At 51.1% G+C, this 68,376-nt stretch overlaps 6 non-coding genes and 1 pseudogene across 6 annotated transcripts; all 7 read left to right on the forward strand.

Annotated features, from left to right (window-relative positions):
• Positions 1–9,841: 9,841 nt before the first annotated feature.
• LOC142038397 (uncharacterized) lies at positions 9,842–11,122 on the forward strand (annotated as a pseudogene).
• An 8,265-nt stretch (positions 11,123–19,387) lies between these two features.
• On the forward strand, positions 19,388–19,459 carry TRNAQ-CUG (transfer RNA glutamine (anticodon CUG)). The gene has a single exon. It is a non-coding gene; the product is annotated as a tRNA-Gln (tRNA).
• Positions 19,460–33,444: 13,985 nt separating this feature from the next.
• Positions 33,445–33,526, forward strand: TRNAS-AGA (transfer RNA serine (anticodon AGA)). The gene has a single exon. It is a non-coding gene; the product is annotated as a tRNA-Ser (tRNA).
• Positions 33,527–36,225: 2,699 nt separating this feature from the next.
• TRNAM-CAU (transfer RNA methionine (anticodon CAU)) lies at positions 36,226–36,297 on the forward strand. Its single transcript has one exon. It is a non-coding gene; the product is annotated as a tRNA-Met (tRNA).
• Positions 36,298–39,718: 3,421 nt separating this feature from the next.
• TRNAG-UCC (transfer RNA glycine (anticodon UCC)) lies at positions 39,719–39,790 on the forward strand. The gene has a single exon. It is a non-coding gene; the product is annotated as a tRNA-Gly (tRNA).
• Positions 39,791–43,749: 3,959 nt separating this feature from the next.
• On the forward strand, positions 43,750–43,821 carry TRNAQ-CUG (transfer RNA glutamine (anticodon CUG)). The gene has a single exon. It is a non-coding gene; the product is annotated as a tRNA-Gln (tRNA).
• A 16,485-nt stretch (positions 43,822–60,306) lies between these two features.
• On the forward strand, positions 60,307–60,378 carry TRNAM-CAU (transfer RNA methionine (anticodon CAU)). The gene has a single exon. It is a non-coding gene; the product is annotated as a tRNA-Met (tRNA).
• Positions 60,379–68,376: the final 7,998 nt, after the last annotated feature.

Consider the following 68,376-nt stretch of genomic DNA (forward strand, 5'->3'; position numbering starts at 1 on the left):
AAAGGTAGACGTGTGCCTGGAAACCTTGACAGGACATTGGCGTGCGTAGAGCCGTAATTCACTGGCGGTTCCTTTGGTTGCTCCCCTGAAGGAGTGCCTTGGGCTTTGGGAGATGTGTCAGAAGTGTGCTGCCCCTGTGCTGGGTGCTCCGGTTCTATGTGGTATGAAGCGCGTGTAGGAGCTGCAGTCGCCTGTCAGCCGCCCTTGGTGGGAGCAAGGCAAGGGTGCTCCCAGGATACAGCTTCCCCTGCAGCAGTGCCAGGAGGAGGCTGGCTGTGGTGGGCTGGCTCTGGCAGCTGCAGGGCGTGGACCAGCAGCAGCAGCAGTAGCGGGTCAGGATGGCCAAGTGGTCTAAGGCGTTGCGTTCAGGTTGCAGCCTCCCTGGGAGGCATGGCTTTGAGTCCCACTCCTGACAGGCTCTTCTCTCTGGCTGCCCCCTTTCATGGCTTCTCTCTCTTGGCCTCTCTCTTCAGTGGAGACTTCTTGCCCCTCTGGGGGCTCTGCTCAGCCTGCTGACGAGGTCTTGCTGCAGTCCCAGCTCCTGTAGAAGGAGAAACGGGCATACCCATGTGCAGCAGAGGATCCACAGGGGACATCACACACAGACCAATGTGATCAAGTGAAGCCCATTTACTACAACTTTCAGAACAGTTATATACCCTATGCGCTTATGGACGCGCCTTATACAATGCTCTGATTGGTACAATATCCCGTTTCATGCACCACTATCTTATGCTTTATTGGCTGCTCAAGCCTCTTCACGACGCATCTTGCGGTTGCTTACCTCATTCTTTGGCATCCAGGAGTTGTTTGTGAGGCTCTTCTTATCTTCCTTTTCCCAGCGTACAAGGACACAGTGTTCTTGTCCGCTTCAGCACTTTGTATGGTTATGCTTCATTCCCAGCTAAAGGCTGGATTGCTCACATGTCCTCGCTCAGCCAAGAAACCCTCAACAATTCCCCCTTTTTGTTTTTGAGCAATCCAGGCTTGATTAATAACTTGGGCTGCCATTTTTCTCAACAAGCTAAACAGGGTCAAATTATTACAATAGCTAAAACCACAATAACTACAACAATGCCCATGCAACATAACTCTTTATGCCAACCCGTTATCCCTAATGACCCAAACCATGAGGACTGTGAGGAAGATGGACTATCTGTACATTCTCGTGCCGTCTTGCTCTGCAAACTCAGCCCAGCAATCGGTAGGTCCCAGCTTTCCGTGGCCGTCCCCACAGAGGCAATGGTGGCCTTGCCGTACACCAGCCTGATGCTCTTCGGAAAATCCCGGTATTTATACATTTGCAGAGGAACGGGTTTCAGCACACGTGGCCAGCGGGTGCCAAAACCCACCTCATTTGCAACCTATGACGCATGCGCTCGCTGGCCAGGCGCGCTGCACGAGTCATAGCCATCCTGTCTATTGGTTCATGGGCTTTGTGATGTGGTTGTGATGCACAGAGAATCTTGACCTGTTATGTTAGCCAAGGTGACCTCTACATTAGTTTTTGGCTGAGGTGGTATTCAGATTGCCGCACCATCTAGGATGTTCCAGATGATGATGGTCGTACAAATCGAGCGGGAGTCTGTTGTGGGCCTGTATCTGTGGAAACACAATCATAACCTCGTTCCCAGGTTATTAATGGAAATGGACCTTCCCATTGCCCTGTTTCTAGATTCTTAACTAAAACCATGACCTTACCCCTAATTTTGGCTTTAGCTAACTTTTACGTTTACCCCACACTGACTTCCCGTAATCACACAATGTTTAATCCAATTATGCTTAACACGCTTCTTACCTAATGCAAGTTCTATATACAATAAAGCACGCTGTCCTAAGTCTTCTACAAGCGATAAATCATATACTTCCTTATAATGCATTAACCAAAAACCTCTCTTAAGGACTCAATGTCTGCTAGTCCTCTAAAGTGTAATACTCTGTTAGCCAGAATCTGTCGGATCAGTGGCTCCAGCACCCGCCGGTACCATGCCAGTTGCCGTTGGGATGATTCCGGACCCAGCATCAGTGCGAAGCATGGCTTGACCCACTTGGCTGGGATCCAACGAATGCCTCGATCTGTAAGCAAACACATATACCCTCTCCCAGTAAGTTTTACTTCTGCGGGTCTGCACCATTGCCCGGACTCTGGGTCCTTATACATTACCATGATTCCTGTACTTTGTTGCGTCCTTTCCGCCTGTAAAAGAGCATGATGCACTACCATTGGTGAGTCTTTGTGATCACCTGTCAATCTAAGATAATTTAGCACAAATAAGGCTTTGGCCATTCGCTCCTCTGGAAGTAAGCCCTAGGTTCCCCCCTTTTGTCTTTGCAGCATGCTCTTTAGGGTCTGGTTGGCCCGTTTGACAATAGCCTGTCCTGTGGGAAGATGTGGAATACCCGTACCATGGTGAATTCCCCACAAATTACAAAATCGAGCAAATCATGTAGAACCATAAGCCGGCCTGTTGTCCCTCTTAATTTCTTTAGGTACACCCAGCACTGCAAAAGAAGCACGAAGATGTTGTTCAACTTGTAAGGACTTCTCTCCAGTTTGTGCCATGGCCCACATGGCAGTAGAATAGGTATCAATACTCACATGCACATAACGCTTTGCACCAAACCACATGACATGGGTGACATCCATTTCCCACAACTGCAATGGCAAAAGACCTCGTGGGTTAACCCCACAGCCCAGGCCCAGCCCCTCCTTTTGACAATCGGGGCATGCTTTAACGATGCCTTGGGCATCAGTGAGTGGTAAGTCAAATTGTTTTGCTAACATCCTAGCGGGTTGGTGCAAGAACACGTATGATTGCCGTGCTTGTTGAAAACAGTTCCCTGGAGGAGGCTCCCATGCCGCTGCAACCAACTGGTCAGCTCTTTCATTTCCCTCTGACAAACCTGGTAGTTTTTGATGACTTCTTATATGTGTTATAAAATACTCTACACTCCGAGAATGCAAGCAGCGTAGTAATGACAAAAACAACATTCACAATCTTTTGTTTGTGACCTCCATTACCATTGTTCTTTCCATCCTTTGTACCACCCAGACTACGTAAAGAGAATTGGATACAATATTCAGCGGCTCCTTAGCCCAATGCTGCAGTGCTCAAATCACCACTTTCAGTTCTAACATCTGTAAAGAATCCCCAGGCTCTCCCTTTTCAACATGCTCACACCACTGATAGTTAGCATCTTTCCACGTACAGGTGGCCGTACCTGTCTTTTTCCCAGCATCAGTAAACACTGTTACCCCGTGTACAGGTGTTTCCGACCTCCATGGTTTTTGCTCAAAGGTTTGCTGTTCCAATAGTGACCACAACTTATGCTTTGGATATTGATTACTTATCGTACCTCCAAACCCCGCTAATGACACTTGTAACGCTACAGAATGCCGAATTCCCCATTCCAAATGCCATTTTACCAGAGGTATTAGTAACATTTCTGGTTCCGTCCTGCAATCTCTACAATCCTCGTTCTTCCCCTAATGATCAGTTGTGCAAATAATTCCAATCGGGTTACAATAGATTCGTCCGGTTGCATGGCCAAGAAGACCCATTCCAGAATTCTCAAGGGATCTGCGCGCTTTGTGTCCCACTGACAAATTACCGCATAAGGGTGTTGTCTCTGAGAGTCCCCTGTATTAACGATCATCAATATTATCGGTAAATCCTCATTGCATCTGGATGCAAAGCTAGATGCAATTTTCTTTGATATATATTCGAAGGCTCTTTTCTGTTCTCCTGTCATTTCCCATTTCTCGTCTGCGCGTGCGCTCGTACCCAGGAGTTCTACCAAAGCAGCCATATCGTCATTAGTGATACCGCAAAGATTCTGCACCCACTGGATAGCTCCCACAAGCTTCTGGACATCATGCACCGTTAAAATTTCTGAATGTTATTTGAACCTTCTGAGGTTTAACATTGCTAGCATCTATGTGCCACCCCAAATAATTCCAAGGTGCTGACATTTGCACCTTTTCAGGAGCAATTATTAATCCGCAATGGCTTAAGGTGTCCTGTAATTGATTTAAAATTTCATCATGTGGCAAGTTCCTTCCCGCTATCAAAATGTCATCCATATAATGGTAAATAATTAACTGCGGAAACTGCTTTCTCACAGGCTCTAATGCCCAGGCCACATACACCTGACACATCGTGGGGGAATTGCGCATTCCTTGCGGTAACACGACCAATGGTATCTCTTATAGGGCTCTGCCTTGTTAATCGATGGTACCGAAAAGGCGAACCGTTCAGCGTCATCTGGGTGCAAGGGAATGGTGAAAAAACAATCCTCTAGATCTATAATTAACAAATCCCATTCTTCCAGAAGCATAACTGGAGGCGGCAAACCTGGCTGCAGGGCTCCCATAGCATGCATCACCACATTCACAGCTCTAAGGTCATGTAACAGTCTCCATTTCCCACTTTTCTTGGGTATGGTAAATATTGGTGTATTCCATGGACTAGTAGAAGGAGCAACATGTCCCGCTCTCAATTGCTCCTCAACTAACTCTTGTATTTTTAGCAGCCTTTCAGAATTTAGTGGCCACTGATCAATCCAAACAGGCTCATCTGTTTTCCAGCTAATTTTTAGGATTGGATGCCCCTCACTGACCGCTCCTAAAAAGGATGGGTCACTAACATTGCCTTCATTTGGCTCAATAAATCACGGCCTATGAGGCCAAACAATTCAGTTGGGGTAGTCATGACATACGGACGCGTCGTAACGTGTTCACTGTCGGGGAACACAAATGTAATCGGTAGCTGACTTACTAAGGAGGCTTGTGTGCCCCCTGTCCCTGCAATGCCAAAATTTGGATTGATCAATGGCCATGATGGAGGCCAAATATATTGTGAAATAATCATAACATCAGCTCCTGTATCGATTGTCATCGGTTTCTTGACGATAACGCCGTCAGGCCCTTCCAATTGCACTACCGTTTCTGGTTTACCTTTTGGTATGTCCATGGCAAAATATACCTGTGGTTTCCCTGTGGAGCCGAATCCACCATCTCCATGTTGTACTTCACCTGGGTTCGGAACACATGACCTGTGCTATAATATAGCACATAATTGTGGTATTCTGGTACCTTTAGGAATAGAAACAGGAGGGATTAAAACATGAATCATAATTTTCACAGTCCCACAAAAATCTGCATCAATAAGCCCTGGGAATACCAGAATTCCTTTTAGAGCTGTTGAAGATCGCTCCATTAAAAATGCACTAAGCCCAACCCCAGTGGTCCCTTTATGTTGCTACCCAGCAAGTGGACTCCTGCATCCACCAACGTAATGTCTACTGCAGTTTCCACGTCCACTCCGGAGCTTCCTGCAGTGGCAGATCTGGTGGTTGCGAGGCCGCCTGAGGGCTGGCAGCCCAAGCCCCTTGCATTTGTGTCGTCGCACGAGGGGCCTTTGCGCTCGGTGTAAAGTTTCCCTTCTTCCTGCATTGTTGGGCGGTACGTCTATCTTTCTTACAATTGTTGCAGCACTTTTTGTTAGTAGAAACTCTACATTGGCTCTTAATGTGTCCAAGTTTACCACAATTAAAACACTTGACTGAGGGTTTCTTACTGGCTTTATCAATAAGCGGATTCCGTACTGACTCACAGCAGTCCTTAATTTCTCAAGGACTTTCCAGTCACATGCCTCCCATCTTTTTTGTCCATTATTTTGTATAACAATTGGGAATGCTTGGATCATAGTCCCTTCCACAAGGGCATTTTTTATTACTCCCCTCCAATGCCTCTCCCTCTCGTCTGCAGCGGCTATTACAGGCAGCTCCACGTCTATCGCGGGCACAGATGGCTTCAGCTTTGAGAGGTGGGATGGATTAAAGGGTGGGGGGGGGGGCACGGATGGTTCCACCGTCTCCGGTGTCGAGAGGCTGGATGGTTAAAGGGCGGTGGCGGGGGCATGGATGGTGCTGCCTGGGGACCGCCGGTGGCAGCAGCTGGTGGCAGCCGGCGGCAGCCGCTCCATGGCCGGCTGACACACATCGTGGTGGGTGGGCGGAGGGGAGGCGGGGTACAGGGCAGGGGGAGGGGGGGGAGCGGGGCTGGTATACGGCCAAAATCTTCGTTCTCTTGCCTTCTTGGCTCACCCTTTTGGGAGGATGAATATCTCCCCCTCACTTCTGGTTCTTCTGACCGTACTGTCAGTTTTTGTAACTGGTTCACCATCTCTTTAGGAGCTCTTCCACCGTACTACCTGATGGAGGCGGTTCCTTCTCCTCTACAATCTCTCTATCCTCATTAGTCACCCCCGAGTCTGTCGGCTCCGGACCTGCCGGGCGACAATCGGCCCCCCCTAATTCCCCTGCTTCTCGCGGAGTAACAGGCAGGGGGATATCTTCGGTGCCAGCGACCTGGCTGGGTATAGGCAAAGGCTGTGTTTGTGCAGACGTCTCAGCATTAGCAGAAATGGATGCTCGGGGGGGTAGAGATAGCTGTGTAGAGAATGTCCCCCTAACTGCAGCAGGATAGGCTGATGCAGCAGACATGGAGGCAGCAGAAGGGGTCACTGCCGTGCAGACAGTGGCAACTGCCTGCTGTTCCACCCTCATTGCCTGCAGCACATCTCAAATTACCTTCCAGTGCACTGCGTATTTGTTTGCCTCCTTTGCCTTATCTCCCCCGCTTCTAATAGCGTCCCACAGCGCCTTGCCTATATTATCCCAGGTCGCTACTTCAAATGCGACATTTATACTCGGAATAAGTTCTCTCTTCCAAGCCCATAAAAGCAACCCCTTTATCACGGAGTTATTGCATTTCAGTCCTCTCTTAGAGAGAATATGTTGAAGGAGTTTCAGGACCACTTCTTGCTCTTTGTCCAACCCCATCTCCTTCTCCGAGCGCTCACCTGATCAGGGCGAGATTCAACCTACTATTCACTTACACACGCCTCCTCGTCTTCCCAGCTTAGCTGAGACTCAAGCCATACTGCCAGGACAGCAGGGATCATTTCGGTCGGCTTCTCCGCTCCCTCGCTGGTTCAGCTGCACGAGAGATTCTCGTATAGACAGTAAAGAGTCGATCTGAGGGTCCCTGTTTGGGCGCCAAATGCGGCGGAGGATCCACAGGGGACATCACACACAGACCAATGTGATCAAGTGAAGCCCATTTACGACAACTTTCGGCACAGTTATATACCCTATGCGCTTATGGACACACCTTATACAATGCTCTGATTGGTACAATATCCCGTTTCATGCACCACTATCTTATGCTTTATTGGCTGCTCAAGCTTCTTCACGAGGCATCTTGCGGTTGCTTACCTCATTCTTTGGCATCCAGGAGTTGTTTGTGAGGCTCTTCTTATCTTCCTTTTCCCAGCGTACAAGGACATAGTGTTCTTGTCCTCTTCAGCATTTGTATGCTTATGCTTCGTTCCCAGCTAAAGGCTGGATTGCTCACATGTCCTCGCTCAGCCACAAAATCCTCAACACCCATGCTGCCCCACCAGTAGCAGGTGGGTAGGCCTAGAACAGAATCATGGAAGGAGGAGAGCCCCTGGGGAACTCCACTTTTCCACTCTCCCCTACAAAAGTCACATTCTGCATGCCTCTCCTCTCCCCCGCAATATGGAGCTTTTGACATTCTTCAAACATTCACCCACAAAATCCTCTCTCCCTGCTTCCGCTTTCCCCTCCAACAACCCTTCTGGTTGGAGGGCATTTCAGGGAGTCAGAGAGTGCATCCTCCTGCTTCAGGCAGGCTCCCACCAGCTGATCAGTGCTTTGTCCTTTCGGGTCATAAAATACCTTGACGACAAATGTTTCACAGCCTCTCTGGACCCCTGTTCCCATGCTTAGGCACCCTCCGGGTGATCATTTGTGTTTGTGTAGCCAGTCACAAACTGCCTGCTCAACTTCTGACCGTGGCGCTCATCCTCCAGCCATCGCAGTAGCCTCCTGGAGTAGGCACCAGGAGGCTCCTATTAGATCCCCGCTAAGCATTTTCGTCTCCCAGCTGAGCAAGCCTTGGGCCCTCAGCCTCTCCTCACAAGCCCAGAGCCCCCTGCCCCTGACTATCCTAGGGATCCTCCGCAGAACTTGCTCCAGTTTATCATCACCTTTCCTTTGTTCCCCAGATAGTCCTTCTTCCCCCGTTTTGGAGATGGGGCAACTTTTCCCTCTCCTTAGTCGTCAGGGAGCTCCTCTGCCCTCTGCTCCCAAAGCTGGAGAGCCTCTGCGATGCGTCCTTCCCTCTTTCAGGCCCAGTGGCACACTCTGTAGGTGGCAATCCAGGATGTGGCATTGACCAGCAGGATTTCAACCCAGAAAGCTTCCCTGAGCTGGCAGTTCCTCACCAGCAAACACGAACAGCACCAGTGGCAAGAGGGACAGGTGGGAGTAAAGGCCCACCAGTAAGAGGCCAACAGGGGCATGGCAGGCTCTCTCCAACACTGCTGACAGGACAGAGGCATCCTCATGCAATCCCACCACAGGTTGCACGAGCACTGGTGGCATTTTTCAGAAGGACCACAGTCAGGAAGTATGAGCCACAGAAGAGGTCCTCCTGTGCGCACAGGAAGAGGAAGAGGAAGAGGAAGAGGGGACATGCACAGGGTGGTATCAGAGCATGCCGGAGCATGTCGGGATTGAGGGAGATGCTGAAGGAGCTGGGATTGTTCAGCCTGGAGAATAGACGGTGAGGGGGCTTCTGCTATATTAAGGTAACTCACTGGCTTGCCAAGGCCTGCCCTGGGCCAGAAGTTTCTTGGGAGTGCAGGACACAGGAGTGGCTTGGCCTCCTGCGTGAGCCAGCCTGGCGTGAGCTGCAGCTCCCAGGAGCTGGGGAGCTCTGGGAGATCTCTGGCTGCCCATTGAAGCCTGTAAGGGGGGCAGAAAGTGTCCTCCCCGCAGTGTCCCGCAGGGAGGAGCAGTATCAGAGGCTACAGTGGACGGAACATTTGCCGTGACCTTGGGGAAGTGTGAGGGACGGTGCTGACTTGCTGACTTGACATTGCTGCTGCCTCAACATCCTGTTGTTGTAGGGGAGTACGCGCAAGACGTCCCCAAAGAAACCACCACATCCGCGCCTGCTGAGCTGTGCTTGCCCGATAGGGTAATGAGTTCTGTGGAAATGGGTGGACTTTTCAGAGAAATTGTGGGGACTGGGACAATAAACGAACTGCGTACTCCCCTCTTGTGGGTGGAAGACCCGAACCTGGAAGACATCGGAAGGACTGTGGCACCTGGATCTGAAGGAAAGACACTTGACTGGCAGCAGAAGAACCCGACCCTCCATCACTGGCGTCGGAACTGACTCAGCGGGACGTTGCTGGCTTCATGGTGGTGGTAACTAGTCTTGCTACCTCTCTTCCATTCTCTTGCTTAGGTCTGCCTCTTTTTCTTCTTCCTCCCTCTGTTCTATCGCAGTTATTGGTTGTTGTAGGAAATAAAAATTGCAAGGTTGTACAGCATCTGACCTTGTTTGTGTCTTAATCTCGCTCTCGGGATCATTTAACAACCCTCCCTGATATTGGATGGGGACATTTTTAAATTGGCGTCACGGACAGGATCCCCAGAGATGAGAGTGCTATACTAATTTGTCGTGGAACTTTTGTGTTAATGTGCAGTCTGGCCCCTGAGAGTGAAAAGGGGGAACTAGTATATTCACGTGTGGCCCTCTCAGGTCGTAATTCTCCTTTAAGTTAGGGTGTGGCTTCGAAGTTTGTGCTGTTGAGAGTGAGAAGGGGGGAATTCGGAACTATTGTGAGACCCTCTGAAGACGTTACCCCCTTCTAGTTGTGTTGATGTGTAATTGGTTAGTGTGTCCTTCTGAGAGGGAGACCCTCTCAGAATGCAGACCCCCTGATTTCCGTTAGAGAAAATGGATGCTTGGGAAACTGTTGGTGTTTGTGATTCTGCGCCCTCACGGGTTGAAGGAATAGAGAAACTATATGATCTTTTAGAGGACTACCGATCTTGCCTCTCAGTCCAGGGACAAGACTGGGCGAAAAACCACTGGTTTCAACCACAGAGTGTGGTGGATAGGATAAGAATCTTGCAGAAGGAAGCTAAGGTTAAAAAAAAGGAAAGGAAAAGCAATAATTTGTGCGGTGCTAGGAGTGAGTCTGGCAGCTGCGATGGAAGAGAGGAAGCAAAAGTCTGGTCAAAGTGATATGATCAGAAGCCTGCAAGAACAATTGCAAGAAAGCAAACAGTTGTTGGAGGAGGAAAGGAACCTTGTTAAGGTTTTAACGGAAGAATTGAAGAAGCAACTTTCGAGAGAGGTGAATATAGAGGCGGAGGTAGAGACGCTGCCTGCAGAGAAAAGGACACAGCAAATCTATCCTCAGAGGGATTTGCAAAGGGCAAAAGAGACCGTAGAAAGCCCCCCCCCCCCGTGTGTCCAGTGATTAAAACAGAGTATGTGTATGAGGACAGTAGCAATGACCGTCCTCAGGTTATCACTAAAGAAGCCCCATATACAGCAACTGAATTAGCAAAATTGAGAAAAGATTTTTCAAGGGTGGCAGAGGAATCTGAGACGGAGTACGTGTGGAGAGTGTCTTTGTCAGGAGGAGATGGAATCTTGTTGTCAGAGAAAGAAGCAGAAGGATATTGGGGTCCAGGTGTGTTTCTAACAACTGGCAATCACCAGGCCCCATGATCATTGACTCAGAGAGCTGCGTACTGGGCTGGAGGGCTGAACCCCATGGAAAGAGGAGATCCCCTTGCCATAACCGGTACGGTGGATCAGCTAGTGGAAAGTGTGCAAAAGGCGGCATGTATCCAGATGATGTATGATCGGGAGCTCAAGCCCCATCAGGGCTCCCCGATGTTGCTGCCTGCGGACCAAGAGAGGATGACTATTCTGATATGGGGGCTCCCCGACTCTCTGAGACCAATTGGGATCCGATTGCAAGGGAGAATTCTAAACACCCCCAATGGAGAAAGGACTATGTCCACTCTGGAGGGGAGAATGTCCCCTGACCGTTGGCGGCCAGGGAGAAAAGTGTGGACATGGGGAGAGGTAGCTCAGGAATTGATTAACTTTGGGAGGAAATACAGCCCTGTTAGTGGATCATCTCAAAGAACTGAAAACAAGATCATATGGCGACTTAGTGGGCGACAATTAGCCCCTGGAAGAGAGAGGCTCCTAAGTTGACAGGGACTGTGGCAGCTAGGGCTTCAGAAAGGCATTCCCCGGGACTTGATGGATGGGCTCTCGACCCAAAGACTGGAGGAGCTTGTGCAGAATTGGTCAGGGTGAAAGGCCATTTCCAAACCAATCCCTAGTGCCCCACCCTTGATAAACCTTGAGGACGAGCCGACTAAGGAGGAGAAGGTGGCGGGAAACTAGATCCTTCGCCCCCTGAAAGTGAGGGGGGAGGCGGAGGGTGGATGTTTGTTAGACAACTCACCTGCAATACAAAAGGAGATTTACTGATTACTGTCGCTGTAGGACCAAAGAAAAGACCGGTGACCTTTTTAATTGATACTGGGGCACAAATTACCGCACTAAGGCCGACTGAAGCAGAACGATGTGGGATTTCGGCCCCATCTAAAAATCTGTTTGTCTTAAACACCTTTGGAAAAACACAATCAGTGCCCATGACTCCAGGAACACTATGGTTGCCAGGGGAGGAAAACCCTGTCAATACCATGGTGGCCGTAGGATCTTTCCAGATGAACCTTTTAGGTATACATGTTCTGAAGGGTAGACAGTGGCGTGACACCCAGGGAAACTCATGGTCTTTTGGTGTCCCTCAGATTAGGCAGTTAGCCGAAACATCCGACATGGAGGTGCGTCTATTGCAAGCGACACCTACCCTTCCCCCTTCCAAGCTGACAAATGTTAAACCCTATCCAGTGCCTCTAGGAGCAAGAGAAGGAATTACGCCAGTTTTGGAGGATTTAAAGAAACAAGGGGTTGTAGTTCCTACTCACTCCCCCTTCAACTCCCCAGTATGGCCAGTCCAAAAACCAAACGGCAAATGGAGATTGACAGTAGATTACAGGAGGCTCAATGCCAACACAGGTCCACTAACAGCTGCTGTACCAAACATTGCTGAATTGATAGCTGCCATTCAGGAACAATCCCACCCTGTCATGGCAACGATTGATGTTAAGGATATGGTTTTTATGGTCCCTTTACAACATGAGGACCAGGATCGCTTTGCCTTCACCTGGGAAGGACAACAGTACACCTTTACACAACTGCCCCAAGGATACAAGCACTCCTCCACGCTGGCTCACCATGCTCTAGCGCAAGAGTTGGAAACAATTCCCATAAAAGCAGAGGTAAAGATCTATCAATATATAGATGGTGTGGTCATAGGAGGAAGGCAGGTAGAAGAAGTTAGAGAAACCCAGAAAGACATTATCACCCATTTGGAAAGTATAGGGTTGACAATTCCACCTGAGAAGATCCAGACTCCTTCAAGTGAGGCAAAATTTTTAGGAATCTGGTGGAAGGGAGGCATGACGTGTATCCCACCGGATACCCTTTCCTCTCTTGATCAGATCAAGATGCCAGAGTCAAAGAAAGACTTACAGCATGCCCTAGGGTTGCTTGTGTTTTGGAGGAAACACATTCCTGATTTCTCAATTATTGCTAGACCCCTGTATGACTTGTTGCGAAAGAGAGCTCAGTGGGAATGGACTCAGGTCCATGAGGAGGCTTTACAGCTGTCGGTGTTTGAAGTGACTGCCTATCAGGCCCTTGGTCCCATTCACCCAACAGATCCGGTTCAAATTGAGTGGGGCTTCACCAAGACTGGACTGTCAATCCATTTGTGGCAAAAGGGTCCAGAGGGGCCTGTTCAGCCCATTGGTTTTTACTCTCGTAGCTTTAAAGATGCTGAAAAAAGGTATACAACTTGGGAAAAAGGCCTATTTGTAGTTAGTTTAGCTTTGAGAGAAGCTGAACGGACCATCCGGCAACAATCTATAGCGCTCAGAGGTCCATTTAAAGTGACCAAAGCAGTTTTGGCAGGAACTCCACCCCCTGACGGGGTGGCCCAGAGAGCCTCTGTGCAAAAGTGGTATGCACAAATAGAACACTACTGTGTAATCTTTTCTGTATCAGAAGGAGCCGCAAAAGTGTTAAATATACAAGATGAGGTAAACCCAGATAGAGACACCTCCGAGCTTTTGCCTGTAATAGAATTAGCTCCTCCGTTTTCCGGACAATTGCAAAATGTCTGGTTCACGGATGCCTCATTGAAGCGAGAGGGAAAAGTCTGGAAATATCAAGCTGTGGCACTTCGAGTAGATACCGAGGAACAGATCATTACCGAACGGATAGGTAGTGCACAAGTAGGAGAACTAATTGCTGTGTGGAGTGTCTTCCAGCACGAGGCTCAATCTGCTTCTTCTGCCTATATCTATACTGACTCTTATGCTGTGTTAAAAGGCTGCACTGAGTGGCTTCCATTCTGGGAACAAAACGGGTGGGAGGTCAATAGGATACCTGTATGGCAAAAAGAAAAATGGCAAGATATTCTTACCATTGCCAGACAAGGGAAATTTGCAGTAGCATGGGTAGCATCTCACCAACCAGATGATGCCCCGGTGAGCCAATGGAATGCTAAAGTGGATGAGCTAGCCCGGCTAGCTCTCCTACAAAGCACCCAGATAGTGGAAAATTGGGAACGCCTGTTAGAATGGCTACATGTAAAACAGAAACATTCAGGAGTTAAAGACCTCTGTTGTGAAGCACAAGCCTGAGGGTGGCCAGTTACCAGGGAAGAATGTAAAACTTGTGTGTCCTCCTGCGAACAGTGCCGCGTCCATTTGGACAGACACCCGCTGGAGGGTGACCCCCTGCATTTGAGAGAGGGAAAAGGCCTATGGGAGGCTTGGCAGATTGATTATATCGGTCCCTTTCGGAGGTCAGAGGGAAAGTACTACATACTGGTAGGTGTGGAGATAGTATCTGGACTAGTGCAGGCTAAAGCGTGTGCTAAGGCAACAGGAGAAAGCACAATAAAAGCTCTAAAAGAATGGTTTGGAATTTTCCCCAAACCACAGTCAATCCAATCAGATAACGGCTCACATTTCACAGCCCAAGTAGTCCAGGAATGGGCAGCCGAGGAGGGAATTTCATGGGTGTTCCATACCCCGTATTACCCACAAGCAAATGGAATTGTGGAAAGAACAAACAGTCTGCTAAAACGCTTTCTCAAACCGCACAAGCCAGGAGGGGCTGAGAGAGTGTGGGATGCAGTGACCAGCGTTAATAGTCGCTGGGGAGTAAATGGATGTCCAAAGATCACAGCATTCTGCCCAAAAGCTCCAACAATCATGCCAGCCCCGCATGGTCCTGACCACCCCAGCAACCCATCTCATTTCCCAGGACAACCTGTCCTGGTCGAACTTCCCGCAGTGGGCACCGTGCCTCTGGTGTTGGACACACCCCTTAACAAAAATACCTGGAAGGCCAAAGATGCCTGTGGAAAAATTCATAAGATTCACCCTAGATGGATTGTCCCCTCTTTCTAACCCAAGAAGCGAATTTGTTTTTGTTTCACTTTCAGGGAGAAGCAAGCGACACAGACATACCCACAGAAGAAGAGAAGCAGACACGATGTTATTCTTAATTATGTTATGTTGGGGATTTATCTATGAGGGTGAAGGGAAACCAATTCCCCCACCTCCCCTTATCCCATATGATCCCTTTAAGGATAATGAATTTGTCCTGTTAGCAAAAGCTGTAAGCCAAGCCTTTAATCTGAGTCATTGTTGGTTTGTGGAGGACCTTTAGGGTTGTCAAGTTGGCCATGGACCTCCATGTCCCTCGCTCCAGCACAAATTGTAAGCAATTACAGTGAAACTGACAGTACCACCTGGGACAATGGCGAAACATGGCCAATTCAATTTCCTACTGTGGGTAGATATTGTTTAAATCGCACCCAGAAGGGAGGGGTCAATGTCGGAGAAAGCAGGTATCAAAGGACACTCACACATCGACTGGTTAATGAAGAGACAGGGGTTTACATATGGATGTGGCTGGACGAAGCCGGACGCACCAAAGCATTCAAAGGGTTTTGGTTGAACAAAAATGAAACCTTCTCTTTCCAATGGCCTAGAAGCCATGTTTATCATCAAATCTGTAAGTGGAAGAACAATACTGGTGCCTGGTATTGTACCGGCCAGACAAACAGCAACAGACCAACTGAATTTTACAGTCCTTTCAGAAATGAGACCACAACTTATTTCCAATTCCCAAAGACTGCAGATGGACCATTTGCCAACAGTGCCAAAGCCAGAAAGGGCCATTATTGGATTTGTGGACATACTGCCTACAAACAACTACCAGCTAATTGGTCAGGGATTTGTTATATAGGAATTATCCGACCTCTGTTTTTCCTTCTTCCAGAGGCGGGTGGTCCTCGATTGGGAGTGAGACTATATGATAATTTGGGAAACAAAAGGATTGCACGTAGCAAGCGAGCTGTTGACGTTAAAATAGGAGGAACACAAAGGTGGGGGGAAAATGAGTGGCCCCCTGAAAGAATAATTGAGCATTATGGGCCTGCCACTTGGAATCCCAGTGAACCAATAGCAGGGGCACGAGAACCGATTTATAATTTGAACCGCATAATTTGATTGCAAGCAGTTTTAGAAATTATTACCAATAAAACTGCTAATGCTATAGACCTTTTAACTCAACAATCTCAACAGATGCATACTGCAATCCTTCAACACCGCATGGTTTTGTATTATTTACTAGCTGAAGAGGGAGGAGTATGTGGGAAATTAAATGTTTCTAATTGTTGTTTGGAAATAGACGATGTAGGTGAAGTAGTTCTTCAACTGACCACAGATATCAGGAAACTAGCCCATGTCCCTGTTCAAACATGGAATGGATGGAACGGCAATCTATGGTCTTGGTTACCTGGAGCACCATGGGTAAAACAGCTTCTGTTTTACCTGTTATGTGCATTTGTCGCTTTGATGTTTGTGCCATGTGCTATTCCTTGTTTTATTCAATTAATCCAACATGTCATATCAAACATGCAATTTGTATCTGCTGCTTCGCCTGACGGTGTAAAACAGATTCGTGTCGTTCGCCAATCAAAGCGCGTGACTGTATGAATTGTTTAGGCACATGCGCTCTGGGCTGAGGGCGTGGAACTGCGTAAACGCCCCTTCTCACTCAGGTTAGTCACACCACCATTTTTTGCTCCGTAATTAGCCAAAATGTATACCCTTCTTATACTCTACTTTGTGGCAGTTGTTTTGTGGGCTTTTGCAATATGTATGTGTTTGACTTGTAAGTGTACTGGGTGGCTTTGGAATTTTGTGGCAGCTGTTTTGTTAGTCTTTGCTATATTTTTCTTTGTGGTATGCGTGTATTGGTCTTGTAAGGGTCCGTGTAAACCATCTTGTAATTGTACTTGTTCATGTGGACAACCACCTTCTCCCCCTCCCCATTCCAGAAGACCAGGAGCACCTTCCTAGGCCCGACCGGGGACACATTTTAGTAGATATTGTTATCGTTATTGCTGTCTTAAGATGTGTTTTGGTAGAATAGCGGTTAATCATTGTTATATAGGATTACTGTTTATTTACCTTTGTTCAAATCTGGGAGAAAAGCTTCTAGGCCCAAACGGCGCATGTACCTTAGGATAAGGGGGCACAGAGAACAGCTTTTCCACCGCGCATGCGGACTCTAACGCCGGCAAACCACGTGGACCGCTAGAGCTGAGGTCATTTTGTAGCATACTGCTGGCAAAATGACGGAGTATGACTATGTGTTTGTGTTGATTCCAATTTATTCTATAGCCTTCGCTTTAATAACAGTTATCTTAATAGTTCTTTTAATACTTCTCTTTTGTCCTTGTAGCTGTTCAGCATGCGAACGGCCATTGTGGGTTTTTTGACTCTTTGTAACCCTGAGATATGCTTTAATATTGTAGAGTTAGTTAAATTTATGATAGTTAATTGTTATGATATGTTAAGAAGATGTCGTTAGTTATTAGATGCTGTTGTTTAACCTACTTAGGAATGTTATAAGTAAGATAAGTGTTATGATATTGTTGGTCACCCATGTTGGTGTGTAAGGCAGAAGTATTGTAGTAACATAGAATAAGCCTCGAAAAGCCAAATCATCTTATTTTAACCTTTGGTTTTTGTTTTTGCTGTATTATGGAAATTTGTTAACTTGGTTATATCGTTACAGCATGCACTTTTTCCCTCTTTCTCTCTCTATACCTTTACTTTCTACACCACCACGAGGACAGCAATGTCGAGCCACGGGGTGGATGTGAGGGACTGTGCTGACTTGCTGACTCGACATTGCTGCTGCCTCAACATCCTGTTGTTGTAGGGGAGTACGCACAAGACGTCCCCAAAGAAACCACCACATCCGCGCCTGCTGAGCTGTGCTTGCCCGATAGGGTAATGAGTTCTGTGGAAATGGGTGGACTTTTCAGAGAAATTGTGGGGACTGGGAGAATAAAAGAACTGCGTACTCCCCTCTCATGGGCGGAAGACCCGAACCTGGAAGACATCGGAAGGACTGCGACACCTGAATCTGAAGGAAAGACACCTGACAGACAGCAGAAGAACCAGACCATCCATCACCGGCGTCAGAACCGACTCAGCGGGACGTTGCTGGCTTCATGGTGGTGGTAAATAGTCTTGCTACCTCTCTTCGTTCTCTTGCTTAGGTCTGCCTCTTTTTCTTCTTCCTCCCTCTGTTCTATCACAGTTATTGGTTGTTGTAGGAAATAAAAGTTGTAAGGTAGTACAGCATCTGACCTCGTTTGTGTCTTAATCTCGATCTCGGGATCATTTAACAACACTCCCTGATATTGGAAGGGGACAGGAAGCAAACAGTCTGGGGACCATGGCAGCCCCAGCAGGCAGTGCTGCCAGGAAGGAAACCAAGGACAAAATGCCCCGAGCAAGGAAGCTGCCTTGTGGGCACTGGCCCACACAAACCACTGGCCCAGAACCCTTTCTCCCTGAGTGCTGGGTGAGACTAGCAGAGCCCCAGGAAGACCCTCCATTGCTTGGAGAAACACTGTCTCAGCCCCAGAAGGGACATCCCTCCTCCTGCAGCGGCACAGCATCCGCATGGGAAAGGGCTGTCCCTTTCCCCGTGCTCCAGCCCCTGGAGTGGGGGGTCCCTCCACCTCTTTGCAAGACCTTCAGAGACTGGGCCCTGCTCTTGCTGCTCCCAGGCACTCCTCCCACCCTGCTCGGTCCTGCAGATCCCAGGGATGGATGAGGAAAGCCCTCAGCAATGCTGCTTCTCCGCGACATGCGTTCAGATTTGTGACTCTCTGGAAGTTTAACCCTTCTCCAGTGACTAGGTGTTTCTCACACCCTCTCTGAATGTAACTCGCCATTTGAAATCTTAGGCCTGGGCACGGCAGCCTGGTCTGTCCTGTGGGTTCAGAAGTACCAGCTGCAAGCCCAGTGCTTTGGGCAGTCCAAAGGTACCAGGCGGTTGCGTCCTCAGTGTCCTGGGCTAAGTCTGAGATCTAGTAGAGTGTCCCCGCATGTGTTTCCTCCTGTCTGACTGCTGGGAGGAAGGGCCCTGCTCTCAACACACAGACTCAAACCCTGGCACGCGGCTTCTCCCCACTGTGTGCATGGACCCTTGGCCAGGTGGACCCAGGGCATGTGGGAGAGCTGCCTTGAGCTAATAGTAGAATTCACCTAAGTCTGGACCGGTCTGGAGCAGCCTCAGGAGAGAAAAACCTCATTCTCACTGAGGGAAAGGGCTGCTTTGGGGCAGAAGGGGACAGCGTGTCCTGCAGAAGAGGACCAGGGTCTGAAGTCAGCCAGGACTGTGCCAGCAGAGGAAGGCAGTCCAGCTTGTGCAACCCATAACAAGCTGCCTTGGGTCCTCCTGCCAGCTCTTCTCTCTGCTGAACCTCATCCCCTGCCCTCTGTCTTGGTCGCCCCCTTTGGCAATGTCAGGAGCTTGGCTAGGACTGCAACCAAGAGTAAGGATATGTGGTTAACGGCTGCTTAGCATGAGGTACAAGGTGAGAACAGGACAGGCAATAACTTACAGAGGCAGACTGGGAGGCTGTCCAACATGGGGGTGAAGGGAGGCAGCAGCAGAGACCGCAAGTGCAAGCATGGAGCCACAGATCGCTGAGCCCCGAATGTAGTCTGCAAGGTGCAACGTTGAAGAGGTTAAGCTGGAAAATTCATAAACAAGTCTAACGAGGAAAAAGCAAGATTCTCCCAGGTTACCAGCCTGGGTCTTGTAAGAGAGGGCATGCCAGGGTTGCACAAAAGTACTCTGCCACGCCCTTGAACGATCCTGTGAGCACAGGGTGGCCTGGTGGCCCTGAAGAAGGCTGCACTTGGTGATGCCCAGGGAGATGGAGAGACTGCCAGGCTCAGCCAGGAGCACGTGGCTCGGCAAGGGTGGCCACAGGGGAAAGACCACACCTGTCCAGGAGGTGCCATCGTGTAATGGTGAGCACTCTGGACTCTGAATCCAGCGATCTGAGTTCAAATCTCAGTGGGACCTTGAGCTTTTGGCTCCCTCAGGGCTCTCCTCAGCACGCTTACACATTTAGCTCTCTTCAACTACCTGAAGGAGGGTTGTAGTGAGGTGGGTGCTGCTCTCTTCTGTCAGGTGGCTGGAGATAGGACGAGGCCCAGACAGGACAGCTCACCCAAACTAGCCAAGAGGGTATTTGATACCGTATGATGTCATGCTCAGTATATAACTGGGGGAGCTGGCGCTGGAGGGGTGAAGGGATCACAGCTCAGAAATGGGCTGAGCATCAGGTTCTGTGCACTGTGCGTCACTTGCTTTATATATTCTTTGGACAGCAAGCAGCCGTGTGGTGCTTAGTTGCCAGCTGGGCTTAACCCACGACAACCTTGCAGCTATGTTGGTGAACTGAGCGGGGAGGAGAACAAACCACCACGAGACTCCAGCTGTGCTGCACAAAGTCTTTAATGAGAAGGAGGAATTGCAGTGGCACGGAACAGAGACCGAGAAACACGTCTGCTGGGTTCAGGGAGGCACAGAGAATGGCCCATAGCCCAAGGACAAGCTCCAGGCAAAGCGCTTGCCTTTCCCCATTTTGACCCAGCCGGTGGCAATGCCAGCCCACCAAGAGCAGGCCCTAACTCCAGCACGCTCCCTCCGTCAGCAGGAGGTTCAGCAAAGCAGAAGAGAATGAGCCCTTTCCCGAGGAGCTCAGAGCAAAGCAGAGCCAGAGGAGACACGGCGAGGCCTGCAGTGCAGCGAGGAGCAGCAGGCACAGGTCCCTTCTGCGCGGTGGGATGAGGACACTCAGCCCACCTGCAAGCCGTGGCTACGCTCCTGCTGCTGCAGGATCCCTGTCTTCCTTGGTGCTCCAAAGGGGATGATCTGCTGGCTTCAGCAGTTCAGACGGCAGCGGGTGGGAGGCAGACACAGCCCTGACCCGCCCAGACCGAGGGAGCCCCCAGAAGAGATGGGAACCCCCCCGGCGCTGAGGGAGCTCCCAACAGCAGCTGACAGCGAGGATCCCACGGCTGTGCTCTGAGGGAAAGAGGTGAGGATGGGGCCCGGCAGGGTCACCACCACCGGGGAGGCCTGGATGGCCACCGTCGAGTCAGCGCAGCGGGCGACACAGGGCTCATTGCAGCTGCTTGCAAGTGGGGTTGGGCCAGAGGCGCCGCAGGGCGTTGGGAGACAGGGTCTGAAGCAAGACATCTCTCGGCGAGGGAGGCAAAGCTGAAACACAGAGCAGGCAGGGAGCATGAACCTCAATATCAGTCTGTCTGTCTTTTCCTCAGCTCTCTCCGTGGAGACTCTTTGTTTTCAAAACACCCAGTGTGCCGACATTTGCCATGGCCCTCATTGTGCCCTCCGAGTTGCACGGCACAGGAAGGCTGACCCACTTTTGGAATAGGCCCCAGCGCAGTGGCTTTAAAGCGCCTGTGGAAAGACTGATCATACCCCATCTCCATTGTTGCTTTGAAGATGGCACTGGACGCCCTTGGCCACTTGGTTAGAGACGGCCTCCTGCAGGTGCACATTCTGGTGGGCAGACCCCCCTGCAGCTGAGCCCCATGGATCCCCTTCTGCTTGAAAGAGCCCTCCTCTTCCCAGCTCTCCCCAGCCACCTCCCCCAAAAGGCAAAGAGATTGCAGCCCTTCAACAGTTGTATGGCAGGGCAAAGCTGAGGCAGCCCAAGTATCAGCCTCAGTAGCCACCAAGACAGCAGTTCAGCTCAGAGAGAGAGATGGAGCGGACTCAGGCTTACCTTGCTCCTCGAGGAAAGGGAGGCAAGAGTGGAGGATGCAGAGCCTGGAGCAGCACGGGCTTTTATGCTGTGTCCCAGAGCCCTGGGGGGGCCACAAACATTCCTTGCTCATGAAGCATCTCAACACCTAGTGGTTGCAGCTTGCCGAGGCCTCTCTCGTGATTAAGCCTTTGCCTCTTTCACCTGAAATGTTTTCCTCTCACTGCGTATTGTCTAACATCAATATAATTAATTTGTGTCCAGCTCTGCTAAGACCTGTTGGCTCCAAGGTCTCAGACTAGCTGTGCAGACATTTTAAGTGACTGTGTCCTTCCCCTACCCAAATTAAGCTGTTTTGCTCAGCAAGGTCATCCCAGATGCCAAAGTCCTAGATGGCCTGCTTTTGAGCAGAGGCTGAGGGAAGAAAGCCAAAAGATCGTGGCTGTTTCTCCTGGGTGAGGGATGGGGGGGCCCATTCCATGCATTTCAAATTTCAAAGGGACATCGGATCAGTCTCCCAGAGCACCTGGCAGTCACATGAGCCCTTGAGCAACCACCAAAGGGCAATGCCTTGGAAGACAGCAAATGCAGGAGGTTGCATAGAAGCACCAGTTGATCCAGGAAGGATGCTAAAATGTGTGGAAAAGCCCTTGATGAAAGCAGCACTTTGGGACTATAAGCTCTGGTATCCCTGGTACGCCTCAGGCCAGGGCAACGTGTCCACTGAAGTCCACCGCAGGGTGACTCATGTTTGCCTGGAGTTCAGGGTTTTTCCCAACTCCTCCACATCATGATGACTCCCAGGTGCTCTGGGAGACTGATCCCATGTCCCTTTGTAGTTTGAAATGCGTGGAGTGGGCCACCCCATCCCTCACCCAGGAAAAAGGGCTGTGAGCTTTTGGCTCCCTGCCCTGAGCCTCTCCTCAAAAGCAGGTCATCCAGGCTTCTGGCCTCTGGGATGACCTTGCTGAGCAAAACAGGTCAATTTGGACGTGGGTCTCTTTCAGAGAAGGACGCCGGCATCTCGTTGATCACAAAACCATGCTGTGGTAGAGCCTGATGAGCGTAAGCTAGGTCCTGCGGGCTGTCGCTCCGGCCCACAGGGGTCTTCCTTCCAGCCCACAAAGGACTTCCTTTGACGTTGAGCTTTGCCACATCCCTGGTGAGATGAGGCTCTTCTCCCATATGGGATTGTGCAGTCTTGATGTTCTGCTTAAAATTACTCACAGTCTCCTGTGTGTCTACTAGGTGTTGAGATGCTTCATGAGCAAGGAATGTTTGTGGCCCCCCCAGGGCTCTGGGACACAGCATAAAAGCCTGCGCTGCTCTAGGCTCTGCATCCTCCTCTCTTGCCTCCCTTTCCTCGAGGAGCAAGGTAAGCCTGAGTCCGCTCCATCTCTCTCTCTGAGCTGAACTGCTGTCTTGGTGGCTACTGAGGCTGATACTTGGGCTGCCTCAGCTTTGCCCTGCCATACAACTGTTGAAGGGCTGCAATCTCTTTGCCTTTTGGGGGAGGTGGCTGGGGAGAGCTGGGAAGAGGAGGGCTCTTTCAAGCAGAAGGGGATCCATGGGGCTCAGCTGCAGGGGGGTCTGCCCACCAGAACGTGCACCTGCAGGAGGCCGTCTCTAACCAAATGGCCAAGGGTGTCCAGTGCCATCTTCAAAGCAACAATGGAGATGGGGTATGATCAGTCTTTCCACAGGCGCTTTAAAGCCACTGCGCTGGGGCCTATTCCAAAAGTGGGTCAGCCTTCCTGTGCCGTGCAACTCGGAGGGCACAATGAGGGCCATGGCAAATGTCGGCACACTGGGTGTTTTGAAAACAAAGAGTCTCCACGGAGAGAGCTGAGGAAAAGACAGACAGACTGATATTGAGGTTTGTGCTCCCTGCCTGCTCTGTGTTTCAGCTTTGCCTCCCTCGCCGAGAGATGTCTTGCTTCAGACCCTGTCTCCCAACGCCCTGCGGCGCCTCCGGCCCAACCCCACTTGCAAGCAGCTGCAGTGAGCCCTCTGTCGCCCGCTGCGCTGACTCAACGGTGGCCATCCAGGCCTCCCCGGTGGTGGTGACCCTGCCGGGCCCCATCCTCACCTCTTTCCCTCAGAGCACAGCCGTGGGATCCTCGCTGTCAGCTGCTGTTGGGAGCTCCCTCAGCGCCGGGGGGGTTCCCATCTCTTCTGGGGGCTCCCTTGGTCTGGGGGGGTCAGGGCTGTGTCTGCCTCCCACCCGCTGCGGTCTGAACTGCTGAAGCCAGCAGATCATCCCCTTTGGAGCACCAAGGAAGACAGGGATCCTGCAGCAGCAGGAGCGTAGCCACGGCTTGCAGGTGGGCTGAGTGTCCTCATCCCACCGCGCAGAAGGGACCTGTGCCTGCTGCTCCTCGCTGCACTGCAGGCCTCGCCGTGTCTCCTCTGGCTCTGCTTTGCTCTGAGCTCCTCGGGAAAGGGCTCATTCTCTTCTGCTTTGCTGAACCTCCTGCTGACGGAGGGAGCGTGCCGGAGTTAGGGCCTGCTCTTGGTGGGCTGGCATTGCCACCGGCTGGATCGAAATGGGGAAAGGCAAGCGCTTTGCCTGGAGCTTGTCCTTGGGCTATGGGCCATTCTCTGTGCCTCCCTGAACCCAGCAGACGTGTTTCTCGGTCTCTGTTCCGTGCCACTGCAATTCCTCCTTCTCATTAAAGACTTTGTGCAGCACAGCTGGAGTCTCGTGGTGGTTTGTTCTCCTCCTCCCTCCGTTGGCTACACGCTCTGCAAGGAGGAGCACTGGCTTCTGTCCCGATCTTACCAGCAGTTGTGGGTGGAGCTCCCTGAACTTACAGCAGAGCACCAAAAAGCCTCAGAGTCTTTGAGCATGAGTCTGTCACCTGGTGATCACGGCCCTGTGGGGCCAGTTGCCAAATTGTTCATTTTGAAAGTTAATAGAGACCTTTTGAATTAACTTTTCAGTCCTCTCAATTGTTGTTCACAAAATCATATGAAAAACAGTCATGGCACTTCTCTCTTTCATTGGTGTTGTGGAAAGAAACTCCAGGGGATAGGTATGGAGTGGAAAGGAGAAAAGCCCTTCTTTTCATGGCTGGACGTAGGCTGTGTGACTGCAAGATGGGGTTAGGCTGGGCATTTCACTAGGGAACTGAGCATGCACAATCATGATCCCGCTCTTCGTAACTCCACCTACTTGTAGAACTGCTTTTGGCAGAGCGGGAGTCTGCAAATACTGTGCTAACACACACCCCACATACAACCCCACTGTCCAGACTGGGTTTTGACTGTCAGCACAGCAAAACCATGCTTTTTGCTCTAAGCAAGCCCTGGAATCAGAGACTTGAGAAGCTTTGTCCCCTTTAGGTAGAGAGTCTAGCTGTGAGGGGCTCCTTGTGGTTCCCTTGGCCCACAGGCTGTAAGCTGCAAGCTGCAAGAGAAATGAGAGTGTCTCAGTTCTTACTTACCAGGAACATCGTTACATCCAGTTCCAGTAAACTTCAGGATGCCTCTGCAATGCCGGAGCCTGGACAGGTTAGGTCAGCCTCTCCAGGGTGACTTCAGATCTGACAGACAGGCCTCTGAGCCACTACATAAGGAGCAGGCCTCCTGCCACCACACAGCCCAATTGCATTGCTGGCCTCATGAAGCACAGCCTGTCCCTTGACCACCACCAAGGCATTTGTCATGGTTTAACCCCAGCCAGCAACTAAGCACCACGCAGCCGCTCACTCACTCACTCCCCCCCAGCCAGTGGGATGGGGGAGAGAATTGGGAAAAGAAGTAAAACTCGTGGGTTGAGAGAAGAACGGTTTAATAGAACAGGAAAGAAGAAACTAATAATGATAATGATAACACCAATAAAATGAAAACAGCAATAATAAAAGGATTGGAATGTACAAATGATGCGCAGTGCAATTGCTCACCACCCGCCGACCGACACCCAGCTAGTCCCTGAGCGGCCATTCCCTGCCCCCACCCCCCAGTTCCTATACTAGATGGGACGTCACATGGTATGGAATACCCCGTTGGCCAGTTTGGGCCAGCTGCCCTGGCAGTGTCCTGGGCCAGCTTCTTGTGCCCCTCCAGCTTTCTCGCTGGCTGGGCTTGAGAAGCTGAAAAATCCTTGGCTTTGGTCTAAACACTACTTAGCAACAACTGAAAACATCAGCGTTATCAACATTCTTTGCATACTGAACTCAAAACATAGCACCGTACCAGCTACTAGGAAGAGAGTTAACTCTATCCCAGCTGAAACCAGGACAGTATCCACCCCTTATTCTATACCATTGATGTCATGCTCAGTTCCCATACCTTTGGTTACATCCTTGTCAATCATCATCACCTTTTCCATCCCTTTGAGACATACGAACAATGATATGTATATGTATATATGTATACACACACAGAGATGGCATTCCTGTAGTTTATGGGTCATGTTCATAAAGTGTTCATTGAGTTAATTTAGTTCCTGACTCAGGGTGCCATCTGTCCTACCAGTCTTTCTGGGCAGGAGGGATGGTGCAAAGTCCTCTCAGTCGGTAGAGCAGAATTGGGCTTCAGCCCGGTGCAACGAGCAGGTGACATTGGACGCAGCAGGAGGATGGTGTGCACCGTTGGGTTGTTGCATGCTGGAGTCAATTCTGGTTCCATCACTGCTGTGCTTCGCTCAGTTTTATCATAGTTCATTCTTGCTTCATCTAAGTGATTCTTACTATAGTACTATGGATATAGCATATAACAATTATAGTAATGATAACATACAGTAGCAGGGTTATATAGCAACTAATATCATACAGTTTACTTCTGGCTATTCTCACCTAAAATCAAATCCCCTTGAGGCACACCTTGGACTTCTCCATCTTTTCGCATCACCCACCAAGTGCACCCAGGCCATTGAGCAAAAGCAATCCCACGAATGGGTTTACCTTTTCCTGAGGCAGGAGTAACCCAGACTGTCTTCCCTAACATATTTTTTTATGTGCACTACAGGGACTTTATCCCCTTCCACAGTATGTAAAAATTCTGACTGGGCAGGGCCACCCCGACTGGCAGATCCTCTGGTGTTGACTAACCAGGTGGCTTTTGCTAAATGTGTATCCCAATGTTTGAAAGTTCCCCCTGCCCCATTGCTTTCAATGTAGTCTTTAAAGTCCATTGTATCGCTCAATTTTCCCAGAGGCTGGTGCATGATAGGGGATATGATACACCCACTCAATGCCATGCTCTTTGGCCCAGGTGTCTATGAGGTTGTTTTGGAAATGAGTCCCGTTGTCTGACTCAGTTCTTTCTGGGGTGCCATGTCGCCACAAGACCTGCTTTTCAAGGCCCAGGATAGTGTTCTGGGCGGTGGCATGGGGTACAGAATATGTTTCCAGCCATCTGGTGGTTGCTTCCACCATTGTAAGCACATAGTACTTGCCTTGGTGAGTTTGTGGGAGTGTGATATAGTCAATCTGCCAGGCTTCCCCATATTTATATTTCAGCCATCGCCCCTCCAAACCACAGGGGCTTTAACCGCTTGGCTTGCTTAATTGCAGCACATGTTTCACATTCATGGATAACCTGTGTGATAGTGTCCATGGTCAAGTCCACCCCTTGATCACGAGCCCATCTATATGTTGCATCTCTTCCCTGATGGCCTGAAGTATCATGGGCCCACTGAGCCATAAATAGCTCACCCTTATGTTGCCAGTCCAGGTCCACCTGAGACACTTCAATCTTATTGGCCTGATCTGCCTGTTGGTTGTTTTGATGTTCTTCAGTGGCCCGACCCTTGGGTACGTGAGCATCTACATGACGTACTTTTACAACCAGATTCTCTAGCCAGGACGCAATATCTTGCCACAGTGCGGCAGCCCAAATGGGTTTACCTCTGCTCTGCCAGTTGCTCTGCTTCCATTGCTGTAACCACCCCCACAGGGCATTTGCCACCATCCATGAGTCAGTATAGAGATAGAGCACTGGCCACTTTTCTCTTTCAGCAATGTCTAATGCTTGCTGGATGGCTTTCACCTCTGCAAACTGACTCGATTCACCTTCTCCTTCAGCAGTTTCTGCAACTTGTCGTGTAGGACTCCATACAGCAGCCTTCCACCTCCGATGCTTTCCCACAATGTGACAGGATCCATCAGTGAACAGGGCATATTGCCTCTCATTTTCTGGCAGTTTATTATACAGCGGGGCTTCTTCAGCACGTGTCACCTCCTCCTCTGGCGACATTCCAAAATCTTTGCCTTCTGGCCCGTCCATGATCACTTCTAAAATTCCTGGGTGACTGGGGTTTCCTATGCGAGCCTGTTGTGTGATCAGTGCAATCCACTTACTCCATGTGGCATCAGTCACGTGATGTGTAGAGGAGACCCTCCCTTTGAACATCCAGCCCAGCACTGGCAGTCGGGGTGCTAAGAGGAGCTGTGTTTCAGCACCAACCGCTTCTGAGGCAGCTTGAACTCCTTCATACGCTGTCAATATCTCTTTTTCAGTTGGAGTATAGCGAGCCTCAGATCCTCGATATCCTCGACTTCAAAACCCCAGGGGTCGGCCTCAGGTGTTCCCAGGTGCTTTCTGCCAGAGGCTCCAGGTAGGGCCGTTCTCCCCGGCTGCAGTGTAGAGCACATTTTTAACATCTTGTCCTGCCCAGACTGGTCCAAGGGCTACTGCATGAACAATCTCCCGCTTAATTTGTTCAAAGGCTTGTTGTTGCTCAGGGCCCCATTCAAAATCATTCTTCTTCCGGGTCACTTGATAGAGAGGGCTTACAATCAGACTGTAATTTGGCATATGCATTCTCCAAAAACCCACGACGCCTAAGAAAGCCTGTGTTTCCTTTTTACTAGTCGGTGGAGACAGAGCTGCTATTTTGTTACTTACGTCCATTGGGATCTGACGTCGTCCATCTTGCCATTTTATTCCTAAAAACTGGATCTCCTGTGCAGGTCCCTTGACCTTACTTTCTTTTATGGCAAAACCGGCTTTCAGAAGGATTTGGATTATTTTCTTCCCTTTCTCAAAGACTTCTTCTGCCGTGTTGCCCCATACAATGATGTCATCAATGTATTGCAGGTGTTCCGGAGCTTCACCTTTTTCCAGTGCAGTCTGGATTAGTCCATGGCAAATGGTGGGGCTGTGTTTCCACCCCTGGGGCAATCGATTCCAAGTGTACTGGACACCCCTCCAAGTAAAGGCAAATTGTGGACGACACTCTGCCGCCAGAGGGATTGAGAAAAATGCATTAGCAATGTCAATTGTGGCATACCACTTGGCTGCCTTTGACTCTAGTTTGTATTGAAGTTCTAGCATATCTGGAACGGCAGCACTCAGTGGTGGCTAACTTCATTCAGGCCGCGATAGTCAACTGTTAGTCTCCACTCCCCATTAGACTTTCTCACTGGCCATATGGGACTACTACAGGGTGAGCGAGTCTTGCTGATCACTCCTTGGCTCTCCAGTTGGCGAATCAACTTGTGGATGGGAATCAGAGAGTCTCGGCTGGTGCGATATTGCTGCCGCTGCACCGTCGTGGTAGCAGTTGGCACTTGTTCTTCAACCTTCAGCAACCCCACAATCGAAGGGTCTTGAGAGAGACCAGGCAGGGTAGACAGCTGTTCAGTGCCCTCCATCTCCAAGGCAGCTATACCAAAAGCCCATTGACACCCCTCCAGGTCCTTAAAATACCCTCTCCTGAGATAGTCTATGCCAAGGATACACAGAGCCTCTGGACCAGTCACGATGGGGTGTTTCTGCCGTTCATTTCCAGTTAGGCTTACTTCAGCTTCCAATACAGTTAACTCTTGGATCCCCCTGTCACACCAGAAATACAAATGGGTTCTGCCCCTTTATAACTTGATGGCATTAGAGTGCACTGTGCGCCGGTGTCTACTAGAGCCTTATACTCCTGTGGGTCTGACGTGCCAGGCCATCGAATCCACACAGTCCAATAGACCCAGTTATCCCTTTCCTCCACCTGGCTGGAGGCAGGGCCCCTCTAATTCTGGTCAGAGTATCCAGTATTCACTTCTCGTAAAATTGGCTCAGAATTCCCTTCAAGAGGATCAGAAATCAGATCAGCCCTTCTACTCTGTTTGGAAACTGGACTGGCATTTTTCCTGGTAGAATCCCCTTTTGTGGTGGTTTTTCCTCACAGTTCACGTACCCGTGCATTTAGGACCGAGGTAGGTTTTCCATCCCATTTCCTCATGCCCTCTCCATGATCACATAGGTAAAACCACAGGGCACCTCGCGGTGTGTACCTTCTATATTCTGTCTCTTGGGCAGAGGAGCGCTCACTCCTAATAGCTGAGACATTGGTCCTTACAGGTGGGCAATAGGACATATCCTCCTTGAATTGCTGGAAAACCTCGGACAGCTCCACAGCCGAAATGCAGGCTTGTAGGGAGGAGGAGAGATTTTCTTCGTATTGACGGAGTTGGCAAGCCACTTCATCCACTGTCGGTGCCTCTGCGTCTTTCCAGGTCATTATTGCCAGTGAGTTGGCATAGGACGATGGCGCGCTCTGTACAAACTTCCGCCACATGGGTCGTGTGCATTGGACTTCGCCTGGATCTTTGAGTAATTGTGGGTTGTCCGGGTCATGATGAATCGTCTCTAGCACAGCTAATTCCCTCAGATATAGGATACCTTTTTCCATGGTGGTCCACTTGCTTGATTGACATATAACATCTTCCTTAAAGGGGTACCTTTCCTTCACACTTGACAGGAGTCGCCTCCAGAGGCTGATGGCTTGTGTCCCTTTTCCAATTGCCTTGTCAATGCCACCTTCCCTGGCAAGCGATCCCAACTGCTTGGCTTCCCTACCTTCTAATTCCAAGCTATTAGCCCCATTGTCCCAGCATCGGAGGAGCCAGGTGATAATATGCTCACCTATACGGTGACCGAAATCTTTTCGCAAATCCCGCAGCTCACTCAAGGATAGGGACCGGGTTATTACCTCTGGTTCTGCCTCTTCCTCCGGTTCCCGTAATGACCCTGGTTCACCTTCATCCTTCGCTAAGCAAGCTGACTTTTTTGTATATTTCTTTTTCTGTACGGGGGCAACTGATACTGGTGCAGGTTGGTCCGCTGGTTCAGTTGCAGTATCGCTCGCCGGGTTTTGGATAACCGCAGTGTCTGTTGCCGAGGTTTGGGTAGCAGCAGTGCTCATCGCCGGGGCTGGAGGGACCGCAGTGCCCGTTGCTGAGGTTTGGGTAGCAGCAGTGCTCGTCGCCGGGGCTGGAGGGGTCGCGGTGCCTGTCGCCAAGGTCTGGGTGGCCTCAATGCTTGTCACCGGGGCTGGAGGGGCCACAGCACCCGTTGCCGAGGTTTGGGTGACCGCAGAGCTCATTGTTTCGTTGTTAGGTCCAGAGACCTTCTCCTCCCCTTGAGGGTACTGAGTGGTGTTGAACAGGGCTCGATAAGCACGGGCCAGGCCCGAGCACATTGCAGTGATTTGTATCTCTCTGGAGCTGCCAGGGTGACAGCATACCTTTTCCAAAGATTTTACTAGTTCTTCCGGATTCTGCACTTGTTCAGGGGTGAATTTCCAAAACACTGGATGTGCCCACTTCTCTAGGTACTTGCCCATACTACCCCACACACCCTGCCACTCATAATTATCCAGCCTCGGGGCAGATCTCTGGGTGATCTTCTTAAATAGTTGTTTAACCTTAAACAAGAGCTGAACCACATTCAGGAGCATGCTAATTCCTAGCAGAAGAGCTAGGACCATGCTGGTCTCAACATCCCAAGGGTATTCAAATTTTTCAAACTTCTCAAACACCATTGTAACTGGACTGAAGGAGAAAGGAGAGGGGAAGAGAGGTATCCCACCCATAGACTGGTTTCCCAAGGAGGAAAGGTAAATGGTGTAATTATTAATAGTTTCCCACAGATGGCTCCCGGAGTATAAAGGTGACAATGCTGAGCGCAAACACCAGATTAATCCCACAACCGATGACTTCATCATACCATAAACCAGTGTTATACAATACATCAAAGCGAAAACCTTAATCCGCCTCCCACAGATGATAAGCAGCAGAAGAGGGACTACAGACAGCAAAGGAGGTGATACATAACAGAACTTCAAAAACCAGAGCAACAACTCTAAGAACACATAAATCGACATAATGACCAGTGACTATTAGACCAATATAATGAATGCTTATAACAAATTTGTTTTAACGAGCTCTGGTCAGGTTTGTCGTTATCTCAACCCTTCGGGCCCCACGTTGGGCGCCAAAAAAGGACTGTCGTGGTTTAACCCCAGCCAGCAACTTAGCACCACGCAGCCGCTCACTCACTCACTCCCCCCCACCCAGTGGGATGGGAGAGAGAATTGGGAAAAGAAGTAAAACTCGTGGGTTGAGAGAAGAACGGTTTAATAGAACAGGAAAGAAGAAACTAATAATGATAATGATAACACTAATAAAATGAAAACAGCAATAATAAAAGGATTGGAATGTACAAATGATGCGCAGTGCAATTGCTCACCACCCGCCGACCGACACCCAGCTAGTCCCTGAGCGGCCATTCCCTGCCCCCACCCCCCAGTTCCTATACTAGATGGGACGTCACATGGTATGGAATACCCCGTTGGCCAGTTTGGGCCAGCTGCCCTGGCAGTGTCCTGTGCCAGCTTCTTGTGCCCCTCCAGCTTTCTCGCTGGCTGGGCTTGAGAAGCTGAAAAATCCTTGGCTTTGGTCTAAACACTACTTAGCAACAACTGAAAACATCAGCGTTATCAACATTCTTTGCATACTGAACTCAGAACATAGCACCGTACCAGCTACTAGGAAGAGAGTTAACTCTATCCCAGCTGAAACCAGGACAGCATTATTGATCTTCATCTGTACCCTGCCATGGCAGCATGCTTTTCTTGCCAGGTGCAACCAGCAGCAGCAGCAGCAGCAGCAGCAGCAGCAGCAGGAGGAGCAGCAGCAGGTGCAGTTCTGTGCCAGGCCAAAAAAAGCCTCCCTCCTGGCTCCTGTACCACCTCACTACAGTGAGGAGCCCAGCCTGGAGCCCTCCCAACAGGCAGAAAGCACTGGCCTCAGTCGGTCTCAAGGCCGCAAGGAGGCAAAGGGACTGGCTTGAAACCCCAGGGGAAAGCTGGGCATTTTCTGAGCAGAAGAGCCTGCCTGCAGAAGATTAAGGCACCCACCCTGGAGCCAGCCTGAAGAGACGTCTCTCTGCCTTGGCCAGGAATCAAAGCTGGGTCAACGGCTTGGAAAGCAGCTGTGCTCGCTAATATTCCAGCAATGCACCTGTGGGCAGTGCTGCCTCCTGCTCCTCCAGGTCAGAGCCTGGCCAGCCTCCTGCTCCTCCACTCCACAGACTGGCTGGCCTCCTCCCTCCAGCCCCCCGCACACACACTTCCTCAAGCCACTCCTCATGCTCAGCCTCTCGACTGCAACCACCTCCCACCCTTGTTCTGCATGCAGTCAGACACTGCCAGGTGCACCCCCTCCACACTGCCTCCTTAACGCCATTTTCCTGCTCCAGAGCCAAGACAGAAGGGGAGCCACTTTCATCTGGTGGTGTAAATTACCGCTTTTGTGGATCGTTTGATATTTTGGTCCTTGCTCAGGAACTGGACAATGCTTGTAGTGGTGGAAAAAAGCTCTGCACATACCTATTCCACCAAATCAAGCTCTCCCCAGTCTCCCTCTAAGTCACCCACACCCCCCCGTTTATTCTCCCTTTGCCCGCCCACGCTTTAGCTCAGCCAGTCTCTACCTCGCCTTTTCCATGGATCTCTCCCACTCTCGCAAACCATTGCCCCTAGACGCCAACAACCTGCACGGCGGTCATGGTCTTTGTTGAAGGGCTGACGCCGCCCTACGTCCCCAAGAGGCTGGAAGTGCTGCCGGAAGATCACCACCTGCCCTGCAGCAGTGTCCCCACCGTAGTGCTCACAGCAGGCTTGGAGGCCCCCTCAGATAAATCTGAGAAGCAAAGTGGGGTCTAATATCTCACCTCACACTGGTTGTCTCCACACAGCTGCCTTCTCTTCTTCCTGGAAGCAGCAGAGACACCAGCTGGAGGGTGAAACCATCCCCCCTCCCGTGGCAGGATATCCCAGGTGCCCGGCTGAGGACAAGGCGCTGGGAGCTTCAGCTGTAGCCCCTGGGGTTACGCCTCTCAAGGCCTCTGCAAGGCTGGCAGCAGGTGCCCGTCATGCTCAGTGCAGGTCCCAACTGCAAATCTTCGAGTGGAGCCTAGCCCTGAAACTCCCAGGGAGCCGGGTGTCATTGCACAGGGCACGTGATCAGCAGGGCAGAGAGGGCTGGAGCAGGTAGTTGTGGCCGAGTGGTGAAGGCGATGGACTAGAAATCCATTGGGGTTTCCCCGCGCAGGTTCGAATCCTGCCAACTACGGGGCGCAGTCCCCTTTTGGGCTCCCTGCAATTGACCATGCTGCAGCCAGCAGTGGGACTCAGCTGCACACTGTGCCTGGTGCCCTGGGAGACAGTGAAAGCCCCTTGCCTATGGCACTTGTCCTCGCTCCCTCCCCCACCCCCACCCCCCCCCCCCCAAATTCCTGGATGAAAGGGAAATCCTGCTCCCGTTGACAAGGTAGGCATGTTGGGGAAGAGAATGGACCAGTGCCGAGTACCAGCCATGACAAGAGGGCCAACGTTGTTGGCTCTTGAGCAGAACTTAAGAGCCTGATCTCACCTCAGACCTCATGCAGAACAACCCTACCAGCTGTCTGTCCTCCCTAGGCCTGAACCTACAGCAGCTCACCTCCAAAGACAGCCTGCACAGCATGGCCCTCATTGCTAAAGATGAAGGGGAGGCACCTCCTGGATCTGAGGTCTTGCCAGCACTCACAAAGTGCCCCTCACTTTAGGTCTCACAAAGGCAGACTGGTGTGGAGCAGCAGGCAAGGGGTGGGGGTGGGGGGAAGAGAAGGGGCCAGCACCAACTATGAGCTACAGAAGAGGTCCTTCTTTTGACCTCATTGCTAACAATGAATTGAAGACACATCATAGACCTAAGACCTTGCCTGGGGTCCTGGGGATATTCTGCCTGACCCGTCCCCAGTCCTTGCACACATGGCCAACCTTTCTCAGGGGCCTTTCCCAAATTTGGCTTAAGGATGAGGTGATGAGGGGTGGGGCTCTCCTGTCTCCTCCTCTTATGGGAAAGACATGGAAGTGCAGAAGAGGCCATGGTGGTGCCTGTGCCTTCAGGAGACCATGCCCTGCCATCACCGACCCTGATGGGCAGGATAGAAAAGAGCCAGAGGCTTCCCAGAGGGCTTCTTTCAGTCGCATACCCAGCTGCTCCCAACAGAGCAGCAGCGGAGGAGGACCTGTTGGTAGCCTGCCTGGGTGGTTCAGCATCTTAAGGAAAAGGGAAACCCTGAGGGACACGTGCAGTGAGCGACCAGCCAAAGAGAAGGAGAGACAAGCCCATTGCTGGTGCATGGTCCTTTCCCTGCAGCCATGCCACTGAGGGTGGGGGAAGCATTGCAAGGGAAAAAGAAGCTCAGAGAGAGAGTCAGTATGAACGGAGAAGGAAAGGGGCAATGGAGAGGGCACCTGGTGCAGAGCCAGGGACCTCTTGATCTGCAGCGAAATACTTTCCCCCGAGCAATAGCAGATAGGCTGGGGCCATGATCCCCATGCTCACATCAGCACCCACATCCCAGCGCTCTCCATCCTGCTTTTGTCTCCGCTGCATGCTCTGGCCTGTGGATGGGACGGGGCACCAGCAAACACAAGCCCAAAAATGCAGGCCTCAGCACTGCCACCTCATCCCTCACCCTCACCAAGAGGCTTTACCAGCTCAGCCTGCCCAGAGCCTTCCCTGGGACACCTGGCAGCATTTAAGCCTGGCCACCACCCAGTGCGGGTGGGTCAGCCCTGTCCTGTGGTGACTGGGAACCACCTCCACTCCCAGCAGTGCTGGGCAGGACAGGAATGGCACCAGGCACGGAGAGGAGGGGTTTCTCTGGCTCTTCGGCACCCTGCACGGTGGCGGGGGCAGCCCTCGGCTGTCAGGGAGCAGCCAGGGCAGGCCTGTGCCAGGAGGGAGGACAAGCCAGGAGCTGTGGGGGAGCACAGCACAGCACTGGCAGGGCAAGTCCCTCGCCGCTGGTGTGAAAGGCAAGGTGCCAACTGCTAGACAACTTGCTTAGAAGAACAAACACTGCCTAGGACTAAGGGCTTTTACCTCAGCATCAACGTCACCTGACGACCCAACCTAGACTGGCTCTCACTGGCTGAGAACACCCCATGCAGATGATAAACCAATGGGAGATTGGGAGATTTGTCTTTCAAAAAAACCCGGGTATACAGCCACGGCCAGAACAGCAATCAACCTAAATCGAGTATAAAGCCCCTCCACCTGCAAGGGACATTGGTTTAGAACAATGAAGATTAACACCCCACTGAGCATCTGTCCACACCACCTGCCCGGGAGAAGCACATACTGATCTTGGGAGCAATAGTAACTGATTAGCCCACCCCTTAACATGAGTAATTTGATTGGTCGACACAACTGTATTGTAAACATACGCCAACCCTGCTTTCCTCTATCTCGGGGTCCTCCATGCATTAGGTTGGGCCACCACTACCTGCCCAGCCTAAATAGGAGGATTAATTCCCTTGGTAATTCTACGCTTGGTAATGCTAAGCGTCCTTGTCTCCCTCCTCGGCCGGAAAAAGAACGGACGTTGACGCTGGGCACAGTCCCACAGCCCCCTGGGAGCTGGATTCCTGGGCAGGGTGGCAGTCGTCCTGAGCTCGCTGGAGAGCAGCTCCCCTCTGCCCTGCAAAGCAACAAGGCTGCCCCCTCGCTCCGGGGTTTCCTCCAGTGCCTGCAGAGCCAGCTTGGGTGGCCAAGAAGAAAGTCCCCATGCAGGGTTATGGGCAGGAGATGTGGGGAGAAGGGCAAGGCAAGGCCCTTGAGCTGCCACCCCAGGCCCAAAGGAGGTGAACTTTCCAGAGAGCCCATTTCCTGGCCCGCGTGAGGGCACAGGACAGAGGAAGGGAAGGAGGCATGAGGGCTGGCAGTGCCAGGGAGCATCAGGCAGGGCCGTGGGAGGTGCCAGCAGAGGTGCTGGGGGGAGCAGAGTGGCGCAGCGGAAGCGTGCTGGGCCCATAACCCAGAGGTCGATGGATCGAAACCATCCTCTGCTAACTGGCCCTTTTTTTCCCTCCTCCTGACAGCTGCTGCCTCTCCCAGCAACTTTTAACCTGCACTGCTCTAGCTCTCTGGGCACCCATGGCCACGGCCCTCCTGTTCCCTCAGCCCTTCTCTCTGCCACTGCCACCTTCTTTCTCCTTTGCCTTCTTAGGAGCCAGCACTCCCATAGTGCCCCTCGCCAAGGCAGACAGGTGGCTGTGGAGCAGCAGGCAGAGCTCCCCCCACAAGGAAGTGGGTGGCTTGGGGACACAGGCGTTTCTCCCTTCCCATCCGGCAGCTCAATCCCAACTTCCCAGCCGCAAGCAGGGACCTCCAGGAATCTGCAGGTGGGGAGGAGGAGGACAAGGCTGCTGCTACTTTGGCAAACACCAATGCAATCAGCTTGACCATCTGGGGGGGTTCTCCATCCTAGTCTGTTTGCTGCCGTGCTCACTCGCAGCTCCAGCCAGGAGCAGGGCTGAGTAGGTATTCCCCGTGGGCACTGTATTGGCCATACGTGGCTAGGTGTTGGCAGTGGTGGGGAGAGGGGCTGCTGCAGGGTGGCCTCTGTGGGGAAGAGCTAAGGGGCTGCCCTGCACCACACACACAGCTGGTTCCAGGGGCCTCCACCACACTGAGCCATCTGCAAAGCTTGTGGCAACCAGGGCACCCATGCTGGCTGGAGCAGGTGGATACTCCTGAGGGAACTGCAACCTGCAGAGAAGGCACGCCAGTGAAGACTTCCCTGATGGGCCTGAAGCCTGTGGAAGAGCCCACGCTGAAAGAGATTTTCCTGTTCAGAAGCACAGCATGGGGAGAACCCATGCTGGAGTAGTCTGCAGTGAAGGAGTGCAGCTGAGCCTGGAAAAATTGGGAGGCATGGCGGTGTTTTCTTTGTCTTCTCTTGCTCACTACAAGACAAAACTCACACATAGCCCGAGTCTTTCCCTCTCTTCTGGCTGCTCAGGACTGGAATTCAGTGCTGGACACCCACCCCCTCACTCCCATGTGCACGTCAGCAGGTGCTCTGAACCCTAGACTGTACCACAGGTCTGTGCAGAATCCATGCCTGGAGCCCAGGCCTGGTTTGTCCAGTGTCCTGCTCCAACCCTGGGCAGTCCCTGATGCCAATCCACTCTCCTCACTGGCTAGTGCAGCTTGAGATCTCCTAGCAAATACCCCTCTCACACGCACACACACACACACACACACACAAACACCCCCCCAAGCCCCCCCAAAACCAGAAAAGCAAAGTCTGACAGAAATGAGCTAGGAGTAGAACGAAATGAAAACAAGACCAATCGCATTCTTGTTCTTCATGGGTGTGCAAAGGGTTTCCAGGATGAGTTGCTCCTTCCCCTTCCCAGGGATCGAGGTGAGGCGGACCAGCCTGCTATTGCCCCCATTCTCCTTTGTGCCTTTTGGGAAGATAGGAGTGACAATGACTTTCTTCCAGGACTCAGGAACCTCTCCCAGTTGTCGCGACCTTTCAAAGATAATGGAGAGTGGCCTCTTCTATGGGTCTTTCTTCCTGGAAGTGCTTCACGAGCTGGCAGCAGAAAGATAGCACGGGGATCTGCAGGTGAGCTCCCTGCTACCTGAGTACCTGACTGGCCAGAAGCCAGAAGATCGCTTGCATGTCGACTGTGAGGTCGCCTCTGGCTCTGCAGGCAATGGGCCATCCACAGGAATATCGCTTGTGCTAAGTGCTTGTCTTCATTCCAGAGTGGATACCACTGCATGGTATATCTTTTTATATCCACACACTTCTTGGTCCAAAGGAAGCAGACAGTCCCTGAGAGGGAGATCTGAGAACATGTGGGCATGACAGTGTCAAAAATGGCCGTCCGGCAATCACAAAGCGGTAAGAGAGGCCACAGGGAATGATGCTGTCAGAAGATGCCTCTTCCCTTTGTTTAGCGAGTGGGGGCTTCCTTGCCTGACGTGCTTCTGGGTACACAGGTAGGGTTGGCTGGTCCTGGCAGTCAATCACAGGTCTGCCTGAGAGCAGGTGGGTACAACGGGGTCCGGAAATGGCTGTCAGCCAATCACAGAGCAGTAGGAAAACATGGTGGTTATGGTGCTTAATAAGAAAATGGCAGCTGAAAGAAAACGGTGCCCCCCATGTATGTCGGGGAAGGTACGTCCTGGTCACGTGTACTTCATCGTTCATCAGTGCCAGCATGGGCATTCACCAAAGCAATCATCCATCACCAAAACCAGTGGCAGCACAAGGCGGGTTTTAGCCCAGGAACAGGTAATGCGCAGAGTCCTGCAACACAAACTGCTCACTGATTGCTGAGCTTCTGCTACACATGTCTACAAGCTACGGACATATCCAGTGCCTAGGAAGAAACCCAGGCTGGTTGCTGTGCCTTTTTAATTCAACCAAAGGGTACATCATGCAACCACACGTTAGCCCAGGACAGCCTGACTGTGACTCCGACTGGGGCAGACTCTGACCGGGGCAGCCTCCGACCGCGCTACCTCAGCGTTATGCCCTCTGGTATTCCCCATGGGCACTGTATTGGCTAGCCATGGCAAGGTTTTGGTAGTGGAGGGGTCAGGGGGTGCTGCACAATGGCCTCTGTGGGAAGAGATAACGGGCTGCCCTGTGTCAGACACAGCCAGTTCCAGCTCCGCAGTGGACCCACCGCACAAGACAGCTGAGCCGTCGTCAACATTGGTGGCCCCTCTGTGAAAACAAATTCCCGAAAGGGCAGAAAACGCCGGGCGGAGAGAGGTGGGAGGAAAAAAACAGAGTGTGTAAGAGCAGAGACACATCCTGCTTGGACAGGTAAAGGAGTCTGGTGTGAAGCACTGAAGTTGTCCCGGCACAGGGGAGAGGAAAGGCGGTGTTTTCTGTTTGTCTTTGTGTTTCTCACTACTTGCATCTGTTTTAAGTGTCCAAGAATTGATTTTGCCCAAGTCAAGCCTGATTTTCCCACAAGAGTTTTTGCTAAGCCCTGTCCGTGTGTTTATCTTGAGCCATGAGATTTCTCATTGTGTTTTCAGTGCTCTGCATGGCCCTGCGGGTGGGGAAAGTAATGAGCAGCTGGGTGGGCGTTTGTCTGTGCTTAAAGCACCACAGGTACGTGCACGCAAACGCACAGGCACCTGCATAGTACGTGCGCAGCTGGCCCACATATGAACGCAGATGGGGAGCGTGACCATTACCAGCAGCCAGCAGCTGGAGTTTCCGTAGCCAACAGCTCACAGGCAGAGAAGCACACCCACGTGCCAGCCGGTTGAGGTCGTGTGTATGTGTGCAGGGGGCTGGAAGGAGGAGGCGGGATAGTCTGTGAAGCGGAGGAGCAGGCAAGAGGGCAGTTGGTGACCTGGCAGAGCAGGAGGCAGGCAGGAGTGGGACGTGGAGGAACAGGAGGGAGGCCAGGCTCTGGGCTGGAGGAGCAGGAGGCAGTAGTGTGTGCAGGAGCGTTGGTGGTATAGTGGTGAGCATAGCTGCCTTCCAAGCAGTTGACCCGGGTTCGATTCCTGGCCAACGCAGACCAACTTTTCTTCTGCCTGGCTCCACAGTGCCTTCCCCATTTAGCAACAGCAGGCTGCAGCGGCTGCTTTGCACCATTCTGAGATTCTCAGGCAGTGTTGAAGCACTGCAGCAGGTGCCCGGAGAACCTTGGCATTCTCCATGCCTGGGTGTCACACTCAAGTTTCAGTGGGGCTCAGGCACTGTGCTACCTGCTCTAGCTTTGGGGCTAGCCCTGCTTTAGGCAGGCATTTGGACTAGTGACCCCCTGAGATGCCTTACAGTCTACTACCTCCTTACAGTCTACTACCTCCTTCCATGAAGCAACAAGTCCCTGAGAGATCTGTGCCCTCCTTCCTCTGCACCATGCGCAATAAGTGAGCCTCTTCCCCAGAGGAACGGGAGCTCAGTCGTTGCTCTGCACTTGGCACATCCTCTGTGCTTTCACCATGAGTGTCCAGCCCCTTTCCCACAGACTGGCTCCTTGAGATCGGCACAGCACTGACCCAGAGGTTGGTGTGGCACAGCCCTCCTTGCCCAGCCTTCCCAGCTCCGAGGAGGGAAGAAGGAAGCACCCTTGCTGCCCCAGGCACAGTCCACGAGGCAGGATTGTGGGCCAAACGCTTAGCGTGCCATCTCCTGCGGCCCTGGAGGAATGGAGGAAGTCATGGGAAAGGTAGATGTGTGCCCGGAGCCCCTGGGCATGGTGTTGGCATGTGCAGAGAAGTAATTTGTGATGGTTCCTTTGGTTGCTCCCGTGAAGGAGTGCCTTGGCCTTTGCAAGGAGATGCCCCTGTGCTGGCTACTGTGCAGTCCTGTAGTGCGTGTAGGTGCTGCAGTCGCCTGTCAGCCGCCCTTGGTGGGAGCAAGGCAAGGGTGCTCCCAGGATACAGCTCCCCCTGCAGCAGTGCCAGGAGGAGGCTGGCTGAGGTGGGCTGGCTCCGGCAGCTGCGAGGGGGTAGAGTGGCAGAGGCAACGCTCACTGAAGCGGTGGGTCAGGATGGCCGAGTGCTCTAAGGCGCTGCAATTCAGGTTGCAGTCTCCCTGGGAGACGTGGGTTTGAGTCCCACTCCTGACAGGCTTGTCTTTGTCTTGCTTTCCTTCCCCCCCAAGGCGATGGCCTTGCTCCTCTAGGCATTCTGTGGGTTAGGTCTTGCTGCGTACCCTAACCGCCACCACTGCCGGTGGCTTAGCAGAGAAATGCTGCTAGAGAGTCCCTATGCCGTTCCTTTCCTTTTTCCACTCTCCCCTACAAAACGTGCGTTCTGCATGCCTCTCGCCTAGAATGTGGACCTTTGGGCATTCTGCAAACATTCACCCACAAAATCCTCTCTCCCTGCTTCCGCTTTCCCCTCCAACAACCCTTCTGGTTGGAGGGCATTTCAGGGAGTCAGAGAGTGCATCCTCCTGCTTCAGGCAGGCTCCCACCAGCTGATCAGTGCTTTGTCCTTTCGGGTCATAAAATACCTTGACGACAGACGTTTCACAGCCTCTCTGGACCCCTGTTCCCATGCTTAGGCACCCTCCGGGTGACCATTTGTGTTTGTGTAGCCAGCTCAACTTCTGACCGTGGCGCTCATCCTCCAGCCATCGCAGTAGCCTCCTGGAGTAGGCACCAGGAGGCTCCTATTAGATCCCCGCTAAGCATTTTCGTCTCCCAGCTGAGCAAGCCTTGGGCCCTCAGCCTCTCCTCACAAGCCCAGAGCCCCCTGCCCCTGACTATCCTAGGGATCCTCCGCGGAACTTGCTCCAGTTTATCATCAGCTTTCCTTGGTTCCCCAGATAGTCCTTCTTCCCCCGTTTTGGAGATGGGGCAACTTTTCCCTCTCCTTAGTCGTCAGGGAGCTCCTCTGCCCTCTGCTCCCAAAGCTGGAGAGCCCCTGCGATGCGTCCTTCCCTCTTTCAGGCCCAGTGGCACACTCTGTAGGTGGCAATCCAGGATGTGGCATTGACCAGCAGGATTTCAACCCAGAAAGCTTCCCTGAGCTGGCAGTTCCTCACCAGCAAACACGGACAGCACCAGTGGGAAGAGGGACAGGTGGGAGTAAAGGCCCACCAGTAAGAGGCCAACAGGGGCATGGCAGGCTCTCTCCAACACTGCTGACAGGACAGAGGCATCCTCACGCAATCCCACCACAGGTTGCACGAGCACTGGTGGCATTTTTCAGAAGGACCGCAGTCAGGAAGTATGAGCCACAGAAGAGGTCATCCTGTGCACACAGGAAGAGGAAGAGGGGACATGCACAGGGTGGTATCAGAGCATGCCGGAGCATGTCGGGATTGAGGGAGATGCTGAAGGAGCTGGGATTGTTCATCCTGGAGAATAGACGGTGAGGGGGCTTCTGCTATATTAAGGTAGCTCACTGGCTTGCCAAGGCCTGCCCTGGGCCAGAAATTTCTTGGGAGTGCAGGACACAGGAGTGGCTTGGCCTCCTGCGTGAGCCAGCCTGGCGTGAGCTGCAGCTCCCAGGAGCTGGGGAGCTCTGGGAGATCTCTGGCTGCCCATTGAAGCCTGTAAGGGGGGCAGAAAGTGTCCTCCCCGCAGTGTCCCGCAGGGAGGAGCAGCATCGGAGGCTACAGTGGACGGAACATTTGCCGTGACCTTGGGGAAGCAAACAGTCTGGGGACCATGGCAGCCCCAGCAGGCAGTGCTGCCAGGAAGGAAACCAAGGACAAAATGCCCCGAGCAAGGAAGCTGCCTTGTGGGCACTGGCCCACACAACCCACTGGCCCAGAACCCTTTCTCCCCGAGTGCTGGGTGAGACTAGCAGAGCCCCAGGAAGACCCTCCATTGCTTGGAGAAACGCTGTCTCAGCCCCAGAAGGGACATCCCTCCTCCTGCAGCGGCACAGCATCTGCATAGGAAAGGGCTGTCCCTTTCCCCATGCTCCAGCCCCTGGAGTGGGGGGTCCCTCCACCTCTTTGCAAGACCTTCAGAGACTGGGCCCTGCTCTTGCTGCTCCCAGGCACTCCTCCCACCCTGCTCGGTCCTGCAGATCCCAGGGATGGATGAGGAAAGCCCTCAGCAATGCTGCTTCTCCGCGACATGCGTTCAGATTTGTGACTCTCTGGAATTTTAACCCTTCTCCAGCGACTAGGTGTTTCTCACAGCCTCTCTGAATGTAACTCGCCATTTGAAATCTTAGGCTTGGGCACGGCAGCCTGGTCTGTCCTGTGGGTTCAGAAGTACCAGCTGCAAGCCCAGTGCTTTGGGCAGTCCAAAGGTACCAGGCGGTTGCGTCCTCAGTGTCCTGGGCTAAGTCTGAGATCTAGTAGAGTGTCCCCGCATGTGTTTCCTCCTGTCTGACTGCTGGGAGGAAGGGCCCTGCTCTCAACACACAGACTCAAACCCTGGCGCAAGGAGGATAGCTCCAGTGCAGCTTCTCCCCACTGTGTGCATGGACCCTTGGCCAGGTGGACCCAGGGCATGTGGGAGAGCTGCCTTGAGCTAATAGTAGAATTCACCTAAGTCTGGACCGGTCTGGAGCAGCCTCAGGAGAGAAAAACCTCATTCTCACTGAGGGAAAGGGCTGCTTTGGGGCAGAAGGGGACAGCGTGTCCTGCAGAAGAGGACCAGGGTCTGAAGTCAGCCAGGACTGTGCCAGCAGAGGAAGGCAGTCCAGCTTGTGCAACCCATAACAAGCTGCCTTGGGTCCTCCTGCTAGCTCTTCTCTCTGATGAACCTCATCCCCTGCCCTCTGTCTTGGTCGCCCCCTTCGGCAAGGTCAGAAGCTTGGCTAGGACCGCAACCAAGAGTAAGGATATGTGGTTAACGGCTGCTTAGCATGAGGTACAAGGTGAGAACAGGACAGGCAATAACTTACAGAGGCAGACTGGGAGGCTGTCCAACATGGGGGTGAAGGGAGGCAGCAGCAGAGACCGCAAGGGGAGACTGGGAGATGGAGAGACTGCCAGGCTCAGCCAGGAGCATGTGGCTCGGCAAGGGTGGCCACAGGGGAAGGACCACACCTGTCCAGGAGGTCCCATGGTGTAATGGTGAGCACTCTGGACTCTGAATCCAGCGATCTGAGTTCAAATCTCAGTGGGACCTTGAGCTTTTGGCTCCCTCAGGGCTTTCCTCAGCATGCTTACACATTTAGCTCTCTTCAACTACCTGAAGGGGGGTTGTAGTGAGGTGGGTGCTGCTCTCTTCTGTCAGGTGGCTGGAGATAGGACGAGAGGAAAGGGCCTCAAGTTTTGAGGCAAGGGAGATTTAGGTTAGATATTAGGAAAAAAATCATTACTAAGAGGGTTGTCACACATTGGAATAGGCTGGCCAGGGAAGTGGTTGAGTCACCGTCCCTGAAGGTATTCAAAAAGCGAGCGGACGGGGTACTCCATAACATGATTTAGTGGGCATGGGTGATGGTTGGACTCGATGATCTTGAAGGTTTCTTCAAACATAAATGATTCTATGATTAGCAGCCTTGCCTTGCTGTCAGGGCAATGGTTTAATGCACTCTCGTCTTCCTTCCTTTCCTGTGCTCCCAGCCCTGGGACTGACACCAGTGCCCCTTCTGCTGCCCTGTGCCCACCAAACCTCTGCAGCTTTCCTGAGCGCTGGACCTCGCCCCCTCTCTGCTCCCTTGGTCTTGAGGGCTGCTCCTGGATGAGGGCATCCAGCAGGGGCTCAGAGAATCACACAACACCTGAGGTGGAGAGCATGCACTCCAAGCCTGGCTCAAAGCAGCCTCAAGTGGAGGAGGCTATTCAGGGCCTTGTCTGCTTGGATGTGGGACACCTCCAAAGATGGAGATGCTACAACACTCCCTGGGCAACCGTTTCCCGTCTTTCATTACCACTGTGTGTGGCAGTACTTGTATTGCCACCCCTGTCCATTGCTTCTGGTGCCATCCATTTCTCTGAGGCTTTTCTGTCTTTCTCTTGCCTGCTTGTTTATTTGTGGTGCTCTGGTATCAGTTCAGGGAGCTCCACCCACAACTGGCAGTGCCCCGTGCATGGGGACAGACTCACGGTCGTGGGAGAGAGCCTTTATCCTGGGGTCGGCTGGGATAGAGTTTACTTTCACAAGGAGCTGGAGGAGGCCCAGACAGGACAGCTCACCCAAACTAGCCAAGAGGGTATTTGATACCGTATGATGTCATGCTCAGTATATAACTGGGGGAGCTGGCGCTGGAGGGGTGAAGGGATCACAGCTCAGAAATGGGCTGAGCATCAAGTTCTGTGCGGTGAGCAATTGCACTGTGCGTCACATGCTTTATATATTCTTTGGACAGCAAGCAGCCGTGTGGTGCTTAGTTGCCAGCTGGGCTTAACCCACGACAACCTTGCAGCTATGTTGGTGAACTGAGCGGGGAGGAGAACAAACCACCACGAGACTCCAGCTGTGCTGCACAAAGTCTTTAATGAGAAGGAGGAAATGCAGTGGCACGGAACAGAGACCGAGAAACACGTCTGCTGGGTTCAGGGAGGCACAGAGAATGGCCCATATCCCAAGGACAAGCTCCAGGCAAAGCGCTTGCCTTTCCCCATTTCGATCCAGCCGGTGGCAATGCCAGCCCACCAAGAGCAGGCCCTAACTCCGGCACGCTCCCTCCGTCAGCAGGAGGTTCAGCAAAGCAGAAGAGAATGAGCCCTTTCCCGAGGAGCTCAGAGCAAAGCAGAGCCAGAGGAGACACGGCGAGGCCTGCAGTGCAGCGAGGAGCAGCAGGCACAGGTCCCTTCTGCGCGGTGGGATGAGGACACTCAGCCCACCTGCAAGCCGTGGCTACGCTCCTGCTGCTGCAGGATCCCTGTCTTCCTTGGTGCTCCAAAGGGGATGATCTGCTGGCTTCAGCAGTTCAGACGGCAGCGGGTGGGAGGCAGACACAGCCCTGACCCCCCCAGGCCGAGGGAGCCCCCAGAAGAGATGGGAACCCCCCCGGCGCTGAGGGAGCTCCCAACAGCAGCTGACAGCGAGGATCCCACGGCTGTGCTCTGAGGGAAAGAGGTGAGGATGGGGCCCGGCAGGGTCACCACCACCGGGGAGGCTTCAATGAACACCGTTGAGTCAGCGCAGCGGGCGACACAGGGCTCACTGCAGCTGCTTGCAAGTGGGGTTGGGCCGGAGGCGCCGCAGGGCGTTGGGAGACAGGGTCTGAAGCAAGACATCTCTCGGCGAGGGAGGCAAAGCTGAAACACAGAGCAGGCAGGGAGCACAAACCTCAATATCAGTCTGTCTTTTTTTTCCTCAGCTCTCTCCGTGGAGACTCTTTGTTTTCAAAACACCCAGTGTGCCGACATTTGCCATGGCCCTCATTGTGCCCTCCGAGTTGCACGGCACAGGAAGGCTGACCCACTTTTGGAATAGGCCCCAGCGCAGTGGCTTTAAAGCGCCTGTGGAAAGACTGATCATACCCCATCTCCATTGTTGCTTTGAAGATGGCACTGGACGCCCTTGGCCATTTGGTTAGAGACGGCCTCCTGCAGGTGCACGTTCTGGTGGGCAGACCCCCCTGCAGCTGAGCCCCATGGATCCCCTTCTGCTTGAAGAGCCCTCCTCTTCCCAGCTCTCCCCAGCCACCTCCCCCAAAAGGCAAAGAGATTGCAGCCCTTCAACAGTTGTATGGCAGGGCAAAGCTGAGGCAGCCCAAGTATCAGCCTCAGTAGCCACCAAGACAGCAGTTCAGCTCAGAGAGAGAGATGGAGCGGACTCAGGCTTACCTTGCTCCTCGAGGAAAGGGAGGCAAGAGAGGAGGATGCGGAGCCTGGAGCAGCGCAGGCTTTTATGCTGTGTCCCAGAGCCCTGGGGGGGCCACAAACATTCCTTGCTCATGAAGCATCTCAACACCTAGTAGACACACAGGAGACTGTGAGTAATTTTAAGCAGAACATCAAGACTGCACAATCCCATATGGGAGAAGAGCCTCATGTCACCAGGGATGTGGCAAAGCTCAACGTCAAAGGAAGTCCTTTGTGGGCTGGAAGGAAGACCCCTGTGGGCCGGAGCGACAGCCCGCAGGACCTAGCTTACGCTCATCAGGCTCTACCACAGCATGGTTTTGTGATCAACGAGATGCCCGCGTCCTTCTCTGAAAGAGACCCACGTCCAAATTGACCTGTTTTGCTCAGCAAGGTCATCCCAGAGGCCAGAAGCCTGGATGACCTGCTTTTGAGGAGAGGCTCAGGGCAGGGAGCTAAAAGCTCACAGCCCTTTTTCCTGGGTGAGGGATGGGGTGGCCCATTCCACGCATTTCAAACTACAAAGGGACATGGGATCAGTCTCCCAGAGCACCTGGGAGTCATCATGATGTGGAGGAGTTGGGAAAAACCCTGAACTCCAGGCAAACTTGAGTCACCCTGCGGTGGACTTCAGTGGACACGTTGCCCTGGCCTGAGGCGTACCAGGGATACCAGAGCTTATAGTCCCAAAGTGCTGCTTTCGTCAAGGGCTTTTTCCACACATTTTAGCATCCTTCCTGAATCAACTGGTGCTTCTATGCAACCGCCCGCATTTTGCATGTGTCCACAAATCATGGTGAAATTCAACCAGGAAGGGCACCTCAAGCCAGCTCTCAAGTGCTTTCACTTCAGGCACTCAGGCTGAACTGCAGAGACATTTCGCCCTGTGGGTCATCGTAGGTGCACAGAAGACTGTGGGTAGGTTCAGGCAGCAGGTCAAGACTGCACAATCCCAAATGGCAGAAGAGACGCCCTTTCCAGGGATGTGGCAAAGCTCAATGGCAAGGAAAAACCATGGTGTGCTGCAGGGAAGTCCCCTGCCCGCAGGCGTGACGGCCACAAGGACCTTGCTTACACTCATCAGGCTCTACCACAGCATGGTTTTGTGATCAAAGAGATGCCCGCATCCTTCCCTGAGAGAGACCCACGCCCAACTTGACCTGTTTTGCTCAGCAAGATCATCCCAGAGGCCTGGATGGCCTGCTTTTGAGGAGAGGCTCAGGGCAGGGAGCCAAAAGCTCACAGCTCCTTTTCCTGGGTGAGGGATGGAGTGGCCCATTCCACGCATTTCAAACTACAAAGAGACAATGGATCAGTCTCCCAGAGCACCTGGGAGTCATCGTGATGTGGAAGAGTTGGGGAAAACCCTGAACTCCAGGCAAACGTGAGTCACCCTGCGGTGGACTTCAGTGGACACAGAGCCCTGGCCTCAGGCGTGCCAGGGACAGCAGAGCTTATAGCCTCATTCCTCCCAAAGTGCTGCCTTCTTCAAGGACATTTCTACACACTGTAGCACCATTCGTGAAACAACTGGTACTTCTGTGCAATCTCGTGCTGCTGCAGCCTTCCAAGGCATTGCCTTTCAGTGGCTGCTCAAGGGCCCATGAGACTCAGTGCACCCCAGAATAATGAAGGTTAGAAGGGGCCTCTGGAGGTCCTATGGGACGACTGCCTGCTCTGAGCAGATCAAACTTCCCAGTTACCTCAGGAAGCTCTGGGCCTTGCCCCATCAACTTCTCCACACTGCCACTGTCAGAGAGGTCACTGTCTCTTGGGCAGCTCTTCCAGGGCTGCACCGTGCCCCTTGTCACTTATTTTCCCACAGAGACAGCTGGCATTTCCCTTGTTGCAACTTGTTAGTGTTAATCTTGCCCTTTTGCAGCACCCCTCTCCGGAGAGTGTGGCTCCTTCCTTACACAACTTCCTGTAGCTGTTGGGAGACTGCAGTTCTTCACTTGCCTGGAATATTCCTCTCACTGGCCCGTCTGCTACTCAGGTACCAGTGACCTTGCAATCAGCATCCAAGCCATGTGCCTCCTTCTTTCCTATCAGGTATTCAGGCACAAGTGACCTCACAAGCCCCTAGAGCTGCCGTGAGCCTACTCCGGCCCATCAGCTGCAGAGACAGAAGTGACCTTAAGATCAAAATGCAAACCACATGCCTGCTGCTGGCCTAGCAGGCAATGAGGTGGAAGGGAACTCACAAGCACACAGCCCAAAATGTGCATGCTGCTGCTTATCAAGAACGCAAGCACCTAGCACAAGTCATGTTCCTGCAGACGGCCTGCGGAGCCAGACGCGACCTGACAGTCAACATCCAAGCCATAATCTGGCTTCTGGCCAGTCAGGTACCCAGGTAGCAGGGAGCTCACTTACAGATACCCGTGCCGTCTTCCTGCTGCCAGCTCACGGAAGCACTCAGACAAGGAGAACTTCTGGAAGAGGAAACTCCGGATTGCCTTTGAACGGTGATGGCAACTGGGATAGTTCCCTGAGGCCTGGAAGAAAGTCAAAGTCACTCCTGTCTTCCAGAAGGGCACAAAGGAGGACCTGGGGAACTGCAGGCTGTCCAGTCTCTCCTCAATCCCTGGAAAGGGGAAGGAGCAACTCATCCTGGAAACCCTTTCCAGACAAATGAAGAAGAAGAAGGTGATTGTTGTTTTCATTACACTATTCCTAGCCCATTTCTGTCTGACTCTGCTCTCCTCTTTTTGTGGGTGTGTATGCTTGTGTGTGCGCGCGCGCACGTGTGTGTGTGTGTGTGTGTGTGTGTGAGTGTGTGAGAGGTGTTGGCCAGGAAGCTTCAGCCTGCATCAAAACAAAATGGGCACACCAATCCAGATGTAGCCTCTGCAGTGCCAAGGGAAGGGCAACAATCCTTCCCCTCAGCTTTCATCAATGAGCTTGTGCTGGAAAGGAAGATTTGAGATGACCCACTCCAACCACATATCCAACGTATCCAGGTAGGCTTTCACCTGAGAAGGGGCTTGAGGCCTGGCGCCCACCCTAGCAGCCAGGGGTTCTCACAACTGAGCCTCCCAGGCCCACAAGTAGGCCACCAGGAGATGACAGTGAGGGTGCCAGCACTGGTGAGCAGGCCCCAGGGGCATGGGGTGAGGTCTGGAGATGGACAGGAAGTAAATACCAGGATTAGGATTGAAGGCTCCCTCCAGGATTTGCAGCGAGATCTGTGCTTGGACAGACTTCCCCTCCTCCTTCCAGCCCAGAGAGGTCTATAGTCACTGAAAGGGAAATGCAGAGCAGTTGCTGTGCCCTGCCTGCACAAACCCAGCCCTTGTGCTCTCCTAGGAGCCATGGAGCACACTCAGACCTCTTGGCTCATGCAGATCAAACCTAGAACTAGGTGGGGTTTAAAAGCGGGGTGAAACAACCAGCCTGAGAATGAGAGAGAGAAGTGGGCATCCTTGAGGTGTCATTATACGGACCACACGAAAACTTTTATTCAACCCAGTTAACAAGGATGCCAAGCACAGAGGCTTTGCTGAAAAGGCCCTTTACTGCACACAGTCTTTTCCCCAGGACGATGACTTGAGATTGTTGCATGAGCAGGAAACCTACCCCCACTAGCCCTGCCTCCTATGGATAACCCCCACCCACCAAGAACCACACACAAAGAGAACATCAGGTCTCAGGCTCTAATTATGATTTGCATGGGGTTTATGTGAATCAAAGGGTTTTATTTAAAACAGCAACCGCTGCAAAGAATGGTGCAGTCCTAGGAAAACGGTTGGCAGGCCACTTGCAGGTGTGTAGACTATCCTGCTGCTCAGTGCAGGGCTAACTGCAAAGACAGTGGAGGATCCTTGCCGCCTTGTCCAGCTGACTTTTGTCCAGGGAGGGACTGCCTTTGCCTTCTCTACAAACCATGCTCCACACAGTGGAAGCCTGCAATCGGTTGCCCCCTCACCTTCTCTTCTCCGGGCTGAACAAACCAAGCTCCCTCAGCATCTCCCTCAATCACCACGCGCTTTGGCACCCTCCGATCCCACTCTGCACATGTCCCCTCTTCCTGACAGATGTGTGCACAGGAAGACCTCTTCTGTGGCTCATACTGCCTGACCGTGGTCCTCCTGAAAAATGCCACCAGTGCTTGTGCAGCCTGCAGTGGGATGGCGTGGGGTTTCTCTGTCCTGGCAGGGGTGTTGGAGAGAAATGCCACAGAGCCTGAGCTGGATGTGTGCATGCAATGCCACCTGCTCTGCATTCCCCTTTCATGGCAGTTACTGGAAACCCCTTCCAGGCAGAAGGGCTGGAAGGAGGAGGGAAAAGTCTGTCCCAGCACAGCTTTCACTGTAAATCCCAGAGAGTTACAATAGAAAAAATCAGTTTTGGACTTACAAGTGAAAATTGTAACTATAGGGAATTGCGTTAGGTACAATGAATCATGATAGGTATAACCACAGAAACCTCGTATATTTTCTATCGAATTTTGTGTTTAAGAACTAACATTATGATTGAAACAATAGGCAGAAGTGTAGCCAGGGGACTAGCTAATAGAGGTAATTACGAAAGTGTAGTCAAGTGATTAACTAGTATTTTCTCATAAGTTTTGCAGTTCTTTGCTCTTATGCCTAGATTTTCCTGTACGCTAGATGAGAACAATGCTGACATTGACCACATGTGACTGAAATTGCGTTACGCTTCAAGATCAAAGAACAAGGACCAGAACAAGGACTTCAAGGAGAGCCAACAGAATCTCAAATGGGTCGGTGGTCGTGAAAGCAGCCCTTCGATTCAAATGAACTCGTCATTGCGCGTGATCGGATGTAGGCAGTACTATGATAATCACTAATAATAATTTTTATGCGTATGTATATTAATCTGATTAATATGTAATTAGTTACTCCATATAACCCATTTGTGCTGAAGCTGTGGCATGCACGCTAGGTGGAATTATCCCCCGTGCATCCAGCGCGGCAATAAACAAAGTGCCTGCTTCTTAACATCACATTGGTGTTAAGGAGTTTTATTCCAGATTTCGGTAACAGTTTTTGGTGACCCAGATGGGAGCTTGTGAGTGAGACTGGACAAGGTCAAGTGTTGATTGAAATCCGGCTGGCACCGAGGAATTCTTGGGGAGAACCATCACCCTTGACTCACAAAGCTCCTCGCAACGTTCCCTGGAAAAAGGGTAAGGCACTTCTTTGGAATTCGTTTGGAATGCCTGCCCGTAAGGCACAGCAAAAGCTTTGCAGGGTTGGGGCTCGGAGGGTACCCGTTTGCACTGGAAGCCTAGGCGTCTGCCCGAAAGTCATAAGCAAAAGCGCCATATGTCGATTTGTTCTTTTATCTGAGGCAGAGAGCGGATTGGCAAAAAGAATGTAAAGTTAATTAGTCGAGATAATCTGGTGATGGCACTGACTTCAGAAAATAAGAAAACTAAGAGTTGTTGTTCGGCTTGTGATATTGGAAAGAGGTGCATTAGATGTACGGTACCGAGAGAGGATGGAACGGAGTTAGAACTGGAGATAGCCCCGCCGAGGGAGGAACAAGATTCCTCTCCTTCACATGCACGGGAAAGGAGTATTGAATCAGGAAGAATAATGGAGCTGGATAGCAGTAGAATGGGGGAGGGGGGGATGAAACACCAGAAGAAGTAATTCATACCCCAGTGTCTCGGAGAACTAGACAGCAATCTCAATTGTTAGCCCCCTTGAGACAGGGAGTGGGACAACATGGGCCAGTGTCTGTAAAAGTCCCATTCTCTATCACGGATTTGATGGCATGGAAACAGGCAGCAGGGGTGTATGGAGAAGATCCAGAGAGCGTGGGAAGAGTCGTAGAAACACTTATTAGAACTCAGGACCCCAACTGGAATGATTTACAGGTAATATTCGATAGTTTATTGGAGAGTACTGAAAAACAGATGGTATTAAAAACTGGAAAAGCACAAGCAGAGGCAGCATATATGAATGAAACGCTCTCTGGAACTTTGGAAGAGAGTTTTCCTTCAGGAGATCCCCAACGGCATCTGAATGACCCTGTACACAGGAGAAGGTTAACTCGATACCAAAAATGGGTATTGTATGGAGTAAAGCATGCAATGCCAAAAGCTTTGAATTGGTCTAAGTTATATGAGATAAAGCAAGACAAAACTGAATCTCCCTCTGTGTTTTTGGAACAACTGAAGGAAACTGCTAGAAAATACACTGATTTAAAATTGGAAACAGAGGCAGAACAACAACGGTTGGCTTTGATTTTTATGGGACAGTCAGTGCCTGTTAGAAGGTGAAAGATCCAAAAATTGGAGGGAGAGGACTCAAGAAATTTAAATAAAATGTTAGAAACGGCATGGAAAGTTTATAATAATCAAGAGAAGGAAAAAAAAGGAAAGGAAAGGCAAGGAAAGGCAAGGAAAGGCAAGGAAAGGCAAGGAAAGGAAAGGAAAGGAAAGGAAAGGAAAGGAAAGGAAAGGAAAGGAAAGGAAAGGAAAGGAAAGGAAAGGAAAGGAAAGGAAAGGAAAGGAAAGGAAAGGAAAGGAAAGGAAAGGAAAGGAAAGGAAAAGAAAGGAAAGAAAAGAAAAGAAAAGAAAAGAAAAGAAAAGAAAAGAAAAGAAAAGAAAAGAAAAGAAAAGAAAAGATTAGAGACCGTAGATTAATAGCTGTTTTAACAGGGAATGCAGCAAGAGGAAGAGGACAAGCTAGAGGAAGAGGAGGTTTTAGAAATTGTGGTGACTGGCAACCAAATGCACCTCTAGGGATGAATCAGTGTGCATACTGCAGGGAGGATGGACATTGGAAAAAGGATTGCCCTAAACTGAAAACAAGTCAGCAAGAAGCTGCAAAAATGATGTCTCTGGATGAATGAAGGGGACTGGAGGGGAACCCAGCTGCGCCTCTGCTTACAATTAAGCTGGGAAATGGTAAAGTAGAATTTTCAGTAGATACGGGAGCAGTATCTTCTGTTTTGAACACTTATAAAGGGCAATTGGGAAATAAAGCAGCTAACATAATTGGAGCCACTGGGAAACAGGAAAATAGACCATTCCTTCAACCCCGAGATTTAAAATTTGGAAATAAGGCAATTACACCTGAATTTTTGTATGTGCCAGAATGTCCGACACCCTTGTTGGGTTGAGATCTGTTATCCAAATTAAATGCACGGGTAGTTTTTGAGGGAGGAGTCATTCTTTTAAAAATACCAGAATCAAAGCCAGGAGAAATATTGATGATACAGGAGAAGGTCAAAATTCAGGAGATGCCACAGGAAGTTGATGCTGCTGTGATACCTATAGTTTGGAACACAGAGATACCTGGAAAATCTAAGATGGCAGGCACATCCTGTAAAGGAGGAATTGAAGGAAAATGTGAAGCCAGTAAGACTAAAACAATATCCAATTAAGCCTGAGGCTAGATTGGGAATCAAGAAATTAATTGATAAATTTGTGGACTAGGGAATTTTGGAGGAGCGTGAATCTGAATATAATACTCCAATCTTACCGGTGAAAAAACCGTCAGGAGAATATAGACTAGTTCAAGGTTTAAAGGCTATAAATCAGATAATGAAAGACATACATCCTGTGGTGGCCAATCCACATACGCTCTTAAGAGCCTTAAGAGAGAGTAATCAGTGGTTTACAGTGCTTGATTTGAAAGATGCTTTCTTTTGTATACCCCTGGAAGAAGAAAGTCAAAAATTGTTTGCTTTCGAGTGGGAAAATCCACAAACAGGATGAAAACCACAATTGACATGGACGAGGTTGCCGCAAGGATTCAAGAATAGTCCAACAATTTTTGGAAGCCAATTAGCAAAAGAACTTGAGATGTGGAAACACGATGGTCCCAAACCTGGACATTTACTCCTACAGTACGTAGAAGACATACCGATAGCGACAGAAGAAAGACCAGCATGTATAAAGGTAACAACTGATCTTTTAAACTTTTGGGGGCTGAGCGGATACAAAGTCTCTAGGACTAAGGCCCAGATAGGAAAACAGACTGTGATATACCTGGGTTTTGAAATCTCACAAGGGCAAAGACAGTTGGGAACAGACCACAAAGAAGCAATTTGCAGTATCCCGGAGCTGAGAAATACCCATGAATTGAGAACCTTTTGGGGAATGGCTGGGTGGTGTCAGCTATGGATAATGAACTATGGTCTGTTAGCTAAACCATTATATGAAGCTCTTAAAGGTCCACCATTTGAATGGGGTCCAGATCAGCGGAGAGCTTTCCAGAATTTAAAATTGGCTCTGATGACAGCACCAGCTTTGGGACTTCCGGATTTGACCAAACACTTCCAGTTATTTGTACACAAGTGTAAGAGACTGTGTCGGTTGTTTGTCTCAACGTTGCTGGAACATCAAACCACCAACTGACACCACTGCCATAGCAACAGAGTGACAGTCGGGACCGCAAGACCAGAGGTTTCCTGTCTTCTTAGGAGCCTGAAGTGGAACTAATTCTAAGAAACTTTAACCTAACCCATGCACATGCGCCCAGACCCGGGGTCTGGAAGAAAGACCACCTAAGAATCCTTGAGACCCCCCCAGTGACGGTATTGGGCATGCGCACTACCGCCGGGTGGTAGGTGTGGTTAAGCAGAACAGCTCTTGGAATATGCTAAGCGATTCTTAGAAGAAAAATGAATATACAACGAGGCAACCCAAGAAAAGAGCAGAAACGACCGACATTGGACGGAACATTCTCCCACTGGACTTGAAGACCAATCGGGCTGTCGGGACACCGCAGATCCGTGGTGGTAGCTATTGCAACTAACTCTTTCTTTCTTTTCTTTCTTTCTCTCTCTCTCTCTCTCTTTCCTTTGCGTTTGCAAACCTGTCGTTAGGCAAATAAAGTTACTTGGTGCTTGACCCTGTTTTGAGTCTTAATTCTGTTCCCGAGAATACGAGCAAAACCTCGCCCCGGTCTCTGACCGGCGTGCGACAGCGAGAAACAACATATTGCACTGGGAGTGCTGACCCAGAAGATGGGGAGCTGGAAACGACCGGTTGGATATTTCTGCAAACGACTGGACTTTGTAAGTAAGGGCTGGCCTGCTTGTCTGAGAGCTGTTGCAGCCACTGTGATGATAATACAGGAGGCTCGAAAATTGACTTTGGGAAGAATGATGGTGGTATATGTGCCACATATGGTGATATCAGTGTTGGAGCAAAAGGGGGGCCATTGGCTATCCCCGAGCAGAATGATGAAGTACCAGGTAATTTTAATGGAACAAGATGATGTGATTTTGAAAACCACTAACTTAATTAATCCTGCAGTTTTTCTGAGTTGTGTACAGGAAGGAGGACAACTGGAACATGATTGCCTGACTACCATTGAATACGTATACTCCAGTCGAGAGGATTTGAAAGATGTACCTATAGACAATCTGGGCTGGGAATTGTACCCAGCTGGCAGCGGCTTCATCAAAAATGGAATCCGTTACGCAGGATATGCCTAACAGTATTACTCTTTTAGTAATACTGTTTTAGTAACAGATATCAGTAACAACTGAAAAATCAGTTTCCCTTTCATGGCAGTTACTGGAAACCCCTTCCAGGCAGAAGGGCTGGAAAGAGGAGGGAAAGTCTGTCCCAGCACAGCTTTCACTGTAAATCCCAGAGGGAGCCTTCACTCCTAATCCTGGTATTGACTTCAAGTCCATCTCCAGACCTCACCCCATAACCCTAGGATCTGCTCACCAGTGCAGGCCCCCTCACTACATTCTCCTGGTGGCCCACTTGTGGAGTGCAAGGTACAGCTGGAGCTGAACTTGGCTAGGGACATGAAAAATAACAAGAAGGGTTTCTTCAGGTACATAAGACAACAAAGGAAGATGAAAGAAACTGTACACCTCCCATGATGAGCAGAATGGGAGACCTGGCTACAACCGACATGGAGAAGGCTGAGGTACTCAACAACTTTTTTGCCTCGGTCTTCACCAGCAAGTGTTCTAGCCATGCCACCCAATTCACAGATCCAAAGGCAGGGACTGGGAGAATGAAGTACCACCCATCGTACGAGAAGATCAGGTTTGAGACCACCTAAGGATGTGCACAAGTCCACAGGACCCGGTGAGATGCATCCGAGGGTCCTGAAGCAACTAGCAGATGAAGTTGCTAAGCCACTCTCCATCAAATTTGAAAAGTCGCGGCAGACTGGTGAAGTCCCCAGTGACTGGAAAAGGGGAAACATTTTTAAAAGGGGAAAAAAGGAAGACCTGTGGATTGGCAGGCGAGTCACTCTCACCCCTGTGCCCAGCAAGACCATGGAGCAGCTCCTCCTGGAAACTACGCTAAGGCACATGGAAAAGAGAGAGGTGATTGACGGCAGCCAACATGGCTTCACTAAGGGTAAATCATGCCTGACAAACTTAGTGTCCCTCTACGATGAGGTTACAACATTGGTAGATAAGGGAAGAGCGACTGACGTCATCTCCTTGTGCAAAGCGTTTGGTACTGTCCTGCACAACATCCTTGTCTCTAAAATGGAGAGACATGGATTTGGCAGGTGGACCACTTGGTGGATAAGGATTGGCTGGATGGTCACACTCAAAGAGCTGCGGTCAACAGATGGATGTCCTGGTGGAGACCAGTGACGAGTGGTGTCCCTCACAGGTCTGTACTGGGACCAGTATTATTTAACATCTGTGCCCAGGACATGGACAGTTGGACTGAGCACACGCTCAGCAAGATTGTGGATGACACCAAGCTGGGTGATGTGGTCGATACTCTAGAGAGAAGGAATGACATTCAGAGGGACCTTGACAGGCTAGAGACATGGGCCCATGCAAACCTCAAGAAGTTCAAAAGGGCCAAGTGCAAGGTCCTGCAGCTGGGCTGGGGCAATCCCAAACATGGATACAGGCTGGGCAATGAGTGGATTGAGGGCAGCCCTGTGGAGAAGGACTTGGGGCTATTGGTGGATGAATATGAGCCAGCAATGCACACTTGCAGCCCAGAAAAGCATTTGTATCCTGGGCTGCATCAAAAGCAATGTGGCTAGCAGGTCGAGGGAGGTGATTTTCCCCCCCTACTCCACAGTACCTGGAGCACTGTGTTCAGCTCTACGGCCCAAAGCATTAGAAAGACATGGACCTGCTCGAGCGGTTCCAGAGGAAGGCCACAAAGGTGATCGGGGGGCTGGAGCACGTCTCCTATGAGGAGAGTCTGAGAGCATTGGGGTTGATTAGCCTAGAGAAGAGAAGGCTCCTGAGAGACCTTCAGGAAAGGTGGGAGGGACTCTTGGTCAGGGAGTGCAGTGATAGGACGAGGTGTGATGGTTTAAAGTGGAAGAGGGTAGATTTAGATTAGGTATTAGGAAGAAATTATTTCCTGTGAGGCTGGTGAGACACTGGAACAGGTCATCCAGAGAAGTTGTGGATGCCCCATCCCTGAAGTGTTCAAGGCCAGGTTGGAGCGCCTGATCTAGTGGAACATAATCTAGTGGAAGGTATCCCTGCCCATGGCAGGTGGAGTTCCAACAACATGATCTTTAAGTTCCATTCCACATAAAACGACTCTATGATTCATTCTATGACTCTAGGTGGTATGAAGTGGGAGCAAAACATTTCAGGTGAAAGAGGCAAGGGCTTAATCACCAGAGAGGCCTCAGCAAGCTGCAACTACTAGGTGTTGAGGTGCTTCATGAGCAAGGAATGTTTGTGGCCCCCCCAGGGCTCTGCGACACAGCATAAAAGCCTGCGCTGCTCCAGGCTCTGCATCCTCCTCTCTTGCCTCCCTTTCCTCGAGGAGCAAGGTAAGCCTGAGTCCGCTCCATCTCTCTCTGTGAGCTGAACTGCTGTCTTGGTGGCTACTGAGGCTGATACTTGGGCTGCTTCAGCTTTGCCCTGCCATACAACTGTTGAAGGGCTGCAATCTCTTTGCCTTTTGGGGGAGGTGGCTGGGGAGAGCTGGGAAGAGGAGGGCTCTTTCAAGCAGAAGGGGATCCATGGGGCTCAGCTGCAGGGAGGTCTGCCCACCAGAACGTGCACCTCTAGGAGGCCGTCTCTAACCAAATGGCCAAGGGCGTCCAGTGCCATCTTCAAAGCAACAATGGAGATGGGGTATGATCAGTCTTTCCACAGGCACTTTAAAGCCACTGCGCTGGGGCCTATTCCAAAAGTGGGTCAGCCTTCCTGTGCCGTGCAACTCGGAGGGCACAATGAGGGCCACGGCAAATGTCGGCACACTGGGTGTTTTGAAAACAAAGAGTCTCCATGGAGAGAGCTGAGGAAAAAAAAGACAGACAGACTGATATTGAGGTTTGTGCTCCCTGCCTGCTCTGTGTTTCAGCTTTGCCTCCCTCGCCGAGAGATGTCTTGCTTCAGACCCTGTCTCCCAACGCCCTGCGGCGCCTCCGGCCCAACCCCACTTGCAAGCAGCTGCAGTGAGCCCTGTGTCGCCCGCTGCGCTGACTCAACGGTGGCCATCCAGGCCTCCCCGGTGGTGGTGACCCTGCCGGGCCCCATCCTCACCTCTTTCCCTCAGAGCACAGCCGTGGGATCCTCGCTGTCAGCTGCTGTTGGGAGCTCCCTCAGCGCCGGGGGGGTTCCCATCTCTTCTGGGGGCTCCCTCGGCCTGGGGGGGTCAGGGCTGTGTCTGCCTCCCACCCGCTGCCGTCTGAACTGCTGAAGCCAGCAGACCATCCCCTTTGGAGCACCAAGGAAGACAGGGATCCTGCAGCAGCAGGAGCGTAGCCACGGCTTGCAGGTGGGCTGAGTGTCCTCATCCCACCGCGCAGAAGGGACCTGTGCCTGCTGCTCCTCGCTGCACTGCAGGCCTCGCCGTGTCTCCTCTGGCTCTGCTTTGCTCTGAGCTCCTCGGGAAAGGGCTCATTCTCTTCTGCTTTGCTGAACCTCCTGCTGACGGAGGGAGCGTGCCGGAGTTAGGGCCTGCTCTTGGTGGGCTGGCATTGCCACCGGCTGGATCGAAATGGGGAAAGGCAAGCGCTTTGCCTGGAGCTTGTCCTTGGGCTATGGGCCATTCTCTGTGCCTCCCTGAACCCAGCAGATGTGTTTCTCGGTCTCTGTTCCGTGCCACTGCATTTCCTCCTTCTCATTAAAGACTTTGTGCAGCACAGCTGGAGTCTCGTGGTCGTTTGTTCTCCTCCCCGCTCAGTTCGCCAACATAGCTGCAAGGTTGTCGTGGGTTAAGCCCAGCTGGCAACTAAGCACCACACGGCTGCTTGCTGTCCAAAGAACCCATGGCATGTGGGAGAGCTGCCTTGATATAATGGTAGAATTCACCTAAGTCTGGAGCAGTCTGGAGCAGCCTCAGGAGAGAAAAACCTCATTCTCACTGAGGGAAGGGCTCCTTTGGGGCAGAAGGGGACAGCATGTCTTTCAAAAGAGGACCAGGGTCTGAAGTCAGCCTGGACTGTGCCAGCAGAGGAAGGCAGTCCAGCTTGTGCAACCCATAACAAGCTTCCTTGGGTCCTCCTGCCAGCTCTTCCCTCTGATGAACCTCATCCCCTGCCCTCTCTTTTGGTCGCCCCCTTTGGCAAGGTCAGGAGCTTGGCTAGGACCGCAACCAAGAGTAAGGATATGTGGTTAACGGCTGCTTAGTATGAGGTACAAGGTGAGAACAGGACAGGCAATAACTCTGTCCTGCAAAGCAACAAGGTTGCCCCCTCGCTCCGGGGTTTCCTCCAGTGCCTGCAGAGCCAGCTTGGGTGGCCAAGAAGAAAGTCCCCGTGCAGGGTTTTGGGGAGAGCAGCAAGGCAAGGCCTTTGAGCTACCCACTCCAGGCCCAAAGGAGGTGAACTTTCCAGAGAGCCCATTTCCTGGCCTGCGTGAGGGCACAGGACAGAGGAAGGGAAGGAGGCATGAGGGCCGGCAGTGCCAGGGAGCATCAGGCAGGGCCGTGGGAGGTGCCAGCAGAGGTGCTGGGGGGAGCAGAGTGGCGCAGCGGAAGCGTGCTGGGCCCATAACCCAGAGGTCGATGGATCGAAACCATCCTCTGCTAACTGGCCCTTTTTTTCCCTCCTCCTGACAGCTGCTGCCTCTCCCAGCAACTTTTAACCTGCACTGCTCTAGCTCTCTGGGCACCCATGGCCACGGCCCTCCTGTTCCCTCAGCCCCTCCTCTCTGCCACTGCCACCTTCTTTCTCCTTTGCCTTCTTAGGAGCCAGCACTCCCATAGTGCCCCTCGCCAAGGCAGACGGGTGGCTGTGGAGCAGCAGGCAGAGCTCCCCCCACAAGGAAGTGGGTGGCTTGGGGACACAGGCGTTTCTCCCTTCCCATCCGGCAGCTCAATCCCAACTTCCCAGCCGCAAGCAGGGACCTCCAGGAATCTGCAGGTGGGGAGGAGGAGGACAAGGCTGCTGCTACTTTGGCAAACACCAATGCAATCAGCTTGACCATCTGGGGGGGTTCTCCATCCTAGTCTGTTTGCTGCCGTGCTCACTCGCAGCTCCAGCCAGGAGCAGGGCTGAGTAGGTATTCCCCGTGGGCACTGTATTGGCCATACGTGGCTAGGTGTTGGCAGTGGTGGGGAGAGGGGCTGCTGCAGGGTGGCCTCTGTGGGGAAGAGCTAAGGGGCTGCCCTGCACCACACACACACACACAGCTGGTTCCAGGGGCCTCCACCACACTGAGCCATCTGCAAAGCTTGTGGCACCCAGGGCACCCATGCTGGCTGGAGCAGGTGGATACTCCTGAAGGAACTGCAACCTGTGGAGAAGGCACGCCAGTGAAGACTTCCCTGACGGGCCTGAAGCCTGTGGAAGAGCCCACGCTGAAAGAGATTTTCCTGTTCAGAAGCGCAGCATGGGGAGAACCCATGCTGGAGTAGTCTGCAGTGAAGGAGTGCAGCTGAGCCTGGAAAAATTGGGAGGCATGGCGGTGTTTTCTTTGTCTTCTCTTGCTCACTACAAGACAAAACTCACACATAGCCCGAGTCTTTCCCTCTCTTCTGGCTGCTCAGGACTGGAATTCAGCAAATTTGCATTTGCTGGACACCCACCCCCTCACTCCCATGTGCACGTCAGCAGGTGCTCTGAACCCTAGACTGTACCACAGGTCTGTGCAGAATCCATGCCTGGAGCCCAGGCCTGGTTTGTCCAGTGTCCTGCTCCAACCCTGGGCAGTCCCTGATGCCAATCCACTCTCCTCACTGGCTAGTGCAGCTTGAGATCTCCTAGCAAATACCCCTCTCACACACACACACACACACACACACACACACAAACACCCCCCCAAGCCCCCCCAAAACCAGAAAAGCACAGGCTGACAGAAATGAGCTAGGAGTAGAACGAAATGAAAACAAGACCAATCGCATTCTTGTTCTTCATGGGTGTGCAAAGGGTTTCCAGGATGAGTTGCTCCTTCCCCTTCCCAGGGATCGAGGTGAGGCGGACCAGCCTGCTGTTGCCCCCATTCTCCTTTGTGCCTTTGGGGAAGATAGGAGTGACAATGACTTTCTTCCAGGACTCAGGAACCTCTCCCAGTTGTCGCGACCTTTCAAAGATAATGGAGAGTGGCCTCTTCTATGGGTCTTTCTTCCTGGAAGTGCTTCACGAGCTGGCAGCAGAAAGATAGCACGGGGATTTGCAGGTGAGCTCCCTGCTACCTGAGTACCTGACTGGCCAGAAGCCAGAAGATCGCTTGCATGTCGACTGTGAGGTCGCCTCTGGCTCTGCAGGCAATGGGCCATCCACAGGAATATCGCTTGTGCTAAGTGCTTGTCTTCATTCCAGAGTGGATACCACTGCATGGTATATCTTTTTATATCCACACACTTCTTGGTCCAAAGGAAGCAGACAGTCCCTGAGAGGGAGATCTGAGAACATGTGGGCATGACAGTGTCAAAAATGGCCGTCCGGCAATCACAAAGCAGTAGGAGAGGCCACAGGGAATGACGCTGTCAGAAGATGCCTCTTCCCTTTGTTTAGCAGAGAGGTGGGAGGAAAAAAAAGAGTGTATAAGAGCTGAGACACGTCCTGCTTGGGCGGGTAGAGGAGTCTGGTGTGAAGCACTGAAATTGTCCTGGCACATCAGTTTGGCGAGCCAGCCAGGAGACTCTGCTTGGCTGTGGGACCGACTGCGGAGCAGACACCCCCCAGGCACGCCCCAAGCACTTTCCTCGGAGGAGCTTCCACTGCCAGCCGCTCACCGCGGGAGCAGACAACAACCTCCTGAAGCCACGGACCAAATGATATGTTTCACAAAGGGAGCCTGTAAAAGTACAGGCCGGGGCAGCTGGTAAGTTGTGCAGAGATGTCTGGCGTGCAGCGTAGTCCCCGTATGGGAGGAGGGTACCCTTTATGGTAACAAGGGGGGGATTTGCTGACTGATAGAGCGGCCACCAGCAATCTTGGGGGTGAACCGAGCAAATCCAGGGTGACTACTGCATCCCAGTATCGGGAGCCAGGACAGACCTGTCAATGACTGGTATATAAGAGCCAGGAGAAGGGTAAGTGCAACCCCTCGCAGTTGCGCTTGGTACGTTTTTGGGGTAAGTGGACCCCCTCGCAATTGCGCTTGGTACATTTTTGCAGCTGCTGAAAGGTTGTCAACTGGAGTGATGATTGTATGATGTGAATGTTTGGAAATTTATGTTAAAGATTTTGTGTGGGTGTGTGGAAATGATCTGTTGAAATTTTTAGGTGTATGTATGTTTGTTAATGTGTGAATGTCTTTATGTATTAATAGGGGTGATTCCTTGCTTTGTATGTGGGCTTGCAACTGGACTATATAATAATTAGCATCTGGCTTGGGTTTTGTTGAAGTGTAAACCTTGTGGGAGAAGCTGGCACTGTACATCTAGCAGACAGAAACCAGACTGCCTTGAGTGTATTCTCCAAATTCCACACTTTTATGATTGGGAAAGAGCTCACCAAGAATCCAAAATACTGACATTGGTGTGTAAAGTAAAATTTAATTCCAGATTTGGTACGTGTAAAAGAAGTGTAAGAAACAATTTGCATGGAAGCTTATTAAAAGGAGAAGCCAAGATCAAACTTAAGAATCATTAGGAGGAGATATAAAATGGGAAACAATCAAGGAGGGGTATTAAGGAAGAGTCCTCTGGGCTGTGTAATTGCCCACTGGAAAGATATTGTTGGGACCAGAGGTACGGAAAGTAAAAAGAACCTTATTAAATACTGCAATCAATGGTGGCCGTTGTATAAGTTAGAAAGTGATGCTAAGTGGCCACTTAATGGGTCACTAGATTATAATACTCTATTACAACTAATGCTGTTTTTAAGGAGAGAAGGAAAATGGGATGAGGTTTCATATGCAGACATGTTTTTCACCCTCCGAAACCATCTGGAGTGGCAAAGGGACTGTGGAATGGTATCCCCACAGGACCCCGTGGTGCTTGCACTTGAGCGAGAAAACAACAAGGAGCTTAGAGGTAAACTGAGGCGGTGTTGTTCAGCATGTAGTATTGGACAAAGATGTACAAAGACAAATAAAATTCATCAGGTACCAGAACAAGATTTAACTGATTTGTTTAAGCCTCCCCCTCGACCACAGGAACAGGATGCAGACTCAGATAGAACTCCGACCCCCCCGAGCAGTCCTGTATCTTCCCATACTAGGAAGAAAATTACCTCAACAGCTTTACAAGTATCTCTCCGAGAGGCAGTGGGGCCAGATGGTGGGACGATGTGAATCAAAGTACCCTTTTCTACTGCTGACCTAGGGGAATGGAAAAAGGTTGCAAAAGATTATAGGAGAGATCCGATAAGTGTAGCTAAGCATTTCCAATTTATTGTAAAACAGCATAACCCTGATTGGAAGGATATACAGTTATTGTTGGCATATGTGACTGAGACAGAGAAACAGCTGATTTTAAAAACAGTAGGAAACCTTGCTGAAGATCATTATAAGATTACAGGAGGGGACATTAAGGAATATTTCCCTCTCCAAGACCCAAAGTGGGATGCTAATAGATCTGCACATATGGAAAGATTGCAGGGGTATCAGGAGTGGATTACAAAAGGAATGGAGAGAGCAATCCCCAAAACTATAAATTGTTCAGCTTTATATGCAGTTAAACAGAGCCCTTCCCAGTCTCCATTCTAATTCCTGGATCGACTGAGGGATGTGATGCGCCGCAGCACACCACTGGATCCTGGGTCAGAGGTAGGAATACAACAATTAGTTTCCCTGTTTTGGGGTCAATCTACAGGGGATATAAGGCACAAACTTCAGAAATTACGCCCTACAGAGGGTAGGAATTTAGAAATATTGTTGGATGAAGCATGGAGAGTATTTAGTAACAGAGAAGAAGGATAAAGGCAAGGGCAAAGGAAATTAATGGCTGTTATTCAGGAAGAAAGAGGAAGAGGGCCTAGACGAGACTTGCCCCGACTGGGCAAGGATCAATGTGCTTTGTGTAAGAAATTCGGTCATTGGTAAAAGGAATGCCCAAGGAACAAAGAGGATCAGCGGGCTCAAACAGGAAGAACGGTAGCCCATGTGAAGGGAGATTGACGGGAACCTGGGGAATCTACCCTAGTGGAGCCACTGGTTATAATTAAGCTACGGAAAACACAACAAGAGGCAGAATTTTTGGTAGATACAGGAGCAACATACTCGGTTCTGAATCAAGCTTTGATGCCCCTGGGAGATGATTATGTCATGGTGAAAGGAGCGACTGGCCAAAGTGAAAAGGCATATTTTTGTAAACCTTTAGAATATAAATTAGGAAAACAGTGGGGCATTCATAAATTTTTATATATGCCCAACTCCCCAAAGGCACTTCTGGGAAGGGACTTGTTGGAACAATTGGGAGCAAAAATTGTATTCAAAAAGGGAGAAATTACTCTGGAGGTAAAAGATCAACAATATATTCAAATATTGAGCCTAACCTTAACCAGTCTACCCCTAGAAGGAAGCATTAACGAGGACATCTTAAACCAAGTGTACCCCGGGGGTATGGGCTACCGATGCACCCGGGAGAGCGAAAAGTGCTCCACCTGTTGAAGTTAGGATACGCCGTCACCACCAGCCAAGAGGTAATAGAATCAGGGGCTCTTCCCATGAACACCTCCGCACAGAAGGCAGAAATAATTGCTCTAACCCGCGCCCTGGAATTGGCCCAGGGCAAAGTTGTGAACATTTATACAGACTCAAAATATGCCTTTGGAGTTGTACACGCACATGGAGCAATTTGGAAGGAGAGAGGACTATTGAGTTCTCAAGGGAAAAATATCAAACACGCAGAAGAAATTCTGAAGTTACTGGAAGCTGTCCAGCTCCCTAAGAAAGTAGCAATTATGCATATTAAGGCACACCAGAAAGTGAGCTCAGATTTGGAAAAAGGGAATGAGCTGGCGGACAGAGAGGCAAAACAAGTGGCCAAAACAAAGGTGAAAATAGAAGGGGCCTTAATTCCTGATAGGCAGATCTCCCTAGAAGGTAAGCCAGAATACACCAAGGAAGATCAGAAGCTCGTTACAGATTTAGAAGGGTCATATAATGAAGAGGGGTGGGCTCATACCCCACAGGGAAAGCTCATCGTTCCCTCTTGCTTATTTTGGCATTTGATACGGGAGGAACATAGGAAAAGACATTGGGGAACAGAGGCTCTGTATAATCATTTGGTAAGAGAAATTGTGGCTAGAAATTTATACACCACGGTGAGACAGGTGACACAACAGTGTGATCTTTGCCTCCAGACTAATCCTAAGAATACCCCCAAGCCGGAAATGGGCCAGATTGGAAAAGGCAATGGGCCTGGACAGCAATGGCAAATTGATTTTACAGCACTTCCAAGAAAAGGGGAGTATCGATAATTTATTGGTATTAACTGATACCTTTTCAGGTTGGACAGAAGCATTCCCAACAAGAACAGCTAAAGCTCGGGAGGTAACTAAAATACTGGTACAAGCGATGATACCACGTTTTGGGGTTCCAGCAACCATATCCTCTGACAGAGGACCACATTTTGTCTCAAAAATAGTACAACAAATTAGCCACCACTTGGGTATAGATTGGCAGCTTCATACTCCATATCACCCCCAGTCGAGTGGTCAAGTGGAAAAAATGAACCACTTAATCAACCAGCAAATTGTGAAATTAAGACAAGAAGCAAATTTGACATGGCCTCGGTCTCTCCCTTTAGCCCTTCTGCGTATACCAACAAGACCAAGGGCAAAAGAAGGACTGAGCCCCTTTGAAATCCTGTATGGACAACCCTATGGGATACAGAGAGGGGTGTCTGTACAAGCGGGGGATGAAGTTATGACTTCTTACATGGTGGCATTAGGTAAGCAACTTAATAAAATCAGGGAGCATGTGGTAGGGACTCGAGGGAGAGGTTTGGATGGGCCTGTGCATAATATTCAACCAGGAGATTATGTGTATATAAAGTCTCTTACAGAAAAAACTCTGGAGCCGCAGTGGACCATTTCAAGTATTACTTACCTCCTTCACCACAATTAGGATCAAGGAACAGAACGCTTGGATTATCACACCAGAGTGAAAAAGACACCCAAAACTCCATGGAAAATCCTGATGGACACTTAGTTTTCACACGGTGATATGGGCAACCGTGGGGACAAGGAGCGTAGCATGGGATGGGAACGTGTTCGTTCAACTCACAAGATAATACTTCATGGGGATTTTCTGAGGTATGGGAAAAACTAACTTCCTGGTTGCCAAATTTAACATGGCTAAAACAACTGTTTGTGCCACCAAATATTTTGAGAGTATGCTAGATAGGGAAACAATGTATTAGAACTACTAGGATTAGATATAGTAAAAGAATTTACTATTTCCTAGAAAAGGGGGGACTGAGACAAGGGGAGTCAGAAGAATCTCAGTAGACATAATAAAGGGGGATGAAAGATGATGTTTAGCGCTTACATTGTTGAAATTAGCTGAGGCAGAGACAGTCCTTGATAAGAAGAGCTGGCCCCAAGAGCTAGCCAATGAGGGAGAGACAGTTCCTGATAGGAAGCAGGAGCTGGCCCCAAGAGCGAGGCAAGACTGGTCTTGCGGCTTGGGTAAGTACCAAGAAACCACTGAGCCTGCGCAAGAAAAGAGGCTACTAGCGGTGACGAAGAGGAGTCATCTATCTTCATCTCTGCGGCCACCAGACGACCACCATAAAGAGGCACTGCGCAAGCGCAGTTGAGAGAAGACTATGGAAATGACCTCTTGGAGCTAATTTTAATATGAAGCGGGGATAGGTCATGCATATGTATAGGTGTATTGTGAATATATAACACCTGACTTTAAAAACTTGAACTGCTGAGTCAGGCACGCATGACTTGGTGAGACTACCCCCCGTGCTGAATGAACATACCCACTTTACAATCTCACTGATTGTGGAGTCTCTTTTCCACACGTCAGTACATACACGCAAACGCACATGCACCTGCATAGTACGTGCGCAGCTGGCCCACATATGAACGCAGATGGGGAGTGTGACCATTACCAGCAGCCAGCAGCTGGAGTTTCCGTAGCCAACAGCTCACAGGCAGAGAAGCACACCCACGTGCCAGCCGGTTGAGGTCGTGTGTATGTGTGCAGGGGGCTGGAAGGAGGAGGTGGGATAGTCTGTGAAGCGGAGGAGCAGGCAAGAGGGCAGTTGGTGACCTGGCAGAGCAGGAGGCAGTCAGGAATGGGACGTGGAGGAGCAGGAGGGAGGCCAGGCTCTGGGCTGGAGGAGCGGGAGGCAGCAGTGCATGCAGGAGCGTTGAAGGTATAGTGGTGAGCATAGCTGCCTTCCAAGCAGTTGACCTGGATTTGATTCCTGGCCAACACAGACCAACTTTTCTTCTGCCTGGCTCCACAGTGCCTTCCCCATTTAGCAACAGCAGGCTGCAGCGGCTGCTTTGTACCATTCTGAGATTCTCAGGCAGTGTTGAAGCACTGCAGCAGGTGCCCGAAGAACTTTGTTTGGGATTTTCCATGCCTGGGTATCACACTCAAGTTTCAGTGGGGCTCAGGCACTGTGCTACCTGCTCTAGCTTTGGGGCTAGCCCTGCTTTAGGCAGGCATTTGG

The sequence above is a fragment of the Buteo buteo genome, chromosome 13 (assembly GCF_964188355.1).
Source record: "Buteo buteo chromosome 13, bButBut1.hap1.1, whole genome shotgun sequence".
NCBI classification, from domain to species: domain Eukaryota; kingdom Metazoa; phylum Chordata; class Aves; order Accipitriformes; family Accipitridae; genus Buteo; species Buteo buteo.